Source organism: Varroa jacobsoni, unplaced genomic scaffold (assembly GCF_002532875.2).
Source record: "Varroa jacobsoni isolate VJ856 unplaced genomic scaffold, vjacob_1.0 scaffold_1307, whole genome shotgun sequence".
Lineage (NCBI taxonomy): Eukaryota > Metazoa > Arthropoda > Arachnida > Mesostigmata > Varroidae > Varroa > Varroa jacobsoni.
In genome coordinates, this window is record NW_019214209.1 from 3,982 (window position 1) to 76,070 (window position 72,089).

The window sequence follows — 72,089 nt, forward strand, 5'->3', positions numbered from 1 at the left end:
CAGAACTCGACGGCTAAACTCGTTACTGTGTGGCAGTCTTTACTACTAATAATACATATATGTCCTTTTTTCCTAGATCTGCTCATACCAACTGAGCAACCTATTTTTCTATCCTACGTACCAGTTTACAGTGTGAACTAGTCTAGTCACATCAATGTTCATCAGTAGCATAGATTGCCCAGAGGGTCTCCGGCTATCGGAGAATGACGACCAGACCGGGAATCCGCGTAGGTGGGCCTATTTGTGGTAGGCCACCGCACGGCCCGAAAAAGTAGAACAAGAGAAGTGAAAAGCATTCTGCCGAAAAGCATTTCACCAGCCAAGCGAGCTGCCTGCCTGCCTGAGAATTCTGAGCATTAGAGTCGAAGTGCGTGGTCTGGATTAAGGAGAGAAATGCAGGTGCCCAACGTGGCAGGTCAACTGTTTCTTTTGCCGAGAAGCCGGGACGTAACAGGAGTGGCATGCACGTAATGAAGAAATCTGGTGGGGGTCTGGGCTAACGAGAAAGGCAAACTTGTTTGTGATGGCTGTGATTGATACAAAAAGTAGATATCGCTCTTCTCCAGAAGCTTGTGTTACGTTATGCTTGTGATCCATGAGGCTGTGGTAGAGTGAAAGCGATCCAGAAAAATCTGAAGTGTTGCAACTGACGAAGGCGGCAGAATTGACCACCATTTCTAGTCTCCGACTAGAGAAGAGTTGCCTTTTAACGCAAGTAGTATTTCAAGAATAGTGGGTACATATACAAAACAATTTTCTAGAAGAGCTAAGCTAGTTCTTTCGTTGGTATGTTTCACGTTTCACCCGTAGTCACACTTCAACGGAGGCCAGAACTGTGCCCTTGTTCTTGCTTTGTAAGCTTCGGTGTGCGTATTCCTACATAGAACTGGCATTTGACTGACGAGCTTGCCGACTGGGTAAAGCTAGTTCACACTAATTCATATTTAGGTTATTGTTGAATGAGGCTCGAATGATCGGCAAGAAGTCGAAGTTTCGGCGGTCTAGGAAGCGAGCGGACGAATGTTTCGTAGGAAAGAGAGATCCTTAATCAGTGGCTTTCGAAACCTTCGATCAGCACATACATCTCAGCTATTTGAAATAGCCGTTGATTAACGCTTATCATAAAACGGTGAGAATGCTGATGGTAGGAGGGTCAATCATTCTTGTTTCACCTAATTTTTACTTGCCTAGTTCTCTGCTAAGTGACGCAACCGTTAAACCATCTAGACTTCTGCCGTAGCAAAGAATATCTGTGAATGGTATATATTTAAACAGTATAGATAATCTAAGTTTATTTGACAAATAATAGATAAATGTGGAAGCACTATGCACATCTTTGTTTAGCAAACTCTTTTCGTCTGAAAGATGTATAATGTTGCCATGAGGAGTATATGGCTGCATTTTGTTGCGATTATTGGCTTAAATTGAAAGTAAAAAGCCCACGAAATCAAAAAAGCGTTGAATAAATCGGCGAAAACGTATCAACTTGAACTTTTGTCAAATATAAAAAGTTTAAACTGGTACACATTGTATTTTCGTACGTTGTCTTCAATACAATAATAAAAATTGTAGGAAAATTTTATTTTTACCAAAATTTCGAAAATGCGGCCCTTATAATACAAAAGTCGCCAACCTAGATAAGTGGATGCCTATGTATACTAAACTTAATAACATAAAATTGTTTTCCCTCAAACTGACCCCTCTACGGCAAACAGATCTTGTTAAATAGTCTGCTTCTTATCCGTTTGCTATACTAGGTTATATCTAAGGGTGGCGACGTCCTTCGATGACCATTGTCACTACCGCAGCAACAACAGCGTTTGGCTGGTGTTTCTTTCAATCTCCATGACGTATTTCCCCATAGGGAGTTCCCTAAGGACTCTCCTGATATGATCTCTACCATGGCATTTTCAAACTTTTCCCTGCACAAAGAGATTCACAGAACTCATTGCACAGACAGACGTGGCATATATCGCAATGAAAACGGCGTCATTTAGCGACGTCATCGCCGACAACAAGTCGTTAAAAGGCAAGCGAGGCCTCTGTTTGGAGGAGTTAGATTGAGTAAAGGAAAAGCACCAGTCGGGTTGAGACTTTCTGTGGTTTGGAGCGAGGCCAAGAAAAAAACAAATAATCTCTCTTCGTTTTTGACCGCAGCGTGACGCCCTTTCATGGCCCACTTGTGAAACAGCCGAGACGTGCCGGATTCATTTTAACAGCAGCAACCGCAGCAATGGTAGTTATTTGAAATAGTTCACCGGCCCGAAAATACCTCTGAACAGCGAATTGTGCCTGATTCGCAGCCATTCCGAATGCCGAAGATACAATCATACATTATACGGCATATATACTATATATAGAGCATATGGCACAGAATGATAATAATTTACTAAAAATGTTTACTTAAATCCATCGAATCATATAGCAATTACAATAATGTATTTCACACAGAAACCGTTGTCGGCATTACTGCATAAAGTACGCATCATTTATTGCAGTTGCTTTTCTCATATGTCGCGTTTAGTGAGGGAAATCATTTTCGAAGAGCCTAGCAAAAGGTCGTCCGTCTAATTTCTGAAACAAGTAAATAGGATCAAGATGGGTGCCGTCACGTTTCCACTTTGTCGCATGCGGAACCCATACATTTGTAAAATTACTAAAGTTTTCGTGGAAAGTTGACTCCTAACCAGGCATCTTGTTTTTGAAACTTAGCTTTATTTGCTCGCTGCAGCGTTACTCCGTTCTATGTCATCAACATCATTATATCTATTAACTGAACTGAGGCCATAGACTTGTCACCAAAGATACTCAACTCCTTGAGACTTGTCTTCCGTTTCTTCCCGAGTCATCAACTGGCTGCCAACAGCAAGCGTCCGCCTTAGGCCGCGGCTGTAGGCTTCTTCAGTTGTAGCCTGCCAACAGTAGCCCCAAGCTTTGCTTTGGGTGAAAGAATTTCGTAAGGCTCGAGGTTTGCGGGATTTCGACGTTCGTCGAAATGCCGCGTCGTGGCTGTGGCCACGTCAGTAACATAATTGCATTATCTTATGTGACTGCCTAGTATTATCCTATACTATCTAGAGACCGAGGTACTGAAGGGAACTACGGTGTGTAAGGTAAGAAGATAGCCGAAAGTACCCCACGTATACAGCTAAATACCGTGTACGCAGACGCCGGCCAGACATGCAGATGTTTACGCAGGAACAGCAGCAAAAATGGGAACTGCTTTAGCCGATTGCTGAGCCGCTACTTCCCCATCCAGCCGGACCATTTACAGTAGCAGAACGGGCGTCCGACTTGTCCTCAGATCGCCCGCATGGACTAGCTTTCGCTGAGAGTTGGGCTTCCGTTGCTCCCAGGTTCCGCATTTTCTCGTTCTCGCTTTATCGACTGCTCTCTGTACGTCTGCCCCTTCTGTCCCTTAGGTTCGCGGAGATAATATACGGAAGACAAGGTCTGATGCTTTCATTCAACAAGAACGAAAGGCTTGGGAAAAGGCTAAAGGAAACAGCAGGGGGGAAGAACGCAAAAACAAGTCATGCACTCGAACGAGCTAGTGGCCGGGAAACAGTTCGGTCTGCCAGAGCCGCTACCGTTGTCCGTCCGAAAGTGGACGACGAAGTGACAGGAAGGCGGGAGCGATACGGAAGGGAAAAAGAGATAAAGAACCGAGCTAGATTGTACTGAGAAACGAGGATAAGACACCAGGCGGAGGCAGGAAAGCTGACACCAAATTGGCTGGTTTGTTGCCTGCGCTGCTGCTATTGCTGCGAGCTCTTCGATGGGCCAGTCAGTCAGCTGCCATCAAACGGGAAATAACAGCAGCACCCACAGAAACGAAAGAAATACACTCGTGATCCGTTTTTCTTCGCCGAAGGAATAGTGGACAGGTAGCCGTACGATCCATTGCTGTCGCAGCAGCAGAAAAGGCAAACAAAGAGTATTACTGGAGGGACAATGATCCCGAAATGGGAAGAAATCGCTGTTCAGACGAAATGCTGAGCGCTACCTCTATCTACGACTGGCACTGTAGTTCTGTAGTCCCGCGAAGATCCTTTGTCTGGTTCCTGTCTCAGCACGCAAAGAAGATATTGCACGCAACGAACATACAGAACGCAACGGCGGCAGCAGCAGCATCATGAAGAACGTCTGTTACATGGTAGTCTGCAAATCATACAGGCTAAGAGCAAAACGAACAGCAGCTAAGAAAGCTATATGACGGCGACTAGAGGTGTTGTCGCCTTGTTCTGTGCTAACAAGAAGAAGACATCGAAGAGCAGCAACAATAAAGGTTGCAGGTAGAATTGGCGTCCGCATGCTGGAAGAACGTATGTTGATGTGAACAGACGCCGCCTAGAAAGACAGCAAAGGACAAACGATACTTATTCGTGGATCAATAGCGGTGGCGACCGAAATAGATACCTGTGAAACTGCAAAACGAAACCATCTCATATAATTTACAAAAGAAATTATCAAAATACCTTACGGTAAAATCAAATAAGACTCCGATGCGATGAAGGTTAGCGGCCAGTACAAAAAACGTTTCGATACGCGATTTATGTTTTTAATGGGTCCTTACATCTACTTCTTGTCGATAGGTTGGACGATACGAAAAATATTAAAGGAGGAGAAAAGGCGAGGTTAATGCTGGAGGTCCGATAATCAAGCTAACATTTCGTAGGCTGTATCATTACTAAAATAGTGAGTTATATTTCTCAATTATTGACGTAGAGTATCGAACAGCCCCTCTCAGTGTGGTTGAGCCCTTTAAAAAACTGTTTGCATGCTCCATGTGTATGCTGTAGATAAGGGAAGCGCGTGGTTCTTTCGTTTGCACCGAACAACTAAATGAAGCGGTAGAATAATGAAGTATTTAAAGACTTTTCATGCAGAAAAGTCTACAGCTACTTTGGCTGAAATCGAGAAAACTCTATTTAAGTGAAGAACAGGTGATCATGTCAATTAGCCTAAGTTACTAGCAGACGAGAGCTACATTCGTAGGCTGAGTTGTGAGCAACATGCATTATTTCCAAATAAATTTCGGCGCCCTTTGCAGGAAAGCATTCAAGAAGGCAAGTTAAAAGCTGTGCTTTCGTGTTGTTTTTCCGCGAAATTTCGAAATACCTATATTGTAAATTTTACTGTCAACAATCATTGATCATCAAGGCTTGCATGGAAAGCTCTGAACCTTCGTTAGCTTTTACCATTTTAATCAATTTTTGAGACTTCTCAAAAGCGAACAAAGTCGTTTTGACCCTTCCACATGCAAAATCCTTCACCCTAACTGGAGTGAGTAGAATTTATGCCCATAAATATAGCACTTTAGTCAAAATGTCGATGCTAGCAACAATGGCAAAAGAAATGCCCCAGTAATTGGCACCTGGACAAGCACTACGGGTCCAAACCTACTGTGATTGAGATCTTTTAAACTGTGACGCGATCGACCTGGAAACACATTGCGACCCCATGCATTTAGTTCGGTTATCTGACCGAAGAGCTCAAAATGCACTTCTGCTAAACCCATACCGGTGTACAGGCTGCATAGCGTGCGTTACAGCCTTAGCATTCAATTTAACTTAATATTGTACGTCTCTTGAATCTTTCATTTAGTGGCCTTTTGCCAGTTTCCTTCTAATTTCCAGAGTAACCTTTGGAAACGATGAAATAATGATCTAACAACGTTGCCTCGTTCGGTCTGAACCAGTGTACAAGTTATGATTGTTTTTTTAACGGTTTTCCTTTTTTGACGTTAATGGTAATGTGTTCTGTGCAACTGGGAAACTTGCTCGATAAGGCTATCTTAGGCGTAGCTTTGTTTCATCTACCTTAAGTCGAAACTTCAAAAATTGTCTTAAACCAAAAAAATAAAACTTCGATTTCTTCTGTTTCTCTTTCGAACCGAAGTAAGAAAACTGATGGAACAACTTGAAATGGACAAATGTGCTGTGTGTGACGAGGGCCGTATAATCAGAATGGTACTAAAATGATTTGCAAATGGCGTTTTCGACCTGAAGAGCACGCTTTATTTAATTTTTAGTATTCGTCAAAGATTACCTTAAGCCACCTTTGAAGCAAGATAGCTGTTATTATAGAATCGCTATGGCACGCGAAAGAAAAGTCTTCGATTAGGTTGCTTACTCTGCTTTTTGACATTGGAAGAATATGAAACGAAAAGACTGCTTTTTTTTGCCACTCAACGTACATACCTATTTTTGAAGTTCAAATTAGGAGTAAGATCTTAGGGTCTAGACATCATAGTGGCTTTGTAGTGTAGAGAAAGCGATTTTGCTTTCTACCTATTTATAAAGAAAGAAGCATACAATATTCGTTTATTAGAAAAGGAAAATAAATATGGACATTACTTATGCACTGTTCTAATAGACTGAAATCGTATGGAACGATATCGCATCTTCTATCATCGATGGCGCTTGATCAAAGAAAGTCTTTATCTATTTTCGGTTTTACCACGACTAACTCGTTCTGAATATTTTGTATCGATAGGAACGAAAAAGTTCTGCTTCATTTTTATCCATTTAGGACGACAAAGTTAGAGGAAAGGAACATGTCCACATCCAGGCGCATGTCGAACTTTAAGCTTCGAGCTTCAGCACATTGCTTGTCTTAATTTTGTTGCCTGATCTTCCTTTGACGAATGCATATGGCTGATTGGCGCTCATTAAATGCTGCATCGAAATGAGCGTCTGAAGAACGGCTCATTCATTTTCGCAGCGCCTGTGCGTAACGCCGGCTGAAATCGTACAGACTGATGGCTGTTGCCCTCGGTCAAAGGTCAGCAATTTGCGCTTGCGGACATGGATCGCGTCCAGTTCACTTTTGTCCTAATTAATTAAACCAATGCGCCATTCATCGAAATCCTAACTAACGGTAATATTGCCAGCCGTTGTAGGGTCTCGCTATTTAAGGTAATGCCTAACGACGTTTTGTGATTTAGAAAGCTCGAAGAACTTTAGTGATATGCGCCAGGAAATTTGCTGATTCAGTGTATTGAAAGGTAACTGTGTATTCGAAAATTTTGGAATAAATTTCGAAATGAATTTCGAAATAAAACAGGACGGAACTTCACCATTCGAAGTAGGAAGTGGTAAAGAGTGTTGACATCGTAGCCTAGGCTCGACCAAGCGAGAGAGAAAATCATTCAGTATACTATCATAATGTCATAGAAGAGCATACTTTTGTAGTATTTAAACTCTTTCTATGTAAGTGTCGAGTTTGTAGAAGATGACAATTTCCGTTTTTTTTTTTTGTGCAGAGAGTACTCGACATATTAGACACGTGCACGAATCGGTTTACAAAATGGTCAATATATCTTTTGAAAGAAAGATCTTAGCTCAGCTTCTCACCGAAAAATATTTTACAAGTACAAGCTCTGATAGAATTAAAGGTATTAGGTTGTTTGATAAATAATGGCGGTGTTGTTCGTTGTTCCATCTTTCTTCCGTTCCATTTGTTGAAGTCAAATGTCACACACCGTGATCTTGGCTCGATACAAAGTTTTATTTTAAGGTTAGGTGCCGAGATGGGAATGTCAGGCGTAAGAGAACTGAATTTGCTACGTCGACATTCGCCGGCTAAGCGGATAAGGAAGCGACTCAGAAAATTAATTTCGCATAGAGATGTTAGCTCATCTAGGAATCATCCTTTTTTCAAAAGTAGTTTATTCTTCATAGACCTCGAAAAGTCCAGGTTTGAAACTAGCAGACGACTTTTTATTAACACTCTCAGCCATAGAGTCTTCGTTGTATAAGCCATTCAAATTCAAAATTATTTCGGCAGCTTCTTGATCTCAGTATATACAAATGACAGATGTTGAAAACGCTTTTATTTTTTCGGCACTACACATTTATTTGTACTCAAGGCAATCTAAAAGAAACAAGATACATGTAGCAAAGAAGGAGCCCTCGAACGGCACATAACGCTTGATTATCCGAAAAGAAAATCAAGGAAAATGCCATTATTATCAAAAGCTACGATTACTGTTGAAGCTACCTAGCTACAGTGTAGACTCGCTTCGTAATTACACGAGAAAACGCACAAAAAGTATAGTGCTCTATAAGCAACTCTGCGAGTTTATCTATTGCGGATTCACTTCTAGGTCACCTATATCAGGCATTAAAACAATGACTAGACGATATGTGTCTGCAACTAGGGCCGATTGATTTCCCATCGGCGTATCTGTCCATATGCGTGCGCTCCGATCCCGCACATTTCGACGTACTAGCAGAATCATATACACAATGCCTTGTATATGTGCCACTAATTGAAACGAAATCGTGTACAATGTAGGAGATCATATTGGTTAGTACTGCTTTAGTGAACTCTCTGACGTTTCTCCTAGGTGGTTCCCCCTTACTCACTGGACCTTTGCATGTCAAACACTCACCTTGAGACATCATATACTCAAGCACAGATCATTAGCTGAGGGCTATATTTAGTCTCATCGCCTATGACGACGGTCAATCGGCTGCCAAACCTAGTTTTAAGATCCAACCATGTGAACGGGCTAAACTTGGTGTAAGCCTGTTTATCGGGGTTTGAGTCAGCTTCCGTTACAAACACCGGCGGCTTACCCGGATGTTCGAAAACGAACGCAAGATCCCTCACTCTTCCCCTGCTCTTCCAACGAGACTAGTGAGAACTATCACGATCGCTGCACGAATCACGCATCAAGCCAGTTCTTCACATACTCGAAAAGACAAATTGGATGCTGCACGTGTTCCGCAATAGATGCCTACAGTAAGGAGTTTCGCCGTACTCAGCATGCCAGGTGCATTAAGGACGTCACGCAGCCAACAATTTCAAAATGGAAGGAATGGAGGTTGGTATGCTTTATTTAAAAAAAAAAATTAGATCACTCTTTTTTTGTTAGTTCAGCGAACAACACAAGCCATTGCCTCATTCATGATATAGGAATCGATGTTTGAGAAGATTGGTATGATATAGCGCATACTGTTCTTTGTGTCAGATCGATGTCACGAGATCAGTGTTTTCATAAACAGTTTTCTAACGAGAAAGCCTTGCCGGGTTTTACTTCTCTAGATCACACACGAACTAGCGTCCTGATGGTGCAATCGTAAAATGTCTGTTTCCTACGCATATGAAGTGATCTAGATCCGAAGCAGCGCGTAGACGCACTTCGCTTCGTCCTGAGGGGTGCCAGCCATCTGAAGCAATGATTAGCGGCAGTTTCGAAACATTTATCTTTAGATCACACCGACAGAAAAGTAAGAAGCGGATAAAGGTCGAAGGCTGTCAATTTTGCATGCTTGCTCGAAGTCTGAGAAATAGGCCAGCTTGTTTTAAACACTACTTGTTTGATAAGACCAACTGCATTGCGGAGCCGTATATTAACGACCTCACTCATCTGCAGGAACTGTGAATAGGCAGATGGCGAAGGACCGAAACAAAGTAGCAAACGACAATTCCTCTTATTGTGTTTATTTAGTCGACCCGTCGACAACGCGCATGATGCCGTGCTCGAGATAAATTCCGCTCTTAGTACATCTTTACCGCCATTCGCATTTTGACGCGCGCATGTGTAGATCAGCAAATGGCATGTATCAGTAGGAGTATCTGTGCTGTGTGGGCATGCTTTAAAATTCGTTCTAAATAACTTTTAAGGAAAAGATCATAGTTGGGATCATGTAAATATGTTATACTTCGTCTAGTTCGTGCTTCATAGCTTGTAAACTCGAAATATGGTCATGTTTAAAAGTAAATGCCGAATTCTGGTAGATAGCCAGCCGATAGGGAGCTAAGTACGCTACAGCTGAGCAATAAAAATTAGCGGTATCACAGTTAAAAGGCCTTTAAATCTACAATAAAAATAATCGTAAATCTACACACACCTCTGAAAACTCACTAGGGCAAACCTGCATTTACCACTAATGCGCTTAGCATCTGTATGCAAAAAGTAAACATGCAAAAGACGTAAAGTAATATGTATAAGCATGGAACACGTGTACGACCGAACTTAGCTTTGTAGAAGTTAATATGACCAGTAAAATTACCTTAGATTATTACGCTAGCAGCAGAAGTAATATAAGTATGTTTATGCTCACAATTGTGACGCAGTCAAAGAGATACGTACTAGCCATTCAGATCATGTTTAACGTATCTCTCTAACGGGGCTGTAGCATCTTATTCAGAAAAAGTTATGCAAAGATTTAACGCAATGTTCCATCTCATCGGAAATTTCGAGACACCATTGAAAACAGGCTGAACAGAGTACCGTATCTGCCTCATTCACCCTGAATTACCTCTCTAATCGAGTGCTGTACTAAAGTACGTTTTAGAAAATCAAGTAAATTACACTGAAAATAATGATCAGAGAAGTATTGCAGGTGCGTCGCCAGCCTGCGAGCTCTCGACAGTTTGTTAACATTGAGCAAACCGGAGTAACGATATAGAACCAAACGATCTAAAACAATTTTATAGAGGGACACGACAATCTATAGTATATTCATGTCCACATTGGGTATATGCGTAACGCGTGCTTCGTTCCTGGTATGGTGTATTCGTACACTCGGTGCTTACAGGCATCCACCCGTGCGATCATGAACACGCTGAATTGAAAGTGATAACATTAAATAGAAGTGACTGGTCCTCAGACACTCAGTATCATGGTTTTGCCAGTATACCTTGAGCAATTATATATGAGATTTGTGCTTCTTCCTTATGCAGGTCTTTAGCATGTAAATACCTTCACTAGCTATAGCGTTCACAAGCACTAGGCAGCAAACCTGGATTTCGCCTGCTGAACCTCCACTTCTTTGTCGTTTTCTGTAGTTTCCATCATTTGGAGCTGATAGCGATACGATCAGACTACAAAAAGCAATCTCGTTTTCGCCCCGAAAACGATTGTGACGTCTTAAAGACGGCCCCGCGGTCGGATCCCACTTGGCCATGTTTTACTCGAATACCGAAGGAATCACGCAAAACTAAGAAGACGTAGAAGTAAACTATGTCAAATCTAAAAGCAGCTTATACACGCACAATAAGACATAAATGATAAGCTAAAAAGAAAGTAAGATGACCGCTGAATGTGAAAATCGATAAAATAGGCTCTAGAATAAAACAATTATGACTTTCCGTGACTAATTCTAATGGGCGATAAAAACAAAAATAGCTATTTTATAGTAAAAGATATGCAACAACAAAAGCAGCATGAATAGCTACGTAGCATGGAGTTGTGTATTCTTCATTCTGTGGACCCTCTGTGGACTACCCATTTCACGGTGCTATTTCGGCCCTCGTGCGTCCCGTGGCTGGTTTCTATCCTTACGCTAGTGCTAATGAATAATATTAGCTAATTAGCAGCGTGCACCAAGTTGCCAACTCAGGCTCGAGTGGAGGCACAAGTAGTACCCTACATCATAGCTAGTCGCCTTGCCGATGTTACAGCTGGACACAACACAATATAGGAGCAAAAGCGCCGGCCAACTCAGGCTCTAGTAAACCGACGTCTCTAGGGTTTGCTTGTTTATTCCCATTTGTCGTCCTCGTTTATGCCTGACACGGGTCCCATGAGTCTGTCTGTTAGATTTCGTATGCCTCTCTTATGCCGATGCCATCCGAACATCACTTTACTAGCAAATTAGTGGTCAGACAGATGGCTTCTTGTTGTATTTGAGACTAGCACCGACAAGGAAGTTAGCCATGAGGATATTCGACGGTGGCCATAGGAACAACCATTGTAGAGATGAGCCTAACTGTGAACTTAATAATTGAATGCTCATGTAGACTGCATTTGTAAGCAACAACACGTATTAACTTCAAACACCGTTACTTCTATAGGGGTGTGAGGCATTTACTCGTATTATGAATCGAATAACACACCTGCAGCGTGACGCCCGCTGCTACGTATCCTACGTTAAGGATCACGCAGGCACACAGATAGTGACATACGAACCGAGTCTATTAGTCACTTAGAGCGATGCTGAAATGAATAAGCACAGTAACCTAAACAGAGGCAAGTCAGTGTTGGCGATTACCGCTAGAACAGAAACGGAACTGGAGAACAAATTAGAGACAAACTTAAACAAGCCTGGATGGGTAGAGCGTACCGTTATAAATGACTGAGAAGATAGTGCCAGTGCAAGAGCCATATTACTGATTGGGAGGAAAAAGTGCAGGAACTTTAAAGTTATTACCGAAAAACACCTAATCCAACCAAGGAAGTTGGTTAGAAATCTAGAAGTGAAACTTGATAAGAATCTGACTGAATACACGCGGAACACGTTATGGAGATAGCGGTTTTGACAATGCGAAGCCTCAACGTTTTGATGCCGGAAGTCAGGGGATTAAGCTAGAAAATAAGAGAGCTGCTTGTTTTAGTGCGGTAAGTTTTGACCCAACTCACGTTGGAAGAAAAACTAAAGAGAAATGAAGCTCATCTGGGAAAAGTGCAATGTATGTTTCCTTTTCAAATAATGTAACATTCCGAATCATCTGGAGCGCGACGGTACTACGTGACATCATAATTAAGTAGCGGAAAGAGAGGTGTCAGGATCAGACTTTTGCCCCAGAGAAGCCTAAGAAGGACGGCCCTAAGAGGTCGCATCGAGGTGAGCAAGCACAACAAGAATCGTCATCTAAACTAGAAGGCTGGTATAGAAAGTCAAATAACGTTACGTAAGCGATTTGCAAAAACGATTTATTACCTGCCGTAAGTTACCACTGGCCACAAACGGTCCCAAGAATATCTTTAGGTTGTTAGCAGTATGCGAGGTAGTAGCTAACCCTCGCTAAACTAAGCGAATGATCAAAACAGCAATGACGAACAAAGGCAATGAAGATATCAGAGGAAAAGGTCAAGCTATACTATTTAGCTGATCGAATGAAACGTGATGGAGCAAACGGATCTTCTAACAATCTATTGAGAACCAAGCAATAACGAGAATTGGCTCCTACATGGTGAGAACGTGTGAGTGAGCAGGTAACGTTTCTAATAGGCAAAAACAAATGCTTGTGTATACAAATGGAAATTTCGATACGTGCAAGTGAAGAAAATAACGCTATTCCAGCAATCATCGACTAGTCAACGTTTGGCAGAGCGCTTGGGACGGATGCTATTGAAAGCGTTGGTTTCTGGCAATCACAAGGCGGTCAGCCTGAGCCATTGACAATTTGACCAGAATTTAATAATTTAGTGTTAATTGTAATGAAGAACAAGTTCGTATTATACGTTGCGAGTTCGTAATTGTAAGTATGATGATCGTTGGCAACTTGTACTGTTGCCACGACAATGATCTACAGATTATTCTTCCATAATTTTACCCTTTACTAAGCACACGGAAGCGAATACTAACTATTATTTGCACCACTCCTATCTGATCTGTGATTTTTTGCCAGCTTTTTACTGCTGTAAATTAACCCGTTTCTTCTATTCTGCGTTGTCCATGGACGTAAAGCAAGTGACTGTGCTATACTCAAGCACCAGCCTTACTGCCATCACTATTCGTTCAATTGGATAAAATAATAAAATGCTAAATGAAAAAGTGATATCGATGTAAACTTTCGTCGAAAGTAATTGCAAAGGAAAAATACCCGAACAGAACGAATCCGAAAGACAATAAAAGCCAATTTTTTACATAAACCTAGAGACCTCTATCGCTATAAAATGACACTAACGGCCACCCGACACGACTCGTATTATCTGAGATATGCCACCTTAAAGCCATCGAGCGAGGCTAATAGTCGATCTTTCTTTAACCATCCAATATACGACGATTGTCCTTGCCCATGTATGATCGCTTTAGTCGCATAAGAATTGCCCACAGGAAAGACCTTGCCCTTAGTGTAACTGGCACGAGTTGAAACTTGTACTGGTGTTTTCTAAGAAAACACCGTTTTACATATCGGTTGAATGTCGTATGAGTCCTTTGATGAAACCTAGATTTTAAGATCTTGCATCGCAACCTGCCGCTTTATAGTTAGTACGAGTTAGACAAGCTGTTTCTACCACATGGATCACACTGTTGAACAGAACTAATGGACTGACTCAATTTATGCGGGAATGAATGTAGAATTTTGTTGGAAATCATTATCATAAACAACAATAATGATGTTGCCATAATCATTTGATGCTACTCCGTTGAGAGAAAAGAAGCCAGATCAGACATAGTCCATTAAGTACAGTCGAATATCCCTTGAGTGTGGCTACAAGGTCAGTGGGTGTTACTTTATCAAAGCCTGTTGCCGTTAAGTGTGTATGTACAGTCATACGCGACAATGGAAGCTTATAGAAGCTCTATAGAAGCTGAATCCTAAGGTTTTCTTATCCAAGGAGACGTATCAGGCTCTAGCCAAGTGCCGAGATCAGCTTAGTTCAAGACAAGCATTCTTTGCCTGAAAGCCCGCTCTACTTACAGAGCCAAGAGGAAGTAGCAAGGTGAGGCCAATAGCGACTAGTCGGTGAATAGAGTATGTCGGATGGGAAATATTACAGATGAACGGATGATGCCTGCATGGAGAAATAATCAAGGAGGCCTTGTACAGAAGTTACTGGCCGGTCGTAGAGGAAACGACGGCTTAACGTACACCGCTGCCTCGCGTTACGTAGGACACGGTGCGATATAATCTGGCTCTCAGCTTTTGGACTCGTCAATATGCTGATCGCTTCGACTTGACCAGGCTATCTTATAGATCGTACTTTGCCATCTCGTCCAGCATCACCTGGCTGATCCTTCGACACATGGAAGAGCAAGTTAATCGTAAAGGCTCATTTTGCACCAAATCCACACTCGTCACCCACACATAGGCCTATTATTACAACGGTAGCAATCTGAAAGCCAGTCGTAGCGAAAAAATAAGCAGCTGTCGCTAGCAATCCCTAAACGGTCAAACGACTAGGCGATCCTTCAGTCTTAGAACGCATCGCTTGATGGAGAAGGACAAGGGTATAACATATTGTCAGCGAACTATAAAAAAGCAAATGTGTTCCTACGTATCATGTGTGCGGTCGCTTCGTACAACTGCTAGAACCGTTCGAAGCTAGACGAGTGAGCAGTTTGAGCCTTACTAGGCAAAAAATTGGAATGATGTAAACAATGTTTGCATTACAAGGATAAGAATATTGTTTTCGTAATACGGACGTTGGTATGCTGGGTCCGTGTTGTTACTCACTTCTTGAATTGAAGTATGTTACCTGACATACTGAATATACTAACGCCATGAAAGCTAGCTCAATAGATTTGGATCAACTTTACTAAATGGAATAGATTTGAACAGTTTATTTATTTTGTATACATCTACAAGCCGCCATAAGGAATTGTTTGCTGTAAAATACGCACGACCGACCCACTTAACGAATCATCTTACTTGCATGGTTTATTATTGACATTATGTTTATCGAAGACTTTGAGCGTGACGCAGTTGTTTGTCCTGAAAAATTTCATGCTTTTAATTTCCGTAGGGCACACCAAATGCAAATTATTACATCTACTGTAATAATAATATTGTACACGTACATTTCTCGTAGGTTCGTAAGAAACGATATGTATGAATGGGATGTGTACTACATTAATTAAGGACATAATGTTTAGATACCAGGACCACTCTGACCCGGATTACTGTTGTTGAAATGAGCAGACTTATGGCACCCGTCAGCAAGACTATCATACAATATTTACATAAGTACCATAAAGTTCGATAAGGTCACAGCATTACTTGGTACAATGTTATGTTCTCATAAGCTTCAAGCCGATCTCTGCCACTTCCATGGAGAAGTGCTAGCCTCGAAGAGAACTTGAATGCCAGCGTTTCGATGGAGATGCTTTGCGTGCTGGCATCGAACGAACAAGCTTGCAAGACTTGTCCTTTCGGCAATTGGTATAAGGAAATAAATTAGGCGAATTAAAAGCACAACGAAATATCAAGCGTTGATCAAACTTCGGTCGAAATAGTAGCGCGTTCGGCCACAGATCTTTTGTTTGTGTTATGTTAGATGCTAACATTACTAAACACCAAGACCCAGATTTTGTGGATAACCGAATGCGACTGTTTAGTAGCATTGCTCAACTCCTCAGGTTCATATTCTGTAGGGCAGTCCAGATATAATGCATCCTACAGCATTACATTTTATACGTCGATACTCTTTTATGCCTACCGTTCGCCGTAACGCTACATATATATTTCAACATGTAATATATATATGCATGCTGACTAATCTTTGATTCATCCGACTAAGTGGGCGTCTAACTCTTTTACTATCCACGCCCACCCAATGCCTAAACAGTTAGATGAAAAACAAATCAATGGCCATTTCTCGCCTCACTGGTGAGTTCGGGTCAAGTATTTTATAGAGCTTTTTGCTGACTTACTTGTTGCATCCGTCTCGTCTCTTTGGCTATATGTATTTGTCGGAAGCGAACGACTGATGTATACGCAAGCTTGTTTAGCCAGCCAACTTGCCCCCATAATTCAAACCAAAATTCAGTAGTTAGCCGGAAACTTGCCCCGACTCCAAGACAGGCCCTGTTGCTCCGAATACACTTGGCGGTAAAGGTCGTCAAACTCGTCCTGAGACCGCGGCTGCCATCAGTTATAGCAATAGCAGTAGTAGTAGTAGTAGTAATATGTACTCATAGCTGAATATCGGGTGATCGCGTTGTTGATGGCGATCTCCTCTTCTCATCAGCTTAATGGTCGAGCAGGCTGGGAGGAGGGACTCACCGGCCGTTTCGCTGGCTTACAGCACCGTTAGCTATCAGGAAAGAGTCAGCAGGAGGAGGAGGCAGGCAAACAGACAGACAGTCAGAGTCCCCGTTACGTAAATTAAATTGCCACCGAAGTGTGTTATGGGTTTGGTTGCTGCTGCTAGCGCCGCCGCCAATGCTCCCCGGCAGTAGCGATGCCGCTGTTCCTGCTATAAACGCTACGCTACATGAAATGTCTGTGAGATAGGTCCTTCACACGCATTTTGCTCTCGCGTAAAGTGTCCGTAAAACCCAGCGATCTTCGCGTCTTCCGCGTTAGTGGCCTCATAAGAGTCTCGGCTTGGGAGCGCCGGGGGCTGAGGGGGTGCAGAGAGAAGATGGTATCAGGATCAGGATCTGGATCTGGCAGGCCGCTCCTCCTTTCTATGGTTCTCGCCGAGTTGAGGTTAAGGATCGTTTCTAACTTCTAATATCGGATACGGTCGTGCCACGAGCATCCCTCACCGTTCTCGCAAAATCAGAGTTTTCCTTAGTCGTGTGCTATGCCCGCGTGTTCAAGCCTTAGTTTGCACTATCTTTTCTGATTGGTGTCTTAATGCCGGTTTTGATGTAGGATGGGAGTCTGCGGTACAACTGTGGGCACAATATACGTAATATGTATATGATATATGTAATCACAATGAGTGATCCTCGTTGCGATAACGATGACAAGGAGATAACGATGCGGCAAATGATAATGAGGCTTTGATATATAGATAACAGTGTGAAATAGATAGTTACGTGTAAACGTAATGCGCCTTAATTGGATGCTCAGATGATAGGGCTGTAATGGAATTGATTGTCAATGATAGTAGTCACAAGGTTTGAGAAAAAAAAACTTTTTTTTAATTAATTTTGTAAAGATGCCGCATGATAAAGCCTAAGTGTCACGTCACAAATAGACATTTTCACTTAGAAGAGTATACGAATACGTACATTTACATACTATGCCTATCAGTCTATGAATATCAATGTGAAGATGTGGCATGATTAATAATTATCGAGCACATGTGCTGCAGAGATCTACTCATTTTCGTTTTACTTTCGTCTCCTTAAAAGTGACGAAAATTTAAGATTAATGCTATAGATACTCTGTACTGAAATCGATATCAGTGCTCTTAAAATAGGCAATAGGACGATGTTCTTTTGTATCAAAGCCTAAATCAACCAAAACCTAAATCAGTAGGTTATGTCAGCTTTTCGAAACTATTATCACTGTATAATCAAGCACAAATATTTTTATCTAACTAAGCATTATCTATATTGGCAAATCTTCTGTTCTATCTACTGTTCGCAGTTTTTCGATTGTTAGTAGCGTAGCTAGGGCATATTTATGGAAGAATTAAGCGCCATTGGGGTTGATCCTGGCTGGTACTCCTGGACACTGAGTACTATACCACCGTGCTCTCTTTTTTTCCTGCATTTAGAGGGCGAACTTTATTCGTTTCGGAATTTCTCTTGCGGGAATGCAAACATCTGCTAGTCATCCAACCGGCCATTTTCTTTCCACCCTTTGCTTTACATTTTGTGTCTTTTTCCTTTTTGCACCCTAGACAAAACTCTTTTCCTAAATCTAGAGACTAACCAACATAACTAACGAAAACCTTTCCTGGATGTGATGGTCACTCGATGGAGAAGTCGTACTTGTTCTATACAGGACTTTGATCGCTAGCTTCAACTAATTAGTTAGTGTGCGTTCTAGAAACACATTAGAGCAAGCTCGGAATCAATCAGTGCTCAGCTGGGAACCAGTGAAATCCAACATTTATATTTATCACAACTTTAATTGAATATAAATACAGTTTATGCTCTTGCATGATTGTTGTTCAAAATCACTCGTATATCACTGACACTCGACTTATCAAGATACACAAAGGTTATGATAGATAAAACAGATCAAGCAGTAACGCAACAGATCTCTCTCCAACACTCTTACGACGTGATAGTTATTTTCCTACCGGTTGTCTCAATCAAGATCAGAACCCGCTTCCACCCAAAGCTCGATACACCCTTTAGCGAAAACGACCACATCACGAACGTGATGCTGCCTGTTCGCAGGCAAACATCAGTGAGTTTCTGATTTAGGTAGCTGTAGTAATAGTAAGCCATCTTAAGCCATATCCAGACACATAGCCATGCCACGGGGCCTGCTGGTGCCGTCCCTGTTGAAGCTGCCCAAGGGGTTAGTATACATTTAGAAAAGATGTCACGCAACGACGCCGATCTGCTACTGCTGCTGCTGCTGCTTGGTTGTGTACGAGCAGGACTAAGAGGGCTGTAAGGTGTAGGACGAAGCGAATGTGCTGGACCAGATGTACTATGTTCTGTATTTAGATTGGCAGCAGGTTGGTTTGTTCCCTGATTTTTGCTTTCCTGTCTGCATGCGATGTCTGGTGCTCAAACATTGGTGCATAGGATCGTTGTTGTCATAACGGCGCAGTACTAGGAACGTTTAGTTTTGCCTGCAGCCTCCTCCTGCGTGTATTATGGGCCACGACAGGGCCTAGACTATAACAAATGAACATTCTCCATGTGCATGCGCGTTGTATAAGGGTTGTGTGCGGTTTACGCGGCAGACGTTTCTACATACGCGATTAGAGTTTGCACGCTGCCCCAGCCTCCGCCCTAGGCATCGTATGCATCAACCGAATATGCGTTGCTCCTTTTTTCATTCTTTTTTTCTCTCCGCCTCCTGGCACTAGAAGCAATCGCGGGATCCTCTGTGTACATCATTCGTTTTGCTAGCCGGCTTCGGCCTTCTCTTAGGTTTAGGTTATCTCTGTATCTGTCTTTCGTTCGTCCTTTCGGCAGCACGCAGTATTTACCTTTCAAACACCCCTTCATTTTCGTCTGTTCGCTGCGTCCATGCCCGTTCAGCCCATATATGAAAAGGTGACAGTGCTTGGTTTTCCTACATTTTCTGCCTCCTAGTTTGTTCTAGTGTGCCGGCAGGTGTATAGCCGTTCAGTATGCGTGCCATGGTGTCCAACAATAGGGTACGGATGGTGTACGCCTGCTTGCCGCCATCGGTAGCATATGGGCTTACATAGTTGTCGCGCCATCGTTCAGTTAGCTGTTGGGATCGGCACAGCGAAGCTAGAAAGGGCTTAAATAAAACGGACCTGGGACTTCTTTAGATCCTCTAGCCCCGAAATACCCTAACATCCGAAATTTTCAAAAGGAATGGGTTGCCACAGGGAACTGTTTGGCAAGAAATGCATGCTAACCATTGGCAACGATGACGTTTGATGTCGCAAGAAATAATCGATTGCAACGACGTAGCTTTCCGTGGCATTACTGTCCAAAGAGTACTGAACAACCAGTCCAGGCTGAGTTAGGTCTTCCTCAGATGATGGCGAATGGCTTATTGACGCGTGGAAACGTAGGTATGGTTCTGTCTGACTGTTGTCTTTTCCAGAGGACGAAAGGATCAAGCAGGTGATGTCAATGGTAGCGTCCTGTTGTTCAAAACTGGATACATAACAAACATATGTCCTTAGCTCGGGTTTTGCTTTTGTTTTACGCACAGACCAGAAAAAAATCCCTCAAGTAGACGCGGTCGTTAGTCGAGGCTATTCTTTGCGAGAAACTTTCCGTTCGAGATACCTTTGGTGCGGTTTATATATTTTCTAATCGCTTATTATTTTATACGGATTTATGTTGGCGGCAATATGCGATAAACAATTAAAGAATAAATATTTGTCCCCTATATGTGATGGATAACCAATCGGACGTAAGTGCATCGAATACGTATATATTGATTGTATAGAATACCTCCAATTTTAAGCTATCGACAGTCACTATATGTGATATAATTCTAAGGCAATCAAATAAGACAAATAATGCAGTCATCATACGACCCTTACGTAGGAGATTTTTCCGCTTTTGTTGATTTCTATCTGGGTCCGCATTTTCTTGTCAAACAACCGACTAACCCAGGCATCAGCGTCGCCTCTAACAAGGTCCCCTCACCGCGCTGACGGCTGGGTCGAAGAATATGGACTTTATAAGAGAGAGTGATAACGAGTGAAAGCAGGAGCTCGCCAAGTGTTCGTGCACTAGTATTTCAGATAAGCCCGTTGGACAGAATGGCAAGCTTATCTGAGATGCTCATCTGACGACGCAAGTGCTCAGACCCAGTAAGCATGTACCGTGTAAGTGTGACATCAGCGGATTGCTGTAGCCATCATTCTTCATCAGGCTAGCAGTCGGCGGACAACTTGCCCTCGCAAGATAAGCTCGTTTGTTGTCTTCTCAAAGCCGCCGATGGTGACCCGAACCAGCATCAACTATAGTCTAGAACGGCTGCTCATAAAGAGCAGTAGCAGTTGCAGGAGAACCAATGACTACGTGAGACACAACAGTACAAAGAAAACCGAAAAAGACGAGTCTGCGATGAGCGACGAGTCAACATGGTTCCATCGGGTTTCTTGTCGCATTTCCCTATCTACTTGTCTGTATATGACTTGATTTAGTCAGTAGACGGTTGGTATAAGACGACCAACCAAGAGAGACTGTAAATGTAAGCGGAAAGGGATCTAGCATTGTATGAAATGGCTTGCCGATCTCTCAAGGCAGTCTAGGACACCCATGGGGGTCTGACTGCTTGGGCATTAGCAGCAGGATCGTCAACCGTCGGTCTGGGTCGGACCGAACCCCCGATGTAGGCTAACGTGAGTTAGTGCGTTTGGCAGCCAGAGTCGACGACAATGCCCAAACAAAAAAATGTCTAGGGTGTGGGATAGATATTCTTATGCAGCAGAATAAGATGACTACTCGTATATTCTCACATTCTAGAGTCTCCCAGTATACCCTACAGGGTTTGCTATCATTTACACATGGAAATGCCCGCGGAACGTTCTCGCCAGACAAATTTTGTGAGCAAAGTCGTAGCGGCATCGTCTCTTGTTGTTTTTTGACTTGTGTGTGAACGGAACACTGACGGAGACAGCTGTTAGTGCCGTATCCGATAAAGCTTTTTAGGTTTATATAATAAATTAGCTTTTATTTCTTTTCGAATTCGCTCTATGCGGTTATTTTTTTGTTCATAATCAGCTAGAGGTTGCTTTCGTGAAATTTGAAGGTATATATAAAATTTTAACTTATGTTAACTTAACTCGGTATTCTATTTTGTATAATAGGTTGTTGAAAAGTATTTACTGTTTTTCCAGCTAAAGCACTTGAAGGTCGCTTCGGATCAGCGTTAGTGTCATTTCAAAGTCGAGATTTAACAGTAGTTGATGAGCGCAAGTTATTGAAATCCCTCTATTTAGATTTAAGATAGAGCGCCTTGAATATGAGTGAACCTGAATATGAGTGAGATTTTTCAAAAGTTAACTATATTTTATTACAATAAAAACACAAATGTTGCCCAGGCCTATAAAAAAAATTGTGCTTTGTATGGTCCAGATGCGTTATGAGGCCAAAGGTGGATATTCTAACGTGGACGATGCTCTCTGGTGTTACGGAAAAAATCGATTAAATTATTGCAAAAGTTTATCAAGACCGACGCCTGGGTAGCCATGATATCGCCAAGGAACTAAACAAGCATCACGAAATAGTAAAACTGTTTCATTTTTTTTTTGTTACCATTTATTTTATTTTTTATTATTTTATAATGTTATTTTACCATTTAGAGGTAGCTGACTACAAAAAAAAAAGGCTCGATATTTGGGTGCAACACGAGTGTGGCAGAATAACTTGCTCCATTGTATTTTCATCTGCAAAACTCTATAAGAACGAAATTGAGCCATTTCTAAAGCAGCTTAGGCGAAGTAGCAAAGGGTGAATCGTATCGTTATATGAAGTAATGTGTAACTAAAAAAAAAAAACAAAAAACTTAAAGATATACTTTGAAATCTGCGGAAGAGCCAGACTGACGCCAAAGAAGGTAATGCTATATGCTCGGCTGGATTGGAAAGGAACCATACGTTACGAGTCAGTTGCCGCCTGGCAGAATGATTGAATTGAATTTGTATTGTTAACAACCAACAAGATTACAACAAGCCATTGAAAAAACATGGATCGAAACAGAAAATACGTCGTCTTCCATCATAGCAATGCCGGATCACATACATATTTAGCTACCTGAGAAAAAAATTGCCATACAAAGTTTTGTTGCAAAGTCCAGATTTTCTACAATAACAGTACCACCTTTTTCGACCTTTGCAGAATTCCCCCAATGAAGGTATGCAAAGATCACATGTCGCAATTTTTTCGCCTACAGAAATGCTACAACGACGGGACTGTGAAGTCTCTAGAAAAACAGCACAAGGTCGCTAGTCAAGGTGATACGTATTTAGTTAAATAATTTTAAAACAAAAAAAAAGAAAAAAACTTACACCCTGGCTTCGAACCGGTCGATAGTTTTTTGACAATCCAATAGTGATATATTTCACGTAACGTTTGTCTTCGTCGTTGTGCGGAGCCTTCCACATGAGAACGCGTAAAGTGGGAGTAAACACATTTTGTTTCGATGAAATAATGGTTAACAGCAGCACCAAACATGAAACCTAAAGCTCACGTCTGAATAATACGAATGTACAAAATAACGGTATCGAAAAACGCAGAATGAATTAGATAACGAGCACCTTCTTTGAACTGCTGTTCGTAAAGATAATATTGGATTTTGTCGACTTGTCGATGCGTACCTTCTAGCGCTGTACACTGTAGAAAACATCTATAATTTTTATATTTATTTTATTTTAACATGTACCACGGGAAGGATAGTACGAATGTGTGACAAGGGCAGGGCTATTTAGAACTGCATTTATCCAAATACGACGCTGGGAGCGCGGATTCGTATTGCCACCAGAACTGTCTTTGTCTTAGACAGCGATTAGACCAACCTACAAGAAGTCTCGCACCAGTTCGACATGAACAACCTATAGTCAGTATGAGGGCAAAATTGATCTGGGAAAATTGAATTAATTTTCCGAAACCACTAAATTAATAGAATACCTACTTTTAATATACACTTTGTATCCATAGCACTAGGAAATGCTTTTTTTCAAAAAAAAAGTGTGTGTTTATAGCAGAAATACAAATATCACTGATAGGAGTCATAGTTTTATTGTTTTCTACTTTCTATTTTTATTATTAATTAATTTCCTGAAGCGAAATTTAATCCAATAGCTGAAAACTGGCTTAGCCCGCTCGCATGAAGTAAATCAGGGAGAAAAGGTCCTATGTCTGGGCCTAGGTTCGGAACCTTATTTAACCCACGAAGCCTAGCTTTATAAACATAATGCTACATGTTCTTACAAATAGTTTGAATGTGTGACTACTGAACCTGATAGAGTCTAGCTAAGAATATATTATATATAGTTTTTTGCACATGTAAAACACATTTTTCACCTTGCTTGGATAGAACTGGCCGAAAACCATCGATTTTTACCTGTGTGGCGTATACCTCACTATCTGAAATCCCATCTTCTAATTTATGCGTTGTCGAGCTTCAGAGATCTTCTTTAATCTTGCACTCACCTTCGAATCAACCACATCAAGTACATAACGTTCATGGCGTATGCCGCCGATTTAATTCTAAGTTTCTATTCTATCTAAGGGTCACTCGTGCTTGGTTTAAATGCATTATTTGTTTCTCCATCATCCGCAAATGGCGATCGATAATCGCTCATTCAAGGGACTTGGGACTCTACAGGGACTTGGAGACTGCGAGATGTTTATTCACGTCGTTATCTCTCTGCCATCCTTTTTTTACACTGTTTGTGTTTCCAATCGACTTCGTTCATATAGAGGATAGCTGGAGGCGGCAATATTTTCTTTTTTTTGCCCCAAACTCTTTACTGCAGGCCTGCGATCCGCCCACTCAGCCGCTGCTAGCGATTACGCCTCATTGAAGTTCAAGCGTGGACTCAAGCTCCGCGCTCCGATAAGGACAGAAGGGGCGGAGAGGTCGCCAACTGGCGCCACAAGGGACCTGTCCTGGCATTCAGAATTTAAAATTCTACTTCGTCGAAATGAGAATCATACTGAATCTATTAGACATTTATTTGTAAAATCATTGCAATTCTTTGAGGTAGTTTTCAATCAAGATGATGGGCTGAAACGTGCAACTTTTGTGGTCAGAAAATGTCTGTCTGCGGTCGGCATTTGGTTTAGGGGGAATACCGGACGTAATTTATTACATTGAGTAAGATACGAGCTAAGCTCGATTATCGTCTATCGTTATAGTGCGTATCAATGTATCTATTTTCACGGACAGCCTTTACCAGAATTAGTTAGTACTAATACAAAAAAGTATACAGTAAACTTCTATTCGTACCGTTTACTTGATAAACAACTCGCTAGCGACATAAAAATGGATATGGCATATATAAAACTCTGTAAAACGTAGTCCGATGCCGCTGAGCTTTTTAGAAGCATTAATCGCTTAACCTAGTACAAACAGTAAAGTTTAGAATCTATGTAACATCTTTAATAATCTATTACGCATTATCACCTATCATACAATGAGCCTTGGTGTTCGACTTTTATCGAATTTAATTTCCTTATCATTGCTGAAAATAGATAAAAACATGTATGTAGTTGTCATAAAGGTTGTACGAGTCTTACTGAGTTTAACAAATTTAAGAGGTTTACTACATGTCCTAAAAATTGAGCACGAGCGATATGATATCAATTACGATTTCACCCGCATTTTAAACGCCCATATGTACTGCCACACTTGGGGCGACCTGGTATCCTGCAGAGTCCATGCTGGAACTGAGGCATAGCAGAGGGAATGACGACATATCTGAGCAGTTAGTTTGTCATCGCATTCAAAGCAATGAAATAACCACCAATGTTCGCGAATTATCGGTCCCGGTTTTTATGGTCGGTCTTAAACGCCTCCGTTGCTGGGAGCTGAAAGCGACGACGTGGGCCTTCGAACAACAGTAATGAGTCGGCTAGGAGACACGCGCAGCGATTTCGGATTACTGTGTATGGTCCAAGTGCTCTTTTGATGCTGGAGACTTTAAGGCGAACTAATTTTTTGACGTTCTCCGTCATGACTTCTGACTAAATAACGCGTACCCTCTCACAGCTACCTTGAGGTTGAATAAGCCGAGAGCGGTTAGAGATATACAAGCGATGAAACGATTTGATCACCCATCCAGCAATTACTGTCTTCCTACATCCTTCAGTGGGGCGCACATGGGCCGTTCGCGGAGAAGACCAACCCTAAGTACGGAAACTGATTAACAAAGGCAAGAGACGACCCGGCGAGGTATAGAATCTCAGTAGTAGCCGTCCTGTCTTCCCCTCTAAAGTTCTTTGCTCTCGTCTTGATCAGATTTGCGGTCAATCCCATACCTCTTTTTGCCGCACGAACCCAGACTAGAACTTGCTGCACCTGGTTCTATATCACCAATTCGTCGGCATACAAGATGATTTCGTCTGGTTTCCTCGGCTCTGCTATTTGATCAGAAAAAAACATCAACAAAATGCAGAATAAGAGTGAGCTTGTGTTGTTCCCCTAAGCCAGGCCCGTTATCTGTGTGAAAGACGGACGTTGAGACACTCCGTTATTGATGGCTTTTCTATAATCTTGTACAATCGCAGTAAGAAGGTTAAGCACATTCATAGGGGCTATCTCGGCGACTGTGAGCATAGCTTTGTCTTTAGACGCCATGTCTGTGAATACTTATTAAATAGTGTCATTTAGCACGGTGCCAGAACAACCGCGAAACTGAGATAGTCGTCACAGGCTCGATCTGGAGTGGAGGTTTTTTCGTTACGTAAGCGTCCAGACCCTTACTTTAGTTCCGGTGCCATAAAGTCCTGTTGAAAGATATCGCGTTCTATTGAGACACTCCTTTCTCACGCTACAGCGAAAGAGAGCATTGCGCGTGGCATCGTATTACGTGACGTTGGCATCTCTGAGAAGTTATTTATGAAGTCTGAGTAGCTGACTGAACGAGCCAGCCGTGGTACGTTAGCCATTTTTACAGTTAATGTTCTGCATTGACGATCAAATGGATCTCCAGCCGTTCAAGATATTGTTACCTTTATGACACATACGCTTTTCGACAAATAATTTTAAAAACGGAGGTTGAAGGTAACTCGGCCTAAAAGTTATCTGGGCCCGCCGGGAAGGGTTGTAAGTATAGTTAAATTATGGTTTATGCTTCCGAACGGACGGAGAGGTCATACTTTTGCATTCCAATACAAAGAGAACTTCGTAAGTGCGTTCCAGGAGGTTGTCCACTTTTAGGCGCCACGGCGGATGTTGGGGTCTGATAGTCCGTCCAGGACAGTGAGAGCTATCGCTATCGATATGTGGGAACAATGACTTTCATCCTGAGACTTTACCTAATGCCTGATTACGCTCATCGCAAATGTATCCATAACGGACCCTCCTGCATGTCCTAGGAAATTTGGTGCTAAGATGGAATTGACAATCGAGTAACCAAAAGTAGCATGCGTGTCTTGAAGGGCCATAGTACGACTTGAGTTCGGCTGGTCGAAATGGGCGTTGAGGTCGCCGGCAATGTCCCGAGGAGAGGCAGAGTGAGAGGACAGCGCTTTTAACTGATAATATTCTAGTTAGCCCTCAAAACAAACGACCTAGGTACTGTTTTTTCACTGTAATACAAAACCAATATTATAAGCTGTGAAAGAAGGCCATCGACCTAAACCAAAAACTACCTTTTTTTGCCCGCAAGCGAACAACCTAGGCTACAGGAAGTTCTTTCAGGAATGTTTTGCCCTTTGAGAAGCCGGCCTTCGTTAAGTTTTCTGCTGCGCTTATGAAGTTAGTGGGTAAAAAAGAATACGCTTTAGCTATGGCAGTAAGTGCTAGAACATTGTTCTACCTTTGTTGTTATTAATCCTTGTTGTGCTCCGTTGCCAGGAGGAGTTTTCGTTCATGAAATAATACCAAAGACGCGTGAAAAGGAAACGAGTTATTTTATTTCGAAAAATTCCTATAAAGAAAAATTCCTATATAGGTCCTATAAACCGTTCGCAAGCATAATTAGTAGGCCGAATACCCTGTAGCGCTTTGTTTTGACTGATACGGTTCGGACGACCCCACATTCAATTCGACACATTTAGATGAATCGATATAATATGGAATGGCTGGCACCTTTCATTTCGTATTTTTTATGCTAGCTGCGACCTTCAAATGCCTCTGGTTTGTTTTGGTGGGCATTGTATTTTGCATGTAATAATGAAAACATAACACTATGTTCAATCCATGCTCATAAACATAATATGATCATTTGTTGATTTTTTTCTTTTTCGTGTAATCAAAATAAGCGGATACGCTCGTTCTAAACTTCCTCGTTACTCACCCGTAGTTCTCACTCGCTCGAAATAATGTTATGCTTCGCGAATCTCACTACAACTTGTATGTTGTGCCTGAGAAGCTACGAAAGTTACCTCTTAAACTAAACTCATGACTATGCTCTATAATATTATATAATGGTAAAAACGTTTACGACGGTCCAAGCGTACACGCTATTCGACGGAACGAGCAGTATCTAGGTGAACCGTGTTGATAGTGCCACCAATAGGGAACTCTGTGTCATTTATGAGAATTTCCTACACTTTTAACTATCAGCGACATTACCATGGTAAACATATCCTAATGAGCATGATCCGTACGTATTGTTTGCGTTCGATAACATCTTTTAGGTTTTCATTTATCGTTAGCTTTCTTCTGTTCCGCCCTACGCGGTCTGTTTGCAACGACACGGTGTTCAGCATGCTCATAGAAGTTAAACATGCAACTTAGTTATTAGAACATATATTCAAAATAAGCCATACACGTTTTAGTCTAATGATACCTTGGGATGGGATTTCGCTTGGGCGCCCAAGCGGTTGCGTAAGTACAAAAGAAAGCAAAGCAATTCTGCTTTTCCATTTCTACTGGAACCTTTTCTTCTGTCAACAGCTGTCTGCTAGGCTAACATATTCCGTTGTTTAACCTCTGCTTAATTCTTACTAGCTAGCTACCTTAAGAGAGTTCTTCAGAGCGCATCAAGTGACCTAAAACAAGGAACAACTGCCGCAGGTGCAGCAATAAGCCCTGTCCCATATTTAAATTCGTCACTTCACATTAGCTTTTATTTTTTTGGGTTTGGAACAGTCATAGGTGTCCTGAAAATTTTCTGATATTTCTCAGTCGCTTCCGTTTCTTAGTATATCTTTGATTGATGATTAAAGGATAGCAATCGAACAATAAGGTACTATATATATATATATATATACATACATATAAATTGTAAACAAAATAGAAAAATAAGATATCTGGCCATTCACTCACCAGAAGCTTTTACTAGTACCTATGCCCCTGTTAAATTTCGTTCCAGCTTTTAGAATACCATTCTAAATCAATCAGATTACAATCAATTAGACATTAAAAACGCGCAATTCATAATGCCGATTGTTGATCAAAAGATATTTTAGCGATATTCCTATAGATCAGTCCAAATCGGCACAGGTACGTAATATCAAAATTTTTATTGCCACCACCGTCCTCGAATTAATGGACCACGCATTTAATAACATCATACAGAGCTTCTGAGAAGCTTAGCCACATTATTGTGGCACAACCTTGTGAGTCTACTCCTTATTATTTCCTAATTGCGCCTTTGTTATTTCGTTGTGGTTCCCTTAAGGGAGTAAACAGTGCCTACACCCGAACGTACATACGCACGCAGAGAAGATCGAGGCCTATCTTGTTCCTGACATGAGTCTCCCAATGGGCCGACTCACTGCCCAGCCGGCTCTGCATTTACATGTATATATTCGGTTCACGTAGGCCTATTGGCCTGGACGCAGGCCACTTTCGCAGCCGCAATAGGCAAGGCCAGCCCACGGTGTGATGGCTTGCTGAAAGTGAAGCAAATCCACCATCCTTAGACAGTCTGACAGTAACATCTCGTTGAGAAGCATCCTATCTTCCTTGGTTGATCTATAATAGACGATAATGGCCACGTGTTGAACCTGATTATCTGTTAGTAGCGCTAGAGTAAAGTTATGCATCTGAACAGGTAGCGCTGAGCAAAGCACCGTTTAATCAGCTTCAGGTAGATTCACGGATAAATTGGAATGGGGTAACATCTTCGTTGGTAATTCGTATTCTGCCAGATTTTGTAAATTATTCCAGCGTTTAGCCTGCATTTGAACAAATCCAATCTTTTAAAAACTGTTTTTACTCCAGGACAAGCGATTTTTTTTTCGAGTTTTTGCAGATGCTTATGCAGGTATTATTGAGCGCAATGCGAAACATTCAGATGAATAACTTATTTGGATGCAATGTACAATATCTGGAACTGGTGTAGTAATAGAAATTCGAAGTGACAAAACTTTAAGTATTATCCTCTAACGAACCTAGATAAACATGCATAAATGTAAGTTGACTAGCGTGATACACTTTACGCCGCGCACGATGGCGGTAAACGAAGTAAACGACGAAGACTACCCAAGTATAGAAAGTTCAAAGTGCAGAAAAGCTATTAACATATCTGCCCGTATATCACTCATTTATTGCCATCAGACACTCTTAGCAGGCAGATGAGAATGCTTAACGAAGAACGAAGAAATCTAAATATATGGCGATGGAATTGGCAACGAACTATCAAAATCAGCTCGTAGCTGTCGACCAAAAACACTTAATTACCAGCACTCGCATTGTTATCATAAAGGGTGTGTATACTATTTATATCGAAATTGTCAATGTGAGCTGTCTCAGGTCTAGCGCAGGTCTCATCTGTCTTAACCTTCATCGCTGCTGTCCTAGTTATATTTTCCTAACTATGCTCAACGCATTCCAATTAGAATACGGAAACATAAGAACCCTTGTGTCCACCTTTTCTTGCTCATGGTTTAGATGATTCATAAATATAGTGACGGCCACGCCGCCACGACTTGTAGCGATTAAGCGAACGGACGAAGAAATAAACAATGCCACGACGATTCCCTAGGCCGCGTACGGAGTTGATGGAAGGCCGTCGGTAAGCGCCACGACCGCTTACCATCATGATACACGCAAGTCGAGATGGTCCGATACAGAATTTGAGTCTCAATGGGCTCTAGTCTTTTGTCTCTATTCAGTAGTCAACCTATGGTTTTGTTCGCCTCGTGGTGCTTCAGATGTACGATGATACTGGAAAATCGAACGGCCCAAAGAAGGCGGTAAACATTAATAGCGGAATGCCCTTGGAGACCTCGTAGACGACTAGCTAATAATTGAAGGGACTTCCTTGGACAATACATATGAATGCGTACGAGTGCTTACCATCATAAATTCATTGAATTATTTTCCCGTGCTTGAGAAGCACTGTGAGCTAGTCTACGGCAACCTGTGTCATGATGCGACACGTAGGACCTATATCTACGTGTTTTCTTATTAGTTGCTTACAATGGTTGTTATTTTTAGATATTTAAAAAAAACGTTTACCAACCGAGTATACCACGTAAAATAACTCGACGTTCCTTGTATGTTCAGCGCTCACTTTGGTTTGAGATCGTACACCCTATGCGTCGCCTGAACTTGTTTCGCATGCGCGAATTTCAAAATAATCCGCGCCCATTTCTCGAATAAAGATGCACGCTACGCAGCGGGCAGCTGATGAACGAGTATCGTAGATACAGGCTATAAATATTATTTTCGAAGGACAGTATTTTTCGCGTATTAGTTTCCTTTCCCAAGTGTTTCGGATCAGCTCTACCCTATATGATAGATAGCAAAATAGTATGACTATGCGAACTTCAGCCTCTGTCAATTACCTGGCCAGCCTTCCTGTACCAGAAAGTTAGAGGAACATGCCTTTGCTTTCTTATCGACGTACCTGTTATTCATCTCCTTTGCTGTGTTTATATATCGACGGTTGCGTTAATTTTCCGGTATCCTGTTCGTGCAGGAAAAACCGGTCTGGTGTTGTTGTTGTTGTTGCTAAATTGTGTAACGACAGAAATAGCTCATCTGGGGAAAAACAAGGGCGTAGTAATTGTTAGTGTCGCTCGATCTTCCAAGCTAACCATCCTGGAATAGAACAGCTAACTATTATTTTACCTTATTAGAGACAAATTGGCTGCGAGCGCTTTGAACATCTGACTCACGCAAACATGAAATGAGGATAATTGGATTGTTTTTAATTAACCGGAAATTCCCCATCCGGCTAGCAGATTATTAACTAGTTGTTAGATAATTATAATTATAATTCGCTTGAAAAAAAACATTATAGTCGGCATTTTTAATAGCCAGCTCAGTGTCACTATCTAATAATAACGAAATAAGCTAAATTTAAAAATCGGCACTATTTAGGTTTTGTCAGCCTTCAAATCTCCGGAACGTCTTCTTAAAGTAGACTTTGAGAAGTGTAAGTCCTCCCCAAAGTTTCACTTCCCTAAATGGAGTAGAAAGGAAACATGAATTACGTTGCATCTCTACTCATAAGACGTAATTATACTTGCATGAAAGTAATTGTTTTTGTTTATGTTACGGACTGCAGTTCTCCGTTAGTCGTATTGTATACGAATAATTTTTATAAGTTACAAAGAAAAACCTCTCCATCGCTCGCACTACCCTTTTTTCGCCATACAATTGTGCCGATCTTAACGCGCACCGACAACAGCGGGGCATACGCCCTGTGGGGTTCATAGCAGAACAACCCTGCAACCGCTTCCGCTTTGGCTACTGACTCATTATCGCCGCGCATAAGTGTCGGCTCGCTCGCTGGCTTGCTTAGAAATAGAAAAAAAGAAGTCGCTTTCGGAAAGAAGATTGAATCATTTTTTGGGAAAATGCTGTGCTATTTGAATCCCTGGAAATAAAAATTGGCTAAAGTAAGCGATAAATAGAAAGGCCTGCGCGTTAATTACTCTCAGTTAGCCAAAGCACTTCGCTGTGCACTTGTCTGGCCGATGCGCGTCAAGTAAGAGGAACCTATGTATCGAAAAGAACATCCAACTCGAAAGAAGAGAAGGCAGACCAGATCGCCCGTTGCCGACTTCACTACTTCTCGCGGCTGGGCCAAGTCGGCGATTGGATGCTCTTGCCGAAGCAACAATTTGCTAATGGGGTGGATTGAGGTAACGCGCCTGGACGATGGAAGCCTACTGGAGCACTTAGACGGCTACAGTCTACTAACGTACAGGCACGCAGATGCATACACGAAGTATCCATGAGCAAACTTTAAATTTCTACCGTAAACAGGTAGAGGAACATTTTGGAAGATCGAAAATTCTGGCCGAACTGTGTTTGTTTGAGTTAACAACTTATATTGTTTTGTAATAAATGTGTGTTATATTGTGATGAAATAACAAAACAATAAAGGTATGGTGGCAGTGCTCATCTCCGGATAAACAATAAACGGGCGCTATCTGTTTCGGTCAGTATTGTGCATTGGAAATTGGATTTATACTCGCCATACGATAAGACTTCTTTTTATAAGCCTTTTTATAAGCTTCTTTTTATATATATAATTTTATATAAATAAAACTGAGCGACAGTGGTTAACACTCTAACATATGCTTTGTTTTGCTAACCGTACATATGTGAAAGAAAGCTATACAAGCTTTTACGACCGTCCAATATGTTTTCATACAATTTTATGTTTTGCGCGAGGTGTAAATCACGTACCTATTTGATTCAAGATACATAGAGTAGAATCCTAAGAAGTACATAGAACTGTGTTTGCTCGTTTTAATATATCATCCCATCGACCTGTTACAACAACCGACAACGCAGCGAATCCTATAGAAAGGGGATAGTAACCCAAAATTCTGAGGCACTAAAAAATGTGTACGTATAGAATGGGTTCCAAAAGCCAGCTTGGCTTCTATGTATCTACGTGGAACGGGTTACCGTGTATTAACTTCGCTGTGTCCCCGTTCTTTCCCTTGGAAAAGCGAGAGCCTAGCCCCATTTTCTGTACCCACTGGGCCTGTACACAAACAATAAGACTATAGTAATGTTGTTAATATAAAAATTGAATTGCAATGATGAAGTTTAGCATAAGATTATTTTCAACGGGTTCAGAAGAGTTGTTGGATACAAAAAACTTGTCTGGCTAAGCACGCTCAGCCAAAGGAAGCACTTCCTAAGAAGTAGATAAACATATTTCCTAAGCGTGGCACAACTCAGCTAATAGCGATCATATCAATAATCATAAGTTAGCAACGCATTTCATTACCTGCTCATGAACACGCAATATATCAACTCGATGTAATAGAACAGTAGGTAGGTATCGCAGTCTTTCACTACTATCATGTAGATTTGCCCTATGATATTGTAGATTTATATGTCTACGCATGGGAAACTGCTCCAAAATCACATCACTAAATCTTTTGTGTTAATGGCAGGCTTCGATGCTTATCTAACAGTGTAATAAAAAGTAAATAACTGAATAACGCAGGATTGTCCGGTGAAATTTTTGATTTTTATTTAGGCAAATTCAATAGCAGAAAAAGGTGCAACAACAGTGCTAATACGAACAGCACGAGTGTTACGCTAGGATAAGTTTCTAGGCCGTCCACAGCTGGATTCCGATCGCGCTTTGAAAACAAGTGAGTTCTATGTTCATCAGGCCAAGACTAGGTCTGTCCGGCGCTTTAAACAACGGAAAATGAATTAGTCGAAAGCTCGATAGATATATCATGCGTGGGCTCTCCGAATTGTTTTGGCTTTTGTGGCGGGGGGGGGGGGGGGGCTTATAAGACAAAGCCGAACAATGACCACATCGCTGTAACAAAGTCAGCGGTAAGGCCCTCTTGTGCAAGAGTGTAATCGTTAATTTCTACTAGGCAAACGAATAGAATCTTCCTTTTTCAACTTTTACGTCCTTTGTTATCCTATGTCGCTTGTAATTTGCGACATGTTCTATTAATCTCCGCATGTAGCTCTTTCGTCAAGTTAACCGAACTTAAAATTCAGCTGCTTTCCGCTCATGTCTCGACATTTACGAAGTCGTAGCATCGCCTAAGGCTGAATATGTGTCAACACTCCGCCAAAGGGCGTTGTGAGTCGCACACTGTCCACTGTCGTTTAAGATCAACTGCAAAGAACTACCCTTTCGACTGAGCTGACTACTCTAACCTAACCAGCGTCTTCGGCCATTTTCGCCTTTTCAGCTGTGAGTTTCTGAGTATCGTCTGTAGGATTTTAAGTGTGTGTACGCTAGGATCAACAATACTTTCTGACCCTAACGCCCTCCACGACAGCCGTCAACTGTCCCATGCTGAGTAAACAAGACCCTTCACTGTCCTTTGACGCTTCTGACCTCGAAGATTAGTATTCAGGCGAGAATTTGTCTTCAAGGCGTCTTTGAAATACCTTTGTTAAACCACGATCTCGTCAAGCTTTTCGTATGGCCGATTCTTTCTCTTAGAGGCGTTTCTTTTAAGACCGCTTCATTTTCTGCCTTCTCAGGGCAAACCCGGTTGTCTACATTCGTATTTTGACGATCTTTCCCGACGAAAACTTTGATGTTGGCTTCGTAATAAACTTCCGTATAGGGTCTCATTTTTCAGCTTAATTGGTGGCTGTTTGTGTTAATTCAAAGGTCAAACCAGTTCAAACGGGATGAGGAACTTTAGTAATGGTAACGTGGGCTACGCTTTTTTTATTCTCAGATCCGTCAGCTGTTTGCGCGCCTACCTCTGCTAGAGACACCCACTCTCCGACCCATCCGTTACGACAGCGGAAAGATGAAGAATGGACAGTGTTAAGCGCTGAAGAATCTGGGGTCTATCCAAACAAAACCATCGTAGCTCTTGTCATAACCGTAGCGCCTGGGGTCGAACAATCCCGCTGAAGCCATAAGCACAAGCATAAGGTATATCCGTGATATATTTTTGCGGTGAACGCCTTCGACTTCGCTAGCCGTTGTGGGTGCAGTTGCTGCTTCTACTAAAGTTTGCCTGTATAGGGCTCAATTGGACGACAGTGGACATTACCAAGAGAGACTGAGGAACCAACATTGTAAAACTCGGTCGAACGGTAGTGCCGCCGTCTTTTTAACTGCTTGGTGCCGGTACTCAAACTACGCCAAACTAAACTCAATGGTTTAGCTTATCTTGAAGCAATCTTCTTTTTTTTAGGCTAAGCCTAGCTTGGCCGTCAATCGTTCCAGAACCTAGTTTTACCTGCTATTAACATGAATTCTTTGTTCCCTACTCGTCTCGGAACGCATATATTCATTCCTTTTTCTTTTCGAATTACAGCTGCTGTTGATCCTCCTAAGTACCATATTGGCCCCGTTCTCCGGCTGCAAACGACACTGAAGGCGATTGTAGCGAAATCGTCAGTGTCGTGAAGATCTAATGCCACTGGTTTTCGCTTGTCCTTTCTGCTATCATAGAGTAGCCGTGGGGTTGAATTCGATTATACTGGAAAATAATTTTGGTCTCACGTGGTGCACCCGCTAGACTGGTACCTTCCTTATCATTTCTCTCGTTTCTTTTCTCATTGTACGGACGATACAATAGATGCAAAGTAAGAACAGGGAACGAAGGTAGCAGATAAAAGATATACAGGAATTTGGCTTTAGGAACTTCCCCCATAGTTCAACTCTATCGTTTAGCCTGTATCCGGACTATCGGGGGTGAAAGATGTACACACACCTACAACACTTCGACACGTTCACATATCAACGATAGGAGTGTGAGTGGTTCCCTCCACTCAATACAATATAATTATAAAACAAAGTGCTGTACAATACCTTCTAACATAGAAAACACGAAAGACGGGGTAGTTATACTCCATTGTTCGCGTTAGGAAATTTTTTGGACTATATGTGCGTTTTCAAGTGTCTTAACTATAGCAGGCAAGTAGATATTTTTCAGTTAAACGCTGAATTAATTAGGGAGTTTGTTTCTAAGGTTTTTGAAGTTAACTCGAACTAGTTCGTTTTTTAGGTCAGAACAGTTCATCAGCTGCCTGGGTACGCTTAAGGTACACGTGCCTACAGGATATCGCTCAGCTTCTGCTACGTGTCACAAACTCTTTTTGGCACGGAAAGGAGCATGGCGTATAGTGACACATATATGTATATTTAAAAACCAAGTTTTCCTATAAGCGATGTTATCTTATAAGTTCGCCTTTAATGGGATTAACAGTCTATACAAACAGCATATTTCATGCAAAACTCTTTCAAATGTGGGTCTCTAATTATGCCAAACCAAACCTTCCCCTGCATAAAACACAACAACAACAAACAACAAATATTACATTAACACGATTACTTGCCGAGTTCTGTATCCATAGGATTTTTTTTACATTACCTGTTCGTGCCAGGCGAGTAAGATACCGCCCACTAAACAGATGCATATATATATGTCGACGTCATGTAACACATATTGACGTTTCGGATTCCTTTCCATAAGGACAATCCTTACCCCTCTATAGCTACTGTTATAGTCTCGGGCTATCAGTGGGTCAGTGTGTATCGCCTACAGCCCTATATACGAACATGCACACGCAAACGTCCAGATCACAGCGGTGCTAATCGCTGCTAGGCCACCGTTTGTGATAGTGATAACGATAACAATTATAATAGTAATAATATTTTTTATCGTCGAGGCGCCAAGCTAGCGGAAAAACAAACTAAACGACAATATTAGGACGATGGGATATAACGGAACTAAGCAGGCGCGGAGCGGCTGCAAATCGAAGCGGCGCTACGGTAGGGCGGAAAATCCATGCTGTCTTTTTAAGCAAGCTTTGGCCGTATTGACGTACACTACAGTAAGGAAACTAGGTGCACCGCTGCCGGCGGTGAGAGTAAGGCAATCGAGTAAGGCAAGGCAAAACGGGCCAAGAGGATAGCAACACGACAAGAAGGACATGCCCGCTAATGTGCAGCAATAAAAAGGATCACCGAAATGAGCGACTTACTCGAACTGAAGTAAGAACGCACAAAAACCCCCTTACAGAGACTTATAGACCGATGAGCACATTTGTATTTGAGCACATACAGCAGTGACCTACATTGCTCAGACAGGAAGGATAGCGGTTCTGGCTGGCTGACCGCTTGTAAAGCATGGCAACAACGAAACAAAATGGTAACAGGCCAAGCGTAGACCAAGGGCAACTAAGAGGGGCTCTTTTACACTACTAGCAATAGTAATGCACTGGAAGAGGTGTGTCAGGAGTTGCACGAACTGTGTGCACAGATCCGAACGAGCAAATGGGGACCGGACGGACGCCCGAGAAGGAAGAACAGACGCTAATCCATGGGCCAATTCCGATACTTTTGGGGTGCCTACGTCAGGCTCCCGCATAACCGACCGTCATGAACCGCTTATCATGCTGTATTCGGATGGCGCTATCGGCCTTATTAGAAGGAGGGAGCTTGAAGCAAGCTTTTTTTAGGAAACTAATCTCAAAAACCCGCCACCGTCATTAGGAATTACTATTAGATATATAAACAAAACCTGCTTATATTCAGATTAGAACAGTAGAACTAGTGAGGCGTCACACGTGAGGCGTGTTGTTTCTGTACATTGAATCAAAAGTAAATATGACTAATAATATTATGAATTATTGTGTTAGCGAAAACAAATACGGACGCTACCTGCTGAAGACTCTGAAAAGTATTTTTTTTTTAAGTTCCCTTTCGATTCCTTTTCTAGTTCTTTAATTTCAATGCACCTTTGTTTAGGGATGGCGGTATTGCAAAAAAAAGTCGACCGATTGTACTCTATTATAACCCCTCGGATTTTTCATACGACCACTAGAGATGGGAGAAAAATCATATGACTGAACGCACTGCACTTTTGTGCAAGAACTTTGATTGCACTTTTTTAACTTTATTAACGTTCTTACATATGTGGCGCGACCATACCTTGAAATATACAAAAGTTTTGGTATAAATAGGCTTTTCAAAATTTGGGCAGAGAAATTCAGGTCTTTCCCTTAATACAACACATATAAATATGGCACAGCAGACTTTAGTAACACATATTATTTTCTATATTTCTCTTTTATAGTTAGCAAAATCTAAACATGTGACAATAACTGCGCTAAAATCACGAAAAGATTCTTCTGCTTGATCGGGATTGTTCAGCCGTTTAATGCAGACGCTGGGATACTGGCATCGCCTTATATGACTGAGTACCTCGGGCCCGTGATACCAATTCGCCATTTTGTCATTACTGTCAACTACAGTCAATTTACAGTTGCTAGTACGGATTTTATAGACATCGAGAAATTTCTTCGCTCTCAGTATGTGAGGATAACGCACGACCTTTACAAAATTCCGGTTGAACACCACAGAGGATTGCCCAAAATTGAACTTACCCAAATGCGGAATATCCTGTTTTGAGGGTAGCGTTTTATTCACCTGACGAATAGACGTCTAACCGCCTTATGGCCTAAAATAGTAATTTGCCCTTTATTCTATTCGAATTAGGCCAAAAAGTATGTGTCATTTCACGCTGTTCTCTTTTCGAAAAGTAAAACTTAATAGGGAATTCTTTTGGCCAACTGGACGATTGAGAAGCTTCAGTTGAAAGCGTCGATCATTATCTTCGAGATCATGCTTCATGAGGCGATTCTAAAGGTGCTCGGTAGTAAGCGTTTCAAAGAATCAGCCAGGACTGTCCCATAGGATATTCGCATATAGCTCTGAATCGTTTATTCTATATTTCCTTTAATCATGAACATAGCTGTAGTATGGCCGCACAGAAGCCAGATATATCCTGTAAGCTCCTACATAGGGATAGATAGCCACTTGTTGATACACGTGCTTACTGGTGGCTACTCTGCGTTAGACAAGTCCCATAGAATTAACACGGCTCGTCTTGTGGCTCCCGATAGCAGTTCGCGTATATATATTAACAGAAATAAGTTCTGAGTATTTACCAACGAGTTATAAATATTCGTCTAAAGCTTTTTCCTTATCGTGTCAGCGCGCTCGCTTTTAAACTATTCAAAGACTCTGTATCCGTGCAAATTAGTTCTTTTTAAAGTTGCCCAATGTTAGCTAGCCAAATACTGAAGCCTTTTCTGAACTCGGATGTTTCTGAAGTTCTTAAAGTAACTCTTAAAGTGAGTTATTTTTATATTATCCTTGAGCGGTTTTCTTGAATCGCAAGTTTTACGGTGCGTAGAAAATACCGCACTTCAGCCCGAATAACATTTGATCAGCAGAGGTATGGGGTTTCTTATTGTATTGATCAGTACGAGGGCCGTTCAATACCTACACATGTCTGTTTTGAAGTATTCTGCACATTTTACACCAATCTCTTAACATCACCTGATTTCTCAGACCGGATCATCATATACTTCGATTGTATGCGTCTCCTTGTATCTGCGTCCACGTCGCCTGTTTGCAACGCCACGTCGCATACAAGTCGAGGACATGGTTCCAGCAAATATCTAGCTAATAGAATGATACGCCTCCACTACTTAAAAATTGCCGCTAGGCTCTTTTGTCGAGGTGGTTTCAAATACGACGATAGCAGCGTTCTTCTGACTAATCAATAAGTTCCTGTCTTATCGCCGCTATCTTAGTCGACGACTCCTCGGTACTAACGTCACCTCCATTCCGCCTCTCTCACCTCTCGTTGGGCTTTGTTTAATCTTATCCCGTCGGGTCGTCGAATCCGCTTGGCATCAATCAAAACCGGACGCCACGACGTTGTTTCCCTTACGGTAGCAGTGCTTACGCCAGAGTCACCACCGCTCGCCGTCAGGGCGCCATTTCTTGGTTCAGCATATTTTTCCATAGCTTCATTTTGTCCTCCCATCGCATTACCTGTTGTCGTCCTTTTTTTGATATACAGCTCGCATTTCATCCCCGTGATATAGAAAGGCTCTACGATGGCATCGTGGCGCGGCACCGTTAAAGGACACGAGCCTTAATATTTTTGCCGGAAGAAGGATATGCTACGGCAGACTTATAAGCAGAGCCAACAGTCACATTGAGTTAATAATATAACTGAATTTTTGTTTATTTTTGTCTCTGTTTGGGCTCTGTTTTGTCACGCGCTGCCGAATACGCCCAGTTTTATACGAAAGCGCCGCAAGCACTTTCGTAACAATTAATTGTAGTTATTTCTGCTCGATTTAAGATATTATTTCTACTGGGTGATCATGGCAATATCTTGCTAATGATAACAGCATGTGTATATTGAATTATTTGTTTTTATACGTTGTTGCCGTAGTCACTGCAGCGTCGTTACGGTCTCTCTGCTATTTTTTTAGCTTATCTGCTACTACCTACTTCCAGCACAACTAAATATATGTCAAGTAAGATCCTAAAAATTCGATTCTGATGAGCTTGAAGAGATTGCCCTTAGAAATCACTAATATCACGTATGTCAATAGAACATGTAGCATATAATGTTATTCTGAAACATTGAGCATTATCTAAAAACAAATTATGAATGAAGTTCAAGCAAAGCGGGCATATCAGGACCATATCAGGACTGAAGGTTTCTTCGATACTACGTAAGTTGCCAAGTAGTAAGTCACGCGCATAAATATATTAAAAGTTTCTGTAACTAGTTTTAAAGAACCTTTTGATTTGTCAAAAAATACGAAACATTTTCTATTTTTGGTACAGTAAAAACCGCTCAACGAGATAAATTCAGCTTGCACTTTCACTCCAGTCAAGAAAAACCCAGGCATTAGATAAAAAAAAAAACGATGCCACCGACGATGTAAGAATAGCTTGAGATGTAGGAGTTGTCTCGGACGGGTTCGATAACATCTTGCCACTGTCGTTGTAAGGGTACCGCTTTTGGAGTATTTAGAAGATAAAAATCGTGGCAGGAAAAAGTCAAATTTGTCCAGCATCTAAAGCCACACGACGACTGGCACATAAAAAAATAGGCTAGCTACCATAGACGTTTTAAAATTAGTTCCAAAAAAGTTAAACATCGAAAAGTACATGCGTCGGTCATTACTCTAACGGTGGTGCTTCTTCTCTCTATCGCTTCGTAGAAGCAGGCGCTAAAAGCTCAACCGAAATCAGTTTCAAGAAAAAGTAAACACTTTCTTTGGCTAACTGTTCTTCGTACGCCCACCGCAAGCAGGCGAAAAGGGGCAATCTAAAATTGAGTTAACGAAGGGTGGTATGGGGACAGCTGCAAAAAAATACGGCTAAAATATTAGAGTAATTGCTTTATATTTCATGGTCGAGCATCTAAAGTTCATTCAAGTTGGATCAAGAAGTTTGGAAAGTTATTCAGGTGATTTCTTGCAGTATTTTAATGCCACACAAAACTTATACGTTAGCCATTTTGACGTTACGCACGGTAACCGATTACAGGCAAGGACACTAGAGACATCACTAAATTGCAGTTCGTGCATTGCCTATATGGTAAGTAATCGTACCAATATGTTTTGGCCGCGCTAATTATATCAAATCGTGGATGGGCAAATACTCATAGAAGTTTATACGTATACCAGATGCAAATAAAAAATGTTTCCTCTCGAGACAATTCGAGACAAGGTTCAACTTAAACTGCATTGTAATTTGGCAGGTTTCTGTTTTCAGTAGGCACTTGTATCTAGTAATAGGCCTAAAATACAACTATCCAGCTCAAAGTTTTCCTTCGAGAACAATGGTGTAATTAGGAAACCTTTAGTGAGGATAAGCGTCATATTAAACAAAAAAAAAAAGGTATTAAAATTATGGATAATCGCCATATCGACAAAATCATTATAGCAGCATATAATGCATATATGAAACAAACCTGATGCCCGCACAGGCGAAAATAATGTTCAGCGAGAAACTGCATGTCCTGGCCGTTTTAATTTGCAAGCCAAATTGATTTCACTTAGGAATCAAAATAGGAACAGTTTCCCGGGAACTTTATTGGCTAATGGAACCTTTTTTCTTCGAGCTGTTTCGCTGCACTATCACACGTCTCCCAGTACAAAACGAAGAGTGTCTATAGCCGGGTTTGAACCTAAACCACTACGTGTCCCTAATACTAGCAGCCTAATACGCCACTAACTAATCTATTACGGAGACGTAAGCGGTAGCACGAACACTTCAGCAAAAAAATTGATTCCAAATAAGGCCAAACAGGCCATTGGAGATAAACGCATCTTTACACAGGCGGGGGCGACTATTTACACAAACGACACGAAACTAGTCTAGACGTGTCGGACTAAAGGTAACTATCCAAAACCGGTAATAATGATGGTGGTGAATGGCTTTTGGGGCAACTATCAATTATCAGAAATACAAATTCGATCGACTGTCGATCATCGGCCTGTCAGGAGACAGGCAAGTCAGCGTTGAAGGCCAATAGCTTTCACACAAGCCAGTTTTAGTATCACTTTTAGCTTCGCCACTATTCACGAAAAGCAACGATGGCGGGAAAGACGCGTATCACAAACGGCGCCGCTACTGGCGTTATTCAGTTTTACTCGGGTTCGCCCACGGCAAAACCAGGGTAGTCCTTGCCCGAAACCAGGCAGCTAGCGAGCAAAAGAGGTCGCCCCAACACTCGGACGCTTATGAAGGCAGGTTCACTGCTTAGTAGCAGCAGTAGCGGCAGCATCAGCGGTGAAAAAAGTCGATGGACGAAGAAAGAGAAATCAGAGAAAATGCTGATTCATCGCCCGTGGGAATCCGATGTCAGTCGAGCACCTTCGGCAAGATTTCCTCTTCGGCTGCTGCCACCAAGGCTGCCAAAAGTAGCCTGACAAACCGAGGAAGCGGCAAAGAGTCGTCAGGACCTACGTAAACGTAGGATGCAAGAGCAGGGAGTAGACGTAAAGTAGACAGCCAACTAGCCAACCTGGTCGAGAAAGACGGCAACGGGTAGTGCGTTGTTGTTACCCCTAACAAAGACAGTGGAATCGACGCGAAAAAGTAAATGGAGCAGATGTACAGACCCTTTTCCCAAAACGGTTTTCCTCTTTTTTTCAATGTTATACGCCTCCGCGTACCTAACGGCAGAGGTTCTTCACCGTACCTCACCCACTTCGGCCAAACATACGCGCATACAAAGGATAGCTGCACTACTATAAACATAACTCCGGTTTGAATTTTCACGTTTCGCGCTCACGTTGAGTGCCGTCGCGATGATATGTACACAGAGGAGCAATCGATTGGACAATTTACACTGAAAGTGTGACGGGCAGCTTACTTAATAACGAGACAGTTCGTTCGTCAACAGAACAAATCCTATGGCAGTGTACAATTGATAAAAGGGCTTATTTGCTATATCTGCGGTGTCTATGCGAGACGCTCATGCATAAGTATAATTATGCGACCTGGTGAAAGTATAATAAGCCATGTCTACGTAACACGGTCCGGTTTGTAAATAAAAAAGGGCGATATGACCTTTTGATGCATGATACGTTAACTTCTATGGCTGTGAGTCAGGAGTGTAGCGCCATATTTTTTTAGTGAAAAGCACATTTATTTAGTGTTGACGTACACATAATTTATTTTATATATAACTTTTAAATAGATTTCTGCTCGATTTGCCAGCTTTTATTATTGTCCAAAACTGTTTGCTCCTTTTTCCTTATATTTAAAGTGAGTTTCGGCGCACCAATCTTTTTAAGCTCGCCGAAAAGCATATACAATCCATATCTCAACTTTAGGGCGCTCTATAATTGGCAGCAGCGCAACGTAGGGTGTAGAAGGAACTGCGAACAATATACCAACAGCGCGGTCAAATATAATATATTCACGTAAATTTAGACGTACGTGTGTAAAGCGAGCTTGGGTGACTATCACAGCTGTGAAGTCCCTAAAACAAAACATCACCATTTAAGAGCCTATCATACATCCTTAAGTCTTTCTGAGCAGGTAGACAATCTACAGGTTCGATAACAATTAAATAATTAAACAACACTAAAGATTCTGGAATGCTATTATTGCTATGCAACAAGGATTTCTTTACTGAATTAGCTAAGTTGAAAATCATAGCCGGTAACTTACTTTCTGCAGCATTTCTGGAGGAGGACGGGTTACCTTAAATGATGACGACGACAAGCTAGAACGACTAGATCGACGTATCACGCAAACAGTACGTTACAATGGAGGTCCTTCATTTTATCCCTGCGCAATACACGTCAGCTTACCTAAGAAGGAGAGAAGGAAAAGGGTTTTGTGCAAAATAGCCAGAACTTTACTACTTGGGAGTCGTATCCTATTGTAATCTCAGCGCGGGGTACAAATAAGGTAGCAGGAGCTAGCTGGCTGACCATCGTGGTTGACCCTAGAGTGCAACGAAAATCGTTTGCACGATATAAACGGCATAGTGTTGCTGGGTTCTTCTGAACAGCTTGTTTTTGTTTATTTATTAAAAGATATTTTATGCGAGTGTGGCATGAACAGTTGATTATGGTATAATAAGAATATGAATGATATTATCCTTGACAATAATGAAGCCGGTCAGACTAGCACCAACATTTACATCATGCCGTAATTCGAGTTACGAAACGATGATGTACAAGCATGTTTATCAAAAAAAAAAAAAAAAAACAATAGAACTACGATGTGCCACTTACATCCAAACAAATTAAAAGGATGATCGTATTATGCATAACACGTTTCAACCCATCATTATCGATTACGCTTGTTTTTTGTTTTATCACATTTCATGCCACTAGATCGTATAGGGCGGACTTCATGTACATCTGTACGGATGATCAGCGACGGAGATAATGACTCATAAAAAACTAGTCAGCAAAGGAAAGCGGATCGACCAAGCAATCAGGAAAACTTGTAGGACCGCAGGGCTCGCTGGAAGGTTTAAAAAAGGTGGCGGAAAGTGGAATCAAGGAAAGATTTATGAGACATGCAGAAGTAACAAATCGGTGGAACAGGTGAAATTTGAAAATCGATAGTGCCGGAAGAAATTAACGGGGAAAAATGGAAAAGAGGGTACTAAGCAGACAGGACCTGGATGAGGCACTAATAAACAGGCCCCATAGTGTTGATGAAATCGTAAGGGCGTTCGGGATCCGCGAACCGCGATTACAAGTCGGTCACGTATTGGCTATCAGACAGTTCAATCGAAAATCGAGGTGGAGTGGATGCACCGCTGTTGTAATATGCTGTATATAAGAATGTCTTCAACAAAAGCGTAGTATTTGCTAGTTTAGAGTAGCACGGCTCCTTCGTTTGGCTACTATTAGTCTCTGTTGACTTTCTTTCACACTGCGCAACAGAATCTAGGGCCACCGCTCTAGTTTATACAGGCCCTTTCAAAACAGCTACACGAGCGAAATTTCGTTCCTATATTTATATAGTTTTTCGTATTGTATTCATTTGAAGAACTCAGAGCTCCGCGAAGTCGTTGTGGCTCATCATGTATACAATAGAAAGGACGTTATTTATCCATAAGCATTGAAATTTGCCATAAATAGATGTATAGCGAGAAAGAGAGGTTTGTTTGTTTTGTGACTCTTTCAAGTGGTGAAGTGCTCGGTCGCATGCAGATACTATTAGACTAGAACTATTGGCAAACGAGGAATTTATGAGGCGAAGGAGAAGCGCAAAAACGCGTTTCCAGAAATAGTGGCGATACCCAAATGATTCGGCCATATGAGCTTTTGATCTTTACATTTTGTCTCATTAGCGACTTTATGATGGATCCAGTCGCTAGTACCGGCTCCTTCTGTACAATGAAAACTACAAATCCATTAGGGGCCAGTGAAACATAACACGTTGAAAGAGAACGAACGGAAACAACGAAACGCCATTGGAAAGTCGGCTTCATCGCCAATGCCCTCGCCGAAGTCGCCATGGTAGGCCGCCATCACTAAAACAGCCGCAGCAATAGCGACATTAGTGCGCATGGCTGTTACCAATACGGATGCCACCAGTAGAATTCTGCACAGTCCTTGGCCAGTTTCGTCAACTATGGTTAGACTAACGGCTCTTTGGGCGCCTCAGGCCTTTTACAGCACCCGAGACGAGGGGGACGCCGAAAAAGAAGATTGGACCGACAGCTGCTTGCCGACTACTTACCGAGTGGCCATTCTTCTCGGTTCGGTCTTGTCCCTTCCATAGGGACCGAGCAGCACTGCTGTAAAGCTGGGTGGCTGCTACTACTGTCGTTGTGAGGTCGGCAGACTACTTATGAACAGAACTCTCTTTGCTGTGTCGTGTCTCCCTGTCGGGTGTTTTGAAAGAAGAAGAAATTGAAAAAGAAGAGATGGAAATCAATTAGTGCAATAGGACGCTGTAGGAGAGCCAGTTTAGGACGGCGAGGGCATGGGCGAGATAGGGACAAGGTAAAGGAGGCTACGAAGACGTTGTATCGTTTTGGTACGAGCGTCGCCAGTACTTGTCGCCTTACGAGTTTACCGTACGATGACTTTGCTTTGTACAGTCACAGCAAAGCTACGTATAGATGGCGGAGCTCAGCTTGGTTATCGGGCAGAGGCCAATACTATTACGGAGAGGAAAGGAAGGAGTAACCTTACGAATGTAACCTAATGAGAAAGGGAAGCGAAAAAATAGGGATTGGAACAGGAATGGTAAGGAAACCCTCGAAAAGGAAAAGACAATCCTCAAAGACCTTAGAAGAGCTAGAAGAGAAGATGAAAAGAACGGCAAAGAGAAAGGATGATACGCGAGCAGCAGACACAAAGATCTGCTCCCGCAATCATGAACAGCTCCTAGCCTTCATTTAATACTCTGAGAAAAACTTCGTTATTCTGCCACTCTGGCCTCGTAACCACAAACCAATAGAGGGCGCCAAGGATTGGGAGGTACGGAACGGTGGATACTGAATAAAAGTCACATGTATAGAGAAAGATTTAGGACGAAAAAGAGCACTTCAAATCTCACTCATCATTCGTTTGTCGTTGGAAAGAACAAAATTTCAGCGAGACACGTAGAACTATTACAGAAGATGCGGATAGAAGCGGTGTGTGCGATAGTATTATCATTATTATATCTACGTGAAAGGCAAGGAAAAATCTCGCTCGCCATTGAAGCGGTGAACAGTTAACTGGCGCATAGGTGGCTGTTCCCTTGCAGTGCAATCTCGGTATTATTGCTTTTAGGAGAGCACAGGAAGCTATGGCTGAAAATTAAAACGTCACAATCAAAGCACATGGGTTCTATATATATATATACTAACTTAAGCACTACATTGATTACTAATTAATTAATTGTCTCCCATAGAGAAAATTAAAATTACAACGTTTTTAACTGATAGGAAGAGCCTGTCAACTTAAGCACGTTCAATTTGGCTGATTATTCTTTACGAGTGACCGACAGGTCTAGTAGTACTGGGCAGTCCAGTTAGCACCGCCAATGTAGAGACATCAATTTTAAAATTTGAGCGCCTCCTCAGTAACTGTCGATTATTTTAAAAATATTTTATGATTCAGTTTATGAAAAAAATTTACCTACCATTCTTACAGAACTACTTCTCAAATGAGGTCAAACGTACCGAATCACCGCGGTCTCTTTGAATGAACGGCTTGGTATCATCGGGTAGTCCTGAAAAAACACAGAATTTTCAGAGTCAATCGAGTTGTTTATAAGACTTCATCCACTGATTCTAATGTAACTTTAAATGTCAATATCTTAAGGAGTAGATACGTGCAACACTTAAATCTTGGTCCAATTATTCAGAAATAAATTCTCAGGCAAACTGAGGCGTTTAAATTAAGTAGTGTACTTTTTGAGTGAAAACCCCAAAAGCGTCTAGAAACTTTTTACGATCGATAGCGATGGGCCACTAGACGAGATCAAACGCTTACGCAGCAAGTACAACTTTGCTACCGTATGTATTCGCTCTAGAGCTGCTAAAAAATAAACTGTATTTTATACGTTTTTTTCTATTCTACTGGATTGCTCGGTCGATTTTTAGATTATAATTTTTTAATAATGATCTATGATATTCCTTAACCGAACACATCAGTAAACGCCGACCAGATGTATGAAAATGCCCTAATAAAACTATTTACGGCTTTCGTCCAAACAGGCGAATAATCACACGATGATTTACTTGGCATTGTTTTTTTGCGACCTATGGCCTAGATTGGCTTACAATTTTTGGCTATGACACGCTATTTAGACGTGTGAGCCTGATCTCTTGACCACCCGACGACCTGTAGATGTGCTCCTCCACTTTCATCAAAGATTTCTATCTCCGTAAAATCCGCAAAGCCGACTCGTCATACGATATTCACTGCTGTTTCGGTCATGAATACGACAATTTAGTTTATTGCCTTCTGCGTGGAGTGTATTTAATTATTTGTATACGCTAAAAAGGAAAAAACAAAACAAAAACAATGCTTATAAATGAACAGTATTTAGAAATCAGAGAAATCTAAGAGACGTTGCTCTGTTATAATGTTACCACGATATTCTTGGATGATTTCCCTTGTGTAAATTAGAGTTAAATAGGTCTAAGCGCAAAACGCTATGGCGTTACACAACAATGAATCAGGGGAAACAACGCAGTGACACATTGGCTAGGAGGTGAGCTTTTGAAACCCATCCCTATGATGATATAAGCATTATTACTGACAACTCTTCTAACGGACCTTTTGCGTGGAACAAACAGAAGGTTAATACTCTTGAGAATTACGCGTTACTTAATAACAACACGAACATGATACGTTGCCGTGAATCCAACCGTACTTCTAGCGACTTTAGACAAATCTGGAAATCTGCTCTTTAAAGTGTGAATACCTGCTCCGCTAGATGTAGTTATCTTTCTCGTTGTTGTTATTATTTTTTGCGCTCTCATCGAAAGATGATACACAAAGCTTACCAGCGCGACGTTACTCTGCAGTGGTACAAACGCTGTGCGCGGCAGAGTTTGGAAGTTGGCTGGCATTACAGTAGCTGGGCCGTCGTCTATCCGAGTAAAGGTCTGCTAGACAATAGTTTTCTCGCTCTCTTGTTTTCAATGATACACATTCTGCTAAGAAAACAGTCTCCTGTACCCCTCATCCCCGTGTATGCCCACGTTTTCCATTCTTCTTTTTCGCTTTCTGTGTTCGCAGACAGATTTACTCATGAATACTGAGTACTTTCGTCTTCAGGCAGTGCGCCGGGGTTGCAGACACTAGTGAGAAACAGGCAACGATGTAAAAGGGTTAGCCCAAGGACACTTCAGGAGTTCCTCACTATGTTAGCTCTTCGACTAGCGCGAGGGGCTGGTAGGAAAAGCAAATGTCAGCTATGGTAAAGCAGTCAGACGGTAGCGCTGCACGCCGCCAATAGATTCTGGGTAAATGGGGAAGCAACGGCATTCTAGTAGCAGCAGCAGCAGTACAAGGCGCGGATAGCTTAGAAAATGACTCTGCCAGCAATCCTCAGTTGTTTCTACGCCTTCATTCATCCCCCAGCCTCCTTCCCGTTTCGTTGGATCTGCTGTCTGCTGATAACGCGAGTTGTTCAATTTCAGCGAATTTGTAGCCAAGCAAAGCGTCCACTAGTCAAGTCTAGCTAACGTCATCCGTCGTTTGTAGCCTTTTCCTATAGACCAAAAGACCCTAGGTATTTCTCGGAGCTCCAAAAGCGGCGAAAAGAAGGGTGCTCTTTATTTCGTGGGCGGAAAACTGAGGTAAAGGCAGAACCTGCCTTGTACGCGCGTTCACCTTAACCAGGCCCCTAAAGTCCTCAATGTCGATCATTCAGGAGTGCTCCTTAACGCCAGGGCAGTTGCTCCCTTTTTGCTATAAACATTATCGCCAACTAGCAAAAGCAAAAGAGGAAATAATATAACGGAGAAAGCTTGGAAAAGGATGCATGCAATTTGGGTACTGCATTGTACACATACCACGCCTCAAATGCTTACGTGCTTCGCCTAATGTACGGCTCGCTAGGTCACCCGGACAGACCTGGGCCGTCGACTTAGAAAACAAACTAACTTAGAAAAAAACCACGGAATAACTAAACTCACTGGGTGCGGTGCAACAGCGTATTAGTCTAAACTATAATACAGGGATACCTACAGTTCATCACTACAGCCGTAAACATCATTCTTCTATGGGTTAGCAACGAGATCATAATGCGGCTTCAGTAACCAAATTTATGGGCCGCCGGAAGTACAGAAAAGGAGTTGGGCGCTGGCAGATTTTTTGCCAGCGATATTGAAATAAGGGCGAAAGGAAACTGTGCAGTAATATAAAGGCCAAAAATAAAGAAGAATCAGCAGACACACCATATAGAATGAAGGAAACGGTTAAAATAGGCTTATTTTACTAAAATCATTAAAATAGCCTGGTAAGATAAGCGTAAATATATTAATGCACAGATGTAGGAAAATCATTTTACTTTATTCACCGGCCAGAGGCAAGAAGGCGAACGTGGTGGTCTGATTGTGTAGTTAGTTTGTGACACAAAGACCGAGGTGGCTCGGTAGAAGGCCTGTGCTGTCGGGTCTCATAGCGAGCCTAAAGTATACTGAACTTGCTTATGGTGTAGCACTTGTTTATAAGTTGGTTTGTGAGCTGGTCAATATGCAACGATATCTGATCATGTTGAAACAGTATTTGGAAAAATTCTTCAATAGGGAAAACATCTAGACAATATGTTTTCTAAATGTGTACTTGCATAGCTTGAATTAAACAGTATCTAGTGAAATATATACTATTTGTGATCGCATCGAGTCCGCTACGGTAGGATTCTAAAATAGGGAAGAAGAAGCCGCAGTACAATTAATGCGGTTACCATTAAACGATTGCAAAATACCGAAAGAGCCGTGGTCACTGATTTATGACATACTAACAAAGAAATTTATGAATTAATTTCGAAGTCTCCATTTGTTTTACAAAATACCATCTAAATCGAGATAAGTCATTTTTATGGCAATTATGACGAACCTATTATGATGAATATTCTCGAAGGTTTCTCGTACAGCAGACAGAGACAGTTGCGTAAGAACAGACATACTTTCTGAATCTAAGGTTAAATATTCCTGCATAAGGATAGCTTTCTACATCTCAATTACAATCCTTACGCAATAGATCACATGATCGATACACGACAGGACGATATGTAGTAGAAACAGCGAACATATAACGTGTAGATCGATCAAAGCTGTATTATCATACATTTTTCTCAAATTCTTTGGACAAGCTAGGTTGCAATGCGGCCGAAATACGTTTTTTTGGGAAAATGCATAGCCCAGTGAGTAGTAGCTTAATACTGTGTGAGTCTAAAATGACAAAGTTCAGTAAACCCAGTCTATTTACAGGTAGAGTAAGAAGCATTGCTAAACGAACGTCTCATGTAGGGCCTAGTTGCACCACACGGTCTAGTCCTCTGTTTCATTTTGCAAGGACCCTGTACCTTGTCAGTGGGGAGCAGCATAGTTAGCTGTCAAGGTACGTTAAAGAAGGTATACCAAACGCAGGCAGAATGCCTGCGCTGAAGTACCAAACCGACTGGGGCGTTTTAGTTTAGAAGTGACAAATGTACGACGAAAATACGATGCGAGGCATGTATATAGGGTGCAACAAGATTAAGGAAACGACGAGGCTTCTGAGGCAAAGGAATTGGCCACCGAAGGCGTGAACTCGTATAAAATGATTACAACATTATACTCGGTTGTACGGCTTTCAAACGCTTATTCGGTAGCCAATTAACTTCTTAGGTAATGTTCTGATTCGCATAGCGCACTGGATTAAACTCAATACTCGCTAACGCATTTTGATATGCATAAATAAGTACATAATTATACAACACGAACTCGATGAGATAGCACTGCCATAAAGCAAGTGTCGTCCACTGCGCCTGCAGATGTTTTCGCGCTGTGCACGACGAGGTATGACACATGATGGCGGCTCCATTGATTGCCTTGTCCAGCGGACCCCACGGTCTTGTTGAGGCGTCGCAAAGGTTGATTGATTAATGGTAACGCTTACTGCGGTCGATGCAGCTTTGGCTTTACCGTACCGTTGCCGCATTGGTTCTCTATGCCGCGTTTTCCATTGAGCTGCCCCGATCCTTTCTTGCACAGGTGGCTACAAACGACCAGTCACAAAGAAACATCATGCTAGGACCGAGGAAGAGGGAAACCGGGGTAGTCAGGCCTCGTTGGAGCAGGCTACTCTGTCTTCTTCAACATTGGCTTCTAGGGAGGCCACAAAAAGGCATCTGCCTACCCTCAGGTTTGACCGTTTTTCCCTCAGTGCGACAGAGCTAACATTATTCCTCTGGGCTGTTCCTGCTGCTGCTGCTGCTGTGGCTGCCATAGGTTTGTAGCGAAAGACGATGAAAGCAGTCTTGCAGGCCTCTATATCAGGCCACTAAGGACCTGATGCTGCTGCTCGATGTAGCTAGCTAGCGACCGCCGGTACAGTAGTCGCCGCCTAAAATGACTGATGGCTCAACCTTTCTCTTTAACCGATCTTCCACGCTATACTAAAATCGTTCACGTCGGCGGTTACACCACCGCACAATGCACCCTAGATCCTGGATTTCCCTTGATCTTCACTAGTTTCCTTTTTATACCGCCTCCTCCTATTTAGAAGTTTCTAGCCCTTGTACTGGACGTTTTGCTCTAAGTATTGTTAATAATATTATTAGGCATAGTATGACTATTTATTACTATAATAATGATAAATAGATTGCCGGAAAATTTCAAGTTATGTTCAATATGTGTGTCGCTGTGTCGTTAATCGAATAGTTTAATTTTTCTCAGCTGTCGACAGGCAATCAAAAATTCCGTGGCTTGCCGCCGCTGATGGTGTCACGCATTCGAATATGGACGTCGTTTGATGCCCGTTTACCTCTGACGCTTGTGCGTTTGTGGACAGTGAGTGGGTGAATATATGCGTGTGTATGTGCGTGCACTATTCTATCGTAACATTAACACATAGCCTAATGTTACGGTATACAGTAGCGCTGGATGCGACTGTCACTGGTATCGATCATGAGGAAATATGGCGTACGCCGAGCGAGGAAAATATGAGAAAAGTTGCAGGTAAAGAACAGGAGGGAGATAAAGACTCTGCACATGTGAAACATCGTGTTCAAATAGAAAGTCGGAACACGGAGCAAAATTCGATGGCACTAGCTCGACCGGAAAGACGGACTTGTGCCTGTATGAGAACCGGCCTCAGTCAGCGTAGCTGTCGTTTTTAGGATGCTAATATTATAGTTTTTTGGCCCCTCAAACCGGATACGAGAGGTGTTATTAATTGTTAGGGCTATGACAATACGAGTCCTCGTTATCAGTGATCGTTTTCTTACCGATCGACCCTATCGAAGTAGATGGTGCCGTAATAGAGAACCACCTTTAGGGCAAGAAAGCGAAAAATTCATTAGACAGAGAGAAGAAATGAAAGGCAAATGCATCAGACATCGTTAATGATTTGAAGTGGCAAAGGATGCAAAGTGTTCCCAAGCCATTTTATCTTGAGGCAAGTGTAGTCCAGCAAAAGGCGGGAAGCGGAAACCAACGTTATTGATAATTCAATAGCGATGACGAGTTCATCTAGTAATCTATGACAAATGATTCCACCCCACGTTAAGGCTTTGATAGAAAATTATGGTGTATTTATTATAGGACGGGCGACGAAGTGGATGTTTCGTTTGCATACTTTAACTACAGATAAATTGTTTGTCCAGCTGCCTTTGTCTTGATGGTTACTTCCTGAATTGACCGGAATTGACCAATGTAGTGTTTACTCTATAGATTTCAGAAATAGAGGTAGAGAATTTCATTGCTGATTATTTCATTGTATTTTTGACATTTTGAGTTATGGATTTACTTATACAGAAAGATCTAAAATGAGCGTTGAGTCCTTGGCGGTGATGTTGCCATCCATCCAGCCATTGCAACGGTCGCCGCGGTTTACCAACTAGTCACGTAAGCAACCTAAGCACGGTTCTGTGGAAAACTTATAAAATTTTCCTCAAATCGTCGAGGCAACATCACCAGTAAAAATGTACTAAAATGTATATACGTAACTGTATCGTTGGTAATGAAAATATTAGACAATGCGTACACGTTAAAAATACTTCCAAACGTTACGTACCTGAGTTTGCTACTGCCTGTATTCGATGGTAGAATACTTTCAAGCTTCTGGCATCGAGTTTGCCACCTGTGCGATTGTATCCATACGTGAGATACTTGCTTCAAAACGATTCGAACAGTATAAAAAATGCAATTTTATACCCATATTCTGTGCTAAACTTTATGGCATCAAAATTCAAAATCAAAGGAAAAACTGAGATATACAGGTTTAGTGTCAAAAGCAGCCACCTAACAACTGTCACTGATTTTCGGATGCTTTCCTAGATGAATAACGCGAAAGTAAGCTTTCTTTACTTAACTCAAACACGCCAAGCATCGTCCAGATACTCTGATAAAACCTGAATCGATTGGTACCTCGCCGGGAAGTCTAAAGTTACATATGCTGGACAATCTTCATCACTAATTGAAGAGATCATAATGTCCATTGCTCTGAAAATACAAGTCGACTGACTTCTTGTTTATCCCATTCTTCAGGGCTTCAGAGCAGGGCTTCATATATCTATCTATACCATCTGTTGATTGTTTATTTACTATAATGCAATAAAATAAAACTAATGTTAATGATATGGTAATTTATGTTTTTCTTTGTTTTTGTTTTAATTTTGTCTCTAATAGATCGTAGCAATTATTCCTATATCGTTACTAGATACGCATGTACGTACGTCTACTTGCATAACAACGATTTTTGCTAAACCGCTGAGGTTTATTTGGATGTTTGCACACCGGTTCCAGAAAACGAATTAGATAGATACATGAAAATTCTACGTATATCTAACAAAAAAAACTTCATATTGTAAAGCAATCCGATAGCAAAGGTTGGCGCCTACCTATTGCCGCTTGTCAGTGCATGTTTTTTTGAATATACTGGGGTATGAATAAAGTTTTTTTGACAATAACGATTTTCAATACCTGATACACACTATCAAATCGCTCATCATGATACACAGTTCAATATAAGTAAAAAAATTATACAAGCTTTAATTCCATCGATGCATTCGAAAGTCCCCCTACTAGAAGGCCTCTTCTAAAACATGGGCAGCTCTATCTGTCGGTGTTACGCTAAACCCATTATGGGAATGTAGCTATCAGAGAATGTCTCATAATGATCTGGAAATATGCTTTGAAAGCAAAAGAGTCGTAGATATCTTACACAATTCGAATGAATTTCTTCCCCTTAATAAATACACATATATGCACCAATGATGCGACTGCGTTTTTCTTTTTTAAGATAGCAAATAATGTGATTTCGTTTGAGACTTCTTTCCTGGCCGCCCGCCCGCCCTCTTCAGCCACAAAACCGTCGCGTAATCATGGCCTGACTACTCTTAAATAATAGCCAGTCTAATAGATACGCCGTCGCAAATCGCTTGTCAACATTCTTAGCGCGCTTCCTTCGCTGTCCTCGTGCAGTAGTCTCAGTAACTAAATGTATGTGGCAAAAGGCAAAACACGTCAGTGCCTGAGGCAAAATGAGCGTGCTTATTGCGTCAAATGTAGTGATATATATATATATATTTTGTCGTTACTACTGTGCATGTAATTCTATTTCTATCAGGCTTACATAAGAGAGGTAAAAAAATTCTGAAAAATTCATAAATATAATAAGAAGCTCGATGGATTATTTTTAATATGAATCGAAGTGATCAAGTGGTAGAGATCTGCATCATTATCGCAAACTGTATATCTAATTGGGAGGAGACACAGGCTGTGCCATGGGTTCTGATCTCTTTTGAGAGCAGTTCATTCCTGGCGTGAAGCATGGCCCCAATGATCCTGTTCTTTATTGAATAATTCAACATTCAAAGAAAATATAAATTCTTTTAACATTGTTAATAACCACTAATGATGATAACAGAAATGCACCACTAGGACTAAGTTGCAATGCAGCAGTACTCAGTTTGCATGCTTCACCGTAACTTAAGGCTGTAAGAACTTGCGACGAAATGCTCTGCTCTGCGTTTATTCTAATCAAGTTCTATCTCTTTGTTCTTATGAAAATATTCTACTCCGCATACGCTAGTCTCTCGTCCATTTCGTGCAAACCCTAACTCAAATGCGCGCTCATCTAATCGCTTCACTCAGTGCCAATTCGTAGTCGTAATAACTATTACCCTATAATAAGCGTTTAAGAGTTCTCATTTGAATATCGGAAAACGTCGAATGTTCTAACGGCAGTACCGACGTAAAAACATCGTAAGGTAGATGTTAACGCAGGCACGGAACTACGATGATGGATTACTGATAGAACCCACCCCACTGGATAGCCCGGTATACTTTTCTCATGTACACATGGAAAGTTTCCGTAAGAAACTTTTCTCTCTGCACTTAATTATGTTCTCTGAAGTATCCTAATGTCACCGACAACTAGCTTTGAAGAAATATGTAACATAATTGCTCCAGAGGTCCGTTGAAAGGAAAGCAAGCTTAGGCAATAATATGACTTGGCATGACAAAGTGTCTACGCCATATTTTTATCGATTTTGAGTTTCACGTATTTCCTGAATTATTTAATTCCTTTGAAGATCTGACCTTAGTGCTACTGCATCAAAGGCATGATTTGCTCACTTTAGCCAGGTAATACAGTTAAGGTTCAAAGACGGTTCCAACATGTATAGAAAACGTATCTCGATTTTCTCAGCATATTCTCGATTCTACCTGAACTAGACTTGGACCCTTTTGCACGAAAACGTGTTATGTGACACATAGTTCCGCCGTAATTTGTTATCCCCACACCTATGCTTCTTTCTAGCTCTATCTGGAAACACTCTATTCGTGCAATTCTCTGTTCACGAAACGACAGGCGCATGAGCGGTTCCCACGTGCATCTTGTGTACGTTTGCTAAAGTGACGATTCTACTTCGTAGTGGCGAGGAACAGGAGCAGGAAAGCAGATACATTCAATGAAGATGAAACGACGATGGTGAAAATCGTCAGAAATTAAGTCATTAACTCTCTTTGGGTCGCTTTTCGACAAACTGAGGCTAGCTATCACATTCTATTCAATAGAATAAGCGTCTTCTTGAGGTATTCTGAACATCGATACCGGCTCGTATTATCCTCTTCTCATAGCATTCTACTATATTTAGCAATTTTTCGTTTTTTGCTGTAGTTCAGAAAGCGTACGTACGCATAAAGATTTGTCTATCAAATGTACCGTACAACAAATGCTAGTAGCAGCACAGAGCGAAACGAGACTGACGGAACGATAGACAGAACTTACCTGACTAGCAATAACTGGTCTTAACGTGTAGGCGAACTGCGTCGAAAAAAGTGCCTCGTTTTCTCTTTCCGCGCTGTGTCCGCCGCCTGTTTCCTGTATTTGAATCCGTTTGAAGTTGAATTCAGCCAGTATGTTCATTTGCTGTTTTTGTTGTCATCGCCGTCGCCACCGTCGTTGTTGACTTTGTTGTGCTGGCCATGTTCGTGGTGATATTGTGTTACTATTGAAAAATCACATCCGTTAGTTTCAGTTAACATTTGTCGTTGCTATAGGTGGCGGGATCGCTATCGACTGCCGGAAGATATGAAGGTGCTCATGTCAGGTTGGATAAAAAAAACTACACGAAGCGGGTCTCTGTCGAGGTGACAATGAACCTTTACTGTGATGTAGGCAGTGGTGGCGACATAAGCAGTAGCGAAGGCCTCCCAGGAGAGCTGCTCACTGGTGGCTGCCGGGGGCCCCGTGCCTGGTGGTTTGTGTAGTAGTCGACGACTCTGTCGATAAAAGCGGCAGACCGCCTGACTGACTCATGGGGGAATGGGATCGATGCGAACGAAGAGAGTTAAAGAAATGTTGTGCTTCTTAACGTTTGTTACCAGAGAGACGAAAAAAGGGTGGCCCCAATGTAACGCACGATGCTATAAGATAGCGCCATGCTTGCAAAAAGGTGAGGTTGCGATTGTCAGCTGCTCCTATGTGTATGGCTTCCACCTGCCAGCAAAGCTGAGACAGCGGTAGTTTTTCTCGTTTTTCCAGAAAACCAGGGCAACGATAACGACAATAACGACGACAACGAAAGCCAGGCTATTCGTATTGCAGTAGCCTCTCAAAATCTACTGCTAACGTTTCTGCCAGTCGCTGAGCTTGCAATGTCTACAACAGCGAGAAATTCGACAGAACCTGTATAGTGTGCGGGTGGGTTCGCTTGCTAATGTCCAATCCGGTACTACCTAGAACCAGCAGAACTAAGCAGTGAATCTTAGTAGTGTGCAGATGTCATAGCCATTTCCACATGTGCAAGCCGTGGATTTCTTCTAACATCTGATGATAGCACACCAGCGAGTCAACGAGGCGGATACAGTGGAGGGATTGACACAGCAACACAAACGGAGAAAAGGCCGCTATTATAGGGAAAAATGGACTTTGACGAGTTTATACGCGCAAGACTGCTTGTAGACATTCGCTGATTCGATGTTTTCCATATATTGCTATTGAAGGAGATACTAGGCTTACTGATTTAGAAGTTGCTCTAAATACTGATTTAGAAGGAGAACGAGAGTTTATCTTTGGCAGCTACAAGATGCAACGAGTGAATTAAGACGTTAGAGGAATGTTCTATCATCTTTTACGACAAATATGAAATCACATAGATTTGTAGTGGGATGTTGGAATAACTGCGAAGATAGGGTCTACCAACATTTGAGAGAAATTTATAAAATGTTATCAAAGTTTTACTTTTTCTAAGAAAAATACCATTTCACTCTGTTTTCTACCTATTCACAGTTGCCAGTATTTCTACCTACACAGTTGCCTGACTAAATAGATATAAATTACCCATCTGACGAAAACGAATAGGTAATCTTACCCTTCGCACATGTCAAATTTCGTTGGTCTGCCTGTCAAAGAGACGTGTGATCTTCTGAATGTCTTGGATACACAACATCATCTGCACATGGACGATGCACAGTCACGGTGCGACCCGTGCTCTTACTCACATGAGGGTACTGATAGGAGGGCGGCACAAGTCCACTGGAAATTTGCCTTTTTTCTAATGCGCAGAGAACCACATGTGGCAGTCGTGGAGTGCTACTCCGTAGTTAATGCCGCCACCATCTCTATAGTCTGGTTCTGGCTCACCGCTTCTCGAAGCCTCTGTCTAGCATTTAGTCATCCCCTTCGTCAACCATTTTCAATCGTTGAATCCTTCAGCATGGTCTATTCACACTGTCTCGTTTGAGTCGGTTCCGATGCAGACCTCTTCATGCCAAAGTGGAATTAGCAAAGAGGCTCAACTAACACAACGATACTTTCTTGTCGTAACGCTGTGCCCACGTTGCTTCTTTATTTTGCAGAGCAAAAGAGAGTACAGCAGCTCCCGTCCGATAAGAGGTGCTACCCCATAAAGAGGCCGAAAAAGACAGGGATCGTCCTCTAAACGTAGCATAAACCTGGTATAAACTCAGAGCTACTGAGTCTTCTGTCTAATGGGGCTGAGCTTAAAAGCGATGGCGAAGCTAATACTCTGTCTGGTTCACGCGGCCTGGTTTTCCTTTTTGCCCCCACCGATACCATTTGAAATTTCCCATCTGCTGGTTTGACTATATTCTAGGTAGACGTTGTTGGCCAGGAATAGTACTACTACTAGATGTGCTCTGTCTGTATGGAGTAATCTAGTAGCCCGGGTGGAGCTATGTGGGAGAACACGAACACGAGCGCATGGCGAGTGAAAGGAAGCGAGGAAGAGGGGTGCAGCCTGTTAGCAAGTGGTAGATAAGCGACTAATGTCCCCTCATTGCCCTGGGTCTAGCAGGTCTCGAGAAGAAGGACTACAGATGTAGAGTTTCGTTGGGGAAACGTTCACACACACACAGACAAATGATTGGGCGGTTGCCTCGTTACTCACTGCGACTGGCTTTGTAGAAGGGGTCAACTGGCTGGATGGATAAGCCTGTGCCCGAGTAGCAAGTAAATGTTAAACTACCGATGACGCAATATTATAACTCTGACTGAACTAACCCTCCGCATGGCTCTGTCTTAACCTCACGCTGTTCAGTGAGACGAAGAGCTCATTTCAACCTATCGAATACCCTTCTTTGCATTACATTAGCACACACGCTCCTGCATTGGTAGTCTATTAGGAAGTAAGTTTCCGCTGAAAGGTCAACTCCCTCTGGGGTCACTTGTGTGAACATTAATTGAGCCCAACCTCTGGCCAAGCGAAGGGCAGCTTCTGACATCTGTACAGCTGTTTCGTTGGCGTCATTCCAAGCAGCGTCCTCTAACGTTTCAGTTCATTCTATAATATTCCTAGCACTCTGCGTGGTGAGAGATATTTCGGGTGCGTCAATAATTTATGACAAACCTAATCCAGATAAACCGCGAAACAGCAGAAAAGCCGCGGGCAAATGTGGGAAGACGAGCATACACAGAGGTTATTTGCAGCTGTAGCCCCAAATAGTATAATATGAAAATTTACCCCTTATGTGTACCATGACAAACGGATCAGATACGTTATACAAGAACAAGACAAACACAGCTTGATTGGAAGAGAAGACAGTTAAATTCTGGCGCAATGCACACATACGACCAGCGCCATGCCCAGAGCAATGAATGAATTATGGAATGATCTATAACCCTGTGACATACTCATTTTGTCGTCTTAGATAATGGTATTTACCCAAGAAGTGTTCCTCTATACCGTACTTTATAACACTTACAAGTAATGGGAGTAAAAAGATCTGTATTAATATTATGTCCCAGATATTTTTGAAATATGAATAGAGTATTAAAGAACTTGTGTCGTAAATTGGAGGCCTTTGTTTTAGTCATTTAAATTAGGCGCTACAAATATTCCACAACACTTTCCATACTCGCCAGCTAAAAAAGAAGTATATTAAATAAACATAATAATACAATTCTTCCGGCCTAATAATACCTGTTAAATATGTAGCTTATGTGTATTTGTAAATCGGTTTCTGCTATAGATTGCTCTTGCAGTTGTTAGTCCGATACTGAGCTCGACACTCAATACTGAAGTTTGTTAAACTCCATAATTGGTTTGAAATGACAAACATGAGAGACAAACTTCCCATTCAAGAGCTGGGTCGTTCTTGTTTTTGTCACTTTGTATAATGAAAGATTAAACGTTTCGTTTTCGAGATAGCATAATAATTAGAAACGGACTGAAGCGTAACCGTTGCCTGTCACTAAAATATATGATACTCTTAACAGTGCATCCTTCCGAATGCAAAGGCCTTCTGTAAGGCTTTCCCTTACGAAACATATTTCATAATTTTCGTTTCGTTTATTTTTTTTTTCGATTAGTTTTTCATCCTTAAATAACTCCTTAACACTCTTACTTTTCCCTATAAGACTTGCTCTCTCATTTCCGTCTTGATCGACCCACAACCGACGTTTCCTGAACCCATGTTGGACCACACTACATTTGGATTTTCAACTCTAGAAAAACTGGGTCTTACAATGCCATTTTATTCAGAATAGCTCGAAAATAATTTTTGACCAATTTGAGAATCTACGAACATCAACACAATCGTGGGACAGATCATGAGAACTATTTGGGCAGTAAATCCATACGCATAATGCATTCGGCATTATCGGTAAACGTGCTCCTCTGGACTACTTTAACAAACAAACATTAATAGCTTTACGAACTCATTAATCATTGCCTCTTTCTAGGTATGGCAAACAACTTGGTAACTTGAGGATTGTTCTTTTGCTAGGAAGCATTATTGACGCTCGAACCTGTTGCATGAAACAGTGGTTGTTCTACGAGATCTGGTCTTATTTCTAGTAACTGTCTATTTTAGACTACCGCTCGACACTTTTTCAATTATACCCCGAATTTTTACTCGGCTAGCATAAGTATTGACAAGAACATCAACTCAGAGAAGAGCTTCGATATCACAGAAATCCAGCTACGAAAAAACGTGTCTCGTTTCAATCATTCCTCGTTCTAAAGGCCGACGATGCTCATTTGTATGACTCCCTTGTCGATGTTCAATAACAGTCTCATTCTATTAGCTGTTATTTATATGTAGTGGCAATACAACACGTCTGTCAACGAGACCAGTTCTGAGTGCGCCACGAACCACTGTGAAATGCAACGATAACGTTGTTGACTTGTTTTTGTATCATTATATCTTCAGTCGTTATCGGGGTGAAAACACGCGGATAGTCAGGACTCTGGTTTTCGGTGAACCTTGCCTCTCGACACGCGGATTCAATGGCGCGACATGGAAGTTCTACAGGGTTTGACCGCTTCATTGCTAGTAGGACCGCCCTAACAGTCTAGCCACTGTTTATCAGCACTGACGGCTAAGGCCAGCCACGCTTAAGCACGTACAATCGCTCTGTTACGAGCTCCGACAAGACTACCGAAGATAGAAGCCTACTAAAGAAATTGTCTCCAACCAGCTAACGTTTTGCTCAAGAAGGTACAAGTTTTTCAGCTAGCAAGCTGGTTCCTCTCCGTTGGGCACTGTTAGCCTGTGCTTTTTAGTACTTCTGGCTAAATCAGTCCATATTGTTATCGTAGAAACAACGAGCGGATTTCTCGAGGTTGGCGCTATCACTTCGGCAGCACAACGAAAACCGTGTATTGTCTTCCCTAATCTTACCAAACAGACCCAACCACTCGTTAACATAAAGTTCCATGATTTACCGTCGGAGCGATGTCCAACCCAAAGCTATGCAGGCGATCTGCATATACCAGTTGGATGGCTTCTCTATGCATAGTAAATGTAACAAGCTGATTTAGTGGTGCTAACGAGACATTTGACCGGCTGGCTAGCAAAATTAACCATGACGATTGTTGGCTGAAAGCGATAAAGGTTTTTCCTCCGAGACGGTCAACGAAGTCCTATCAAACAGAGACTGAGTTAGATACAATGGATGCGATAAGCTGAAAAAATAACAGGCCTGATTTGTTTTGAGAAGAGCTGACTTTCTGCTAACATTAAGAACGGTCAGTGAACGCATGTCGGCTACGACGAATACTCTAGCAAAGATTACCCGAATTTGAATGCTCCACGCTACATAGACACATATAGCAACGTAGTGATGTAGTGATGATTACAGACAAGCGTAATATTTGTCTGTTTTCTGTGAAAGAGCATCTATTATACCATACTAGCTCGACTTGATAGCTATTCCCTTGTACTACGCCATGACCTAATATACACAGCTTTTATGGACCTACAGCTACCAGCACCGCTGCTATTATTGACTACATACAACCATTATGGATCCACTCGTGTAGTCTCTCAGTAACTCAGATAGTCTATTTTCTAAGAGATAGAAACTCGATCTACGTAAGTAGAACAGCGAAGAGAGGGTTTTCCTCGTATTGCATTTGATGATGTGACTGGCTTACTAGGATAAGCGTTCTCTCGTGAGGTTCAACGATCGCAAATTTCCTTATCCACTGGCTACTGAATGAGATTGGCTATGTTTTCTGTCGTATTGTATCACACACTGTAGTTTGTCGTCGTCCCTCTGACTGTTGTTGATGCCGACTCGAGAGCAAATAACCGAACTCGACCAGACCTTGTTTCTCGTAACGATAGATGGTGAATTAACTACGAAAGCTGATTTAATATTGACAACAAAGCCATTAAATGTTCGATATCATTCCGGCCGGGCATTGCTACTATTCTTCAATCGATGCGAGCACCTTGTAATGTTAACATGAGTTTCATCTTAACGTCCGAGACACAAAAGAGGAAGCCTAATAGTACCGTGGAAACATTAAAGGTAGGTACAGCTCAACGCGTTATGCCTTCCCATCGTCTTTTCCTATAGAAGTCAAGAACAAAATGTACGTGTAAAAAACAAGGTAACATATATACATATATACGCGGTAGGAATATCACAGAGTAGTCGACGAATTTTTGTACATTGTCTTGGCTCAATCAAGAATCCTATGACGAAAAACTATCCGGAGAAATTCAACTGCGCGTGCTCCCCCAGCTACTCCCCAGCTAGGTATATTTGTTCAATATTGGATGATTTAGTATCATTAAAGTACATGTTTGGAAATTATGCTATATACATAAGAAAATCACAGTCGCTATAGGTGATTATTCAAGTGTATTAATAGTATGTAATAATAAATAAAGCTGAATTGTTAATTGTTGTGTAGGAAGTGACTTAAAGTAGCAGCTATTGGTGTGGCTGCTGTTTACTGTCAATAAGACGAAATTGTATTCCGTTTGAACTAATTTACGGCACTGCTAAATCTCCGTATCATTGTCACATCACTTCTATACCGATCATGTCAAGCGACGCGGGTAGGAGCGCGTCCTCAAAAAAAGGACAGTGTAAACTAGGAACATATGGAGAGTGCGAGGCTACAGGGCCAAACGTGCGTACCTTATAGCTTTGTGTAGTAGCGAAGTTTGGAAATCTTCAGAGACGGAAGGCTATGGGACGCACTAAACCGAGGGTCGGTCAGAAAAAAATACATATATCTATTTGGTGTGTGCCACTAAGTGTGTATATAATTTATCCATGCGAAAAAACTAAAAGGTAACAGAGCTGCTTAAAGTTCGGCTCAAATAAAATCTCTGGAATATGAAACAAAGCTAGGACCTACTATGACTATGCTTCATCCCCATATTAACCATATATATTTAGCACATTCAAATCCTAACCCGTACCTTTCTTCTAATTTTAGTCGTCTGTTTATATTCTGTCATATTCAGTCATAGCTGTCCATATACTAGTGTCTCTTCTGCGACATATCCCGTTTCTAAGAAACTAGTCAGTTCAAAATTAGCGGGCCATTGTTATAGCCCAGTTTCGCCTTCACTGGGGCACGCGCGTCGTTTCATATGGCTTTTGCCACGACCATTCTTAATATTTTTTTAGCCATTGATCAATTCATACTGTTCAACTTCTCAGAAGACTGTGCAAAACAGACCCCAATAACCGCGTGGTGTTCGGCAGTACGGGCCCTCCTTGATTCTTTTGTCTCTTTGCATTTTCTGCCCCGGCTTGTTCGCAGTCCTTTGCGCTTTTTCTCCAGCCGGAAAAATGTTTCCTATTGCAGAAAAACACTCCGATAACAACTAGGGCTTGCTTGTACTTCCTGTGCATAGCAGTAGTAATAATAGAGCTTCTTCCTGGTGTTTGTTTCGAAGTTTTCTCTTTTTAGAGAAATAGCCACAACAGCGGTATAGTACTCGACCCGTACTGGCTGACCCAATCTTTTCCTCTCTTACCGCGAGGCCCGCAATTTTATCTCGGGCTCGGAATGAGATGGTCGCAGACGTGCGTTGAATTTCACGAATCTTCCTCCGCAAAGGCGGCGGTACGAGGAGGGTCTTTGGGGTTAACTTGCTGCTTCGGGCGGTTCCCTCGGCGACTCCTCTTTCCCGCTATTCTCTCTGCGTACAGTGCTACCTTTGTATTTCCGTCTTTTGCGACGAAGCAGCTGGCACTAAAGCACCGCTTCCATCACCACAACCTCTGGCTCCATCAGCGTGCACGCTGACTTACTCTTCAGCTGCTGGCTCTGTTCCCAACTGCGAGGAATTCGGCCGGCCCTTTTTCACTCCAACTGGTTTTCTTTTTTCGTAATTATCGTATGCGTTTTCCTGAGTTTCCTTTTCCATCGTGCATAGTTCCAATCATGCTGCTCTCCTTAACGCTGAGCATGCTGGCCTGCTTAATCTCACTGTTTCTTTGGTGGCATGGGAGCCACCCGGGCTGTGACGATCTTTCAACCTAGTGCTTTCCGCGGGTTTGTAGTTATTTGCCCCTAGCTCGTCCTCTGTAATCGTGCTTGATAACACATCCTCTTATGGTACACCCATTTCCTCTTTTTTTTTTTTTTAGCATTCGGTCATTTCATGTGACCTTCTTTTTGCTTGTTGAGGTCTCGCGCTTCAGTCAACTACCCAATCAATGTAAATCCGCCTCTCCTGCCAAGAACCACTCCACCATCACAGCAACTGGTCTCATATAACTAACAGATATTAGTCAAATATCCAAACACGTGAATCTGTAGTATCAAGTAAACAAATATAAATCTGAGCTGGTACAAGCTCAGTTGTACAGATTTGTGTGCCAGAAATTTCATTACACGTGCCCAATCGACGACTTCATCCTGCACAACACAACAGTGGCCTATTGTCGGGAATGGAAAACGTACTGGAACGGCTATGATTAGATAGTTTGAAGTCAAAAGGTCCAACAGGATAGCTTGAGTGGCCATCACCGTCGTAGACACTAGCAGCAAAAAAGTCTGAAAACCGCTATTACTGGTTGACAATGCAGGTAATTTACGGCAAATACAATAGTAGCAGAACCTGGAAAAAATCACAGTGTCAGTGTAAAAGCTGGCATCGACGAGGTGGCGGTCTTTTGTCAAGGCCATAGAATGGAGTTAAGACAAAAATAAAATGAACCCAGATAGGGTAGCGGCTATAGGTGGCAGATGGGGCGGATTCGTAGGGCAACCAGGAGAGTAGTAGACAGTAGACTTCGCGTGGGAGTAACCCCAACGCCACAATACCTACTACAACTCGCATGCTATCACGTTTCGACGAATTACGCGGCATTAATAGAACAGTGTAAAGTCATGGCAAGACGACGGCCTATAGGCCAGGATAGAGGTCCGGTAGATGTAGGCCTCGTGTAGCTGCAACCGCTATACACTCACACAATCATTGCAGCAGCAGCAGCAGCAGCAATAACAGTAAAAAGAATAGCCGCAGTAGCAGAATCGGGAAACTAGCGACCGTTGCGCCCCGATTGCTGGATGCTGCTTAGCACTTAACTGAAAGCCTAACAGCGACTGGGTAGCCGTTGGGCTATTGGGTAGAGGGCTCGTGCATGCCTGCTGGCAACTACATCCAATAGATAAGATGGCCACAGCCGCTGCAACAATCGGAGGATGCGGATGAGAAGGAGACAGAAGAGGAGAAGGAGACCAAACGAACGAACCGCAAGAAAAGGGAATAAAGCCAGTTGCGGCACACCCTGCTTGTCTTCCGACTAACAGTGAAATATTCATGAGATAAAAATGTTCTCTGTACGTGAATGTGGTTAGTAAATTCCGCTGGTAGCGCTGACGGCCATATGCGTGGGTTGAAGCTAGCGGGTGTTCGTCTACTATGACTGTCTGCGTGGCTGTGGGTTTTGGGTTTGTTCGGGTTCCGTTTCGGTCTGACTGAGGCGAACCGGCCACGGCCAGGTTGGACGGCGTGGGCTGGTATCGAGGGACAGCCCTAGGAAGCAGGATGGCGGAGGGGCATGCTGAGACGAGTTAGAGGGCATCCGAGTGTTAGGGGCCACAGCTCTGATGGGATACCGTGTACGCGGTAAATAGTATTTGGCAGGATGTGGAGGAGAACGAGCCGGTCATAGATAATGTTACAATGCAGTGTCGTTTATTCTGTTGTTGCTGATGGAGAATGAATGATGAATGCCACGAGACGGACACACTAGACATAACCCTAGAAATTGCGCTGGTTGAGAGGTCCCGTGATGAGGTCGAGAAAGTCTCAGAAGGGGCCTTGCCGGAAGGGCAAAGGGCTCTTGACGTATGATGGGACTAATCGTAGGAAGCTAGCAGGTTAGGTTCAGGCAGATCGCTACTCTGTCTGCCATCACCCTATGGCACTAACAATAGGCTTTATGTCATGTATTTTTGGCAGCTGTAGTTGGCCAGTTAGTTATCTCATTAACTTCTTTACTCACTCGCTCCTACCTATCGATGTACCATGGAAAACTTGGGAAGAACTACTGCTGCTGCTCCTACTAGTGCCAAAAGGTTTTCTATCACCTGCGGTACCTTATCGTAGTGCCCACGAGTGCAGCTGTCCACAGCCTAACATTGTCCGGGTACGTCTTTGCGACAGTTAGTGTTGGCTATGTTGTATAGACAGAGGTCTACAGTTAGACCGCTGCAGGACCATCGGATCGAGGAGAACAAAAAGTATGGAAGGGATCGCACATCACGCCACTCTTCGCAAGCAGTCTCACCGGGCTCTACCGAAGTATAATGCACGTCAACGGAGCACCACCAGCAATCATAGAAATAGCCGGCAAACGGCTAGAGCTGTACTGCCTACCACATGACCACATAATGGGCCGTTAGGGAAATCTCCGTAAATTAGTTCGGGCCGTCTGCTGGCGCTCCGGCCGCCGCTTCAACTCCTTCTACCTACATCGAAGCTACTATGACTACGAAAGTTGCAAACGGCATTTGTTGCCAGTTTAGTTGCTAGGTCCGTAGAATTATTCTTTTCGTGGAGTAACCAAGGCCAAGCGAAGCTTTGACTTGTAACAATGATTAAGAACATAGCAATATCTTGTTCGAAGAAAATATCTGCGCTGCGGTAAACGAGATGACTAATTTGTCATCACTTTGTGTATAATGCTAAAGGGAGGTTTATTTGAGCGCGAAATGCAGCGTCGGACGCTTGTGCTGGTTGCAACGGTACTCATGAAGCCTATCAGGCCGACGACGACAAGCAGATTATAGGGAAGGAAATTATTTCTATACCTAGCACAACATGAAACTTACACAGGTAACTGTACTTGACGACATCTTGCTCAAGTTCAATTGAAACATAGTAGATTGAGTTTTTCTTATTGTTAACCGTTTGTGCGCATATGAGCTTTCATTACAACGTTTTCACATATTGACGTATGGGGAAGCCAAATGAAATCCTCCGAGTACCAGTGTCCATTTTTAAAATTGTAATTGGAACTTGGGCATCTAAGATTCTGCTGAACTTAGTCCAGCGTGCGCGAAGTACTGCCAAAACATTCGAGAAGGGGTTGATTTTAAATATTAGATTTGTTAAGATTCCAATATGATATACGGGCCAACTGTCATAAGTTAATAAGTTCTGTTCCACGTGGTGGTAGCTTTTTATGATTCTTTCTTGACACACTCTCATAGATTCTTAAAAGGTTTTTTTTTAAGAGTTCCGTCAGTCATACACTCAAGTTAAGCTTTCGCTAACAGAGACGATAATTCATTCGAATTGTAAATTACGTTATTGTTAGTTACAATGCGCAGAATTAGCAAAAATCATGTTATTAGCGGGACTTCATGTTTTGCCATGTTGCATATATCCTATACAACGATGCTCACATACGGCACTCAGCGTGCCGTTGCTAACGTTTCTTATAAAGACATCTAAATTTGTTGTATTGTTGGTAGTGTTCTTATCGTTTGCTAGGACCTCTACGGTGCATAACCAGTGTTGATACTTACTTACTACTATTAATAGTCTTGGAAATTCCTAAGCGTAGCGATATACGAATATACCTAATAATGAATAGATTGGACACATGTGTTGCCCGCAAACAGAGGCAGTGACTGAAACAAGAGCCTTGCTGTCATGATTGCATCTGTGTTGTCTTTGTTGCGTGAAGATGTTTCCAATGTATATTACCTGTTTACTCTATAATAATCGGATGCTTTTGTTCTACGTTAGTCCGTTCCAACCGCTTCGCGTGAGGTCTGTTCGAGCCCGGACTCTTATCTTCAGCAGGAGAGGATTTTTGTATTATTACTGTCGCCTACACGTTACTAGTTCAGTAATACCTCTTGGGAACCCGGCAGGCCGCTGGGTGAAGGTGTCGAAGTTTGGCAGCAGACAAATAAAATGACTAGGCTCATTGCATCTATGTATACCTTAATTTTCTGTGCATTGTGGAAGAAAATATGAGCACGATGCAAGCATCTGCTCCGCCCTCGTATGAACATCCCCTGCTGCTCGGCCGCAAGCCTGCTATGTTCAACAGCTCGTATGGCGGTTCAATACTGTAACGACGTGCGTGGTTTGGCCGTTCACGGTCACCGCCCCACTATCAGAAACTCGGCTCTATCAAAGATTGGCAGAGTTATTGTCGTCTGCTGCCGTTATGCCACTATTGTTACTCTAGGGCACACCTACTTCTGGTATCCTTAGATCCATCCATAATAGCAAAACTCTTTTTTTCTCTGTCATTCGTCCTTCATTTAGGGCCTCTAAACTCTGTGACAGGAGAGGCAAGCACAGCTCGATATATTTAGTTCAAAGCTTACTACTAACACTACTACGGTTCCTGCGTCGTATAACTGTAACGCTAGCGTTATCTGTAATCGTGGTATAGCACCCTTTTGAACGCAACGACTGCCAGGGGCAATAGCGGCCTTCCCTGAAATTACATCATCTACATATAGCCATAATGTGTAGCCACCCTTGTAATCCTGCTGCGTGAGTAGGACTTAGATGCAGAAAATACATGCACTCACATGGCCCGAATACGGGCCAAGGACAAGGTTCATCATCCGACTAGTAGTCCACCTTTAGGGAAGGAAGGGGAAAGATGAATCCTCGTTTATCTTGTCTACTAGCGGGGTCCCCTGTGCTAGTTCCATATAACCGACGTGTTCGTCCACGCATCGCCGTATGGGTTTATTTTCCTTACCGGTTTGCAGGGTATTCTCACTATAGTACAGACACTTATACTAGAGGAAATGATAGGTAGTTTATCGCGGTGAACAGGAGCAATCACATGTTGACTACGAACGCAATGTTGGTTGTTTTGGGTGTGTCAAAATAGAGAGTGGAAATTCGAAGAAAATGGGAAACAGCTTCCAAGGACAGGCGATATTGTATATTTGTTTACTAGATCTTGATAAGCCCTCGCAAAGCGGGTACCAATTAAAGGATGAAGTCTTCTGTAAAGTATTGGATGTTGTGCGACACGCTTTATTGATTGCCAGTTGCGTAGCCAAGAAGGTAAGCTTCTGTCCTAAGTTGAAAGCAATCCACCAAACGATCTTCGATATTTGCATTCTGATATAGCGATAACTAAGTTTGATTTGCTACTCGGTAATAAGTAAATCTAGTCAAGTGAACCCGTAATATTTGTACAAGCAACCGTCCACCCGTTATAGATGAAGAATAGCGGAAAAAAATGAGAGACAAAATTACCTTTAAATTTAACCAAAACACTTTTTACCTAGTAGATGGGGAGAAATAATTCAATAAATGTTTTACGTCGGGAACTACTGCTAGGAAATACTTTCGATCAGAGTTTTCCTACGTTACGAAACGAAAAGCAATTACACCCAGACACGAACCTAGCGAACTTTCCGTGTCCTTGGGTTTAGTAGACAAACATTTTAACATTCTACCATCATGACGTTTAACGCCAAATACGTTAAAATTGCACAACTCGTTTCGTTGATTTTTCAAACCAAAAACAGCTACGCACCTCAAACAGCTCTGCCAGGTATCACAGCAAATTGTCAGAAAAATAGACATCATATTTCATAATATAAATCTATGTCTACACCCAGCTCGAAGTTCGCGGACGTGGTGTTAGTTAATAAAATACATTGCACTAAACATCAATAACTTCCATCAATAGCAGCGATATGAACGCTGGGATCGTTGTAGTGTTGGCTACTGTCAACTACTGCATCTCGCTTTCGTAAACAGGGCGGAGACGCTCACGAAAACGCGTCTGCCATACTTCGGGAGTCCCAAGGCACACGCGACGTGGATTCAGCATAC

General features: G+C 42.1%; 1 long non-coding RNA gene across 3 annotated transcripts; it reads right to left on the reverse strand.

Annotated features, from left to right (window-relative positions):
* Positions 1–27,604: 27,604 nt before the first annotated feature.
* LOC111268672 (uncharacterized) lies at positions 27,605–58,033 on the reverse strand. 3 transcript variants are annotated; one of them, XR_002685332.2, is made up of 7 exons: positions 57,823–58,033; positions 54,604–54,669; positions 48,051–48,100; positions 44,579–44,721; positions 31,514–31,647; positions 31,127–31,317; positions 27,605–30,828 (listed from the first exon to the last, which is right to left on the reverse strand). It is a non-coding gene; the product is annotated as an uncharacterized LOC111268672 (long non-coding RNA). The 3 variants fall into 3 exon arrangements; XR_002685333.2 differs by lacking the exons at positions 54,604–54,669; positions 57,823–58,033 and adding an exon at positions 48,654–48,857; XR_015314325.1 differs by lacking the exons at positions 27,605–30,828; positions 31,127–31,317; positions 31,514–31,647 and adding an exon at positions 44,078–44,387.
* Between the last annotated feature and the right edge of the window lie 14,056 nt (positions 58,034–72,089).